Source organism: Antedon mediterranea, chromosome 11 (genome assembly GCF_964355755.1).
Source record: "Antedon mediterranea chromosome 11, ecAntMedi1.1, whole genome shotgun sequence".
Taxonomy (NCBI): Eukaryota; Metazoa; Echinodermata; class Crinoidea; order Comatulida; family Antedonidae; genus Antedon; species Antedon mediterranea.
In genome coordinates, this window is record NC_092680.1 from 4,138,781 (window position 1) to 4,210,869 (window position 72,089).

The 72,089-nt window shown below is 32.5% G+C and overlaps 5 protein-coding genes and 1 long non-coding RNA gene across 8 annotated transcripts; 4 read left to right on the forward strand and 2 right to left on the reverse strand.

Moving 5' to 3' along the window:
• Positions 1-7,159: 7,159 nt before the first annotated feature.
• On the reverse strand, positions 7,160-8,531 carry LOC140062751 (uncharacterized). The gene is made up of 3 exons (XR_011847530.1): positions 8,431-8,531; positions 7,777-7,821; positions 7,160-7,263 (listed from the first exon to the last, which is right to left on the reverse strand). It is a non-coding gene; the product is annotated as an uncharacterized lncRNA (long non-coding RNA).
• Positions 8,532-12,670: 4,139 nt separating this feature from the next.
• Positions 12,671-24,716, forward strand: LOC140062839 (acid-sensing ion channel 1-like). Its single transcript, XM_072109200.1, has 11 exons — positions 12,671-13,066; positions 13,608-13,775; positions 16,344-16,550; positions 16,913-17,028; positions 17,667-17,848; positions 18,169-18,328; positions 18,528-18,587; positions 19,830-20,001; positions 20,786-21,319; positions 21,763-21,854; positions 23,992-24,716. The coding sequence occupies exons 1-11, from the start codon at positions 12,696-12,698 to the stop codon at positions 24,108-24,110; spliced, it is 2,181 nt and encodes a 726-aa protein (XP_071965301.1). The 5' UTR covers positions 12,671-12,695; the 3' UTR covers positions 24,111-24,716.
• On the reverse strand, positions 24,698-29,552 carry LOC140062840 (non-structural maintenance of chromosomes element 1 homolog). Of its 3 annotated transcripts, none has more exons than XM_072109203.1 (7): positions 29,482-29,552; positions 28,516-28,761; positions 28,332-28,409; positions 27,794-27,937; positions 27,090-27,206; positions 26,308-26,437; positions 24,698-25,476 (listed from the first exon to the last, which is right to left on the reverse strand). In XM_072109203.1, exons 2-7 carry the CDS (start codon positions 28,747-28,749, stop codon positions 25,400-25,402), a joined length of 780 nt encoding a protein of 259 aa, XP_071965304.1. In that variant the 5' UTR covers positions 28,750-28,761; positions 29,482-29,552; the 3' UTR covers positions 24,698-25,399. The 3 variants fall into 3 exon arrangements, with proteins under 3 accessions (XP_071965304.1, XP_071965302.1, XP_071965305.1); XM_072109201.1 differs by having other exon boundaries at positions 29,438-29,521; XM_072109204.1 differs by having other exon boundaries at positions 29,444-29,514.
• A 49-nt stretch (positions 29,553-29,601) lies between these two features.
• LOC140062661 (vacuolar protein sorting-associated protein 28 homolog) lies at positions 29,602-40,270 on the forward strand. The gene is made up of 7 exons (XM_072108967.1): positions 29,602-29,730; positions 30,351-30,379; positions 30,937-31,064; positions 31,615-31,720; positions 32,692-32,793; positions 35,033-35,178; positions 38,530-40,270. Exons 1-7 carry the CDS (start codon positions 29,685-29,687, stop codon positions 38,648-38,650), a joined length of 678 nt encoding a protein of 225 aa, XP_071965068.1. The 5' UTR covers positions 29,602-29,684; the 3' UTR covers positions 38,651-40,270.
• Positions 40,271-49,965: 9,695 nt separating this feature from the next.
• LOC140063043 (uncharacterized) lies at positions 49,966-53,429 on the forward strand. The gene is made up of 3 exons (XM_072109469.1): positions 49,966-50,037; positions 52,467-52,614; positions 52,905-53,429. The coding sequence occupies exons 1-3, from the start codon at positions 50,014-50,016 to the stop codon at positions 53,174-53,176; spliced, it is 444 nt and encodes a 147-aa protein (XP_071965570.1). The 5' UTR covers positions 49,966-50,013; the 3' UTR covers positions 53,177-53,429.
• Positions 53,430-55,036: 1,607 nt separating this feature from the next.
• Positions 55,037-58,366, forward strand: LOC140062928 (uncharacterized). The gene is made up of 3 exons (XM_072109323.1): positions 55,037-55,108; positions 56,571-56,724; positions 57,041-58,366. Exons 1-3 carry the CDS (start codon positions 55,103-55,105, stop codon positions 57,364-57,366), a joined length of 486 nt encoding a protein of 161 aa, XP_071965424.1. The 5' UTR covers positions 55,037-55,102; the 3' UTR covers positions 57,367-58,366.
• The last annotated feature ends 13,723 nt before the right edge of the window (positions 58,367-72,089 follow it).

The following is a 72,089-nucleotide window of genomic DNA, read 5'->3' on the forward strand; positions in this document are numbered from 1 at the left end:
AATTCGATTTGATTTGTGAATATAAGTACTAGCCTATTTTACATTGCCTGAAGTGACCTGCAAAATGTAACACAAAAATTAAACCCAGACTTATGGAAATGTTAAAGATGTATTGTCCCCCTAAAAAAATATTTATGAAAGATTTTTTTTTGGAGTATTCCCTTTTAATGTAACATAACAGTTATCCACTTTGACCAAAAATTGGATCGAAAAAAACTGTATTTACCTGACAAAATTGTAATAAATTTAAAGCAAAAAATGCTCAAATTGGCTGCCAGCCAATGGATTTTTGTTCGAATTTAACCATTTATTTTGTCATTTTACAAGTGAAAACATATTTTTTTTCGTTTTTTTTTAACAGAAGTGATTAACTTTATTAAAACTACAAAATAACCTATTCAAAGTCTGATTTAATTAATCTTCATTTTTCATGTTTTTGGGGGACAATACATCTTTAACTATCGCCACGCTACTAAGGTGCCACTCGCGCTTACTAATACATCTTGACTATATAATATATAATCCTTCTGTCCTTGATTTCTTTTAACAATATTGACACACTTTCTACGAAATACAAGGTATAATTTAGATGATTCATAATATTCTAAAAATTATTATTCATAAAATTATTCAAAAATATCAGGCCCTCAATATTATATATAGGCCTAATTGTATTATAATATAATGAATTACACTATCAGTGCCTCAGTAAAGAATTTATTTCCGAAGTGGTTCTTTATTATATAAAGTATCAACATTAACTGAAATTACTCAATGCACATAGCTTAATAAAATGAATATTCAAGAATATGAAGAGTGGGAATCCGTCCGTGGTAAATATGGTGCGCAAGATATACTCCTGATAGCCTTCTTTTGGAGAATGCATGACGTGTTTCAAATGTACAGAATACAGAATACGTAAAACAAGGGAAGAGTCTACAAAAATGAAGAGTAAAGAGTTGAAGTAATTTCACTCTTCCCTGGTAAAACTACTTTGGGGTAGAACACAGGTGCTAGCACAAATATTGTAATGATGGAAGATCAAGTTAAAAGAAAAAAGATGCCCGAAATTGATTATTTTGTAGCGGTGGATAGAGGCCTTAAAATTGTAGCCTGGCAAGGGTTAGAAAGTGAAATCACTGTTAATAGTTCACGGATTACAATACAAATAAGAAAAGGCGTGTCTTGAACAGGTACTGTAGTGAATTGGCACTGTTAAATCATACTCTGTAATATAGTGTAGGGATGGCCTCATAATCATCCTCATAGTATATTATCTAAACTGCTATTTTATATAATATATTTGACCGTTAATCCTCCTGATTAAGATTAAAATCAGAAGCGCTTTTTAAAAACAATTATTACCTCGAATAATGCACTTTTCAGTGGTCAAGCACTGATGATAATCTACGACACAAAAGAGCTAAATCCCCGGAAATCTAGCATCAATTGAAAAGTACGCAAGGGTCGAGGTAGCGACGTTGTAGCGAGGAAGTCATGCAGCATCGTTCAGGGCCTAGATACCTCTGATAAGGTACCATCGGGTTGATTTGGTATACGGTGTGAATCAGATAAGCTATGTTATACCCAAGGGGTCGAAGACAGAATACAATCGACCTTAAGTTTGAGGTATTTTATTAGGTTCGATGTCTTTGCTAAACTAGACGCCTAGATGATTTTAAACTAATACTGTTATGTCTTTATGATCAAAATGGAAAAATATCTATGAAATAATAAACACGAAATCTGCTTTAGAATTTAGTACCAAGCTATGAATCATTGTTGGCCTAATTCTTTTAAAACTGTACGAGTACTTATACACAAATTTACTTTGATAATTAAACAATGATGATCGATAGGCCTAAAACTCAATACTTCACCTATAAAACTTTTTTTAAATTTAATTTTTGTTTTTGCCTCCTTATTAAATCAGCGTGCACTTAACAATATTGATAGTAATGTTGTTTTTGCATCTCTGTTATTTCATATTAGAAAAAAGGCATTATTTCACTAATAGTTACTAAAAGAAGAATGAAATAATAATATATAAATAATTATATCATTTTATGTTAGTTTTCCTAATATTCGTTCCGTTGTTAATTCTGTAACATTGATACCAACACCTGAAGTAACACCCATGAAGTAGAAAAGTTTCCTACGATTGGGGGCTCTATACTAGTTTTTAGTTCAGTTCCCTTACACATTACGTAATATCAGATTGTGATTTTACTCTTGCCAAGTGGTAATATTATAATATGTAATGCAATTTTTATATATCAGTGTAATTTTGTTCAGTGTTTAATCGAGTCATCGATGGCGTACTGATTAATACGCCATAAACCTTACGTCCATATTATACGTACAGATAATAATTATGTTTTTATTTCCATTTCTATGTATATTTATTGCTCTGACTCCTTACCCATTCCACGGAGGAATTTCCTCCATACCCATTCCGATTCATCGGGAAAGCCCTGTCGTGGTATTTGGTATGTTAAGGGGTATACGTTTTCCTTTTGTTGTCATTCGTTTCAGCTATTCATATGTAAATTTGCTATTGTTCTTATTTGTTGTTGTTTTATGAGGTAACCATTTTATGATAACTATGTATATGTACTGATAAGACCTCTATATTAGATAGTTTCATACAGTAATAACATAGGTCACAATATTAATGAGAATATATTAATAGCTACGTATTAACACAATCAATGAAGCTCCATAGAAATCTATTGTGGCCGAAATTATTGTCTGGCCGAAATTTATGCCGATGGGGTTCGGCGGCGGCGGTACCGTCGGAAACCCCTCCAATTTGGTACGTGGGCTAGAGGTAATGTAACGTAATCTTACCTTTTCCAGTACAGTATTCTCTCTGTAGCCTTGATAGACACAAGTTGTTATTCGCCATTTATTAAAGATAATTAAAAATACATTTCAATTTGTTATGAAGTATTTCGCTTCGTGTTACATTGCCAAAGTAACAGGCAGTCATTGTCAGATTTTGATGTGTCGACCACCTAATTCTTCTTCATTCAGTGACGCAATTTTACATATATCGAATTGTATTCATCACTAATAAATACGGAGATCTATTAAGGATTCGGAATCAGGTCCGTCAGCGTGAAGCGTGGTCAACCGAACCGAAGTTGTGGTATAATGGAAGAGCGCCATCATGTCTTGTTATTTCCCAAACTATTCAGTTTAGTAAAGGATGTCAATCCCAGAATGTTCATTCTTAAAAATCATATTTTTATTGTTAGAGTTGAATCATTCTCTGCAAGTGGTACACTTTATTTTTTATACAAATAAAATAAATAAATATACAATAACACCATATTGAATACCAACAACCAGGAGTGATATTATTTATTAATTTAATTACACAGTTTCTCCAACCTGGTGTAAATGAGTAGTTAATGATGCATTCTAAATGTATGATAAGGCTTATGTCACGAATAATTTCTTCCTAAATAAAAAGAAATTATCAGAGAAAAATGATTTCTTGTTAGAGGTTTACAATTTACTTATCTGTGGGTTGAATTGACCAATCACAAGCGATGGCTTATTCGCTTGTGATTGCTAACTGTCTATAACTTCGCTTGTCATTGGTTAAAACGCGTGCGTTGCTTTTACGTCCTTGCGTTACCTTCTAGTGGGAACCAAGCTTAAGAGGTCGCTAAAACATTTATCAATGAAACTACTGCACCAGCAAATGCGGTTATAATGTAATTCTCAAAAGGTAACCATTGGGTGACACAACATAAGGTTTGCGAAGGTTAGTGACCAGTTTACTCCGCATTCAAGGTTTACATACCAAAGGATTATTAATGGATTATGAGTGATTATATGGGTTATGAGTGGATTATGAGTGATTATGTGGATTTCTGACTCATCCTCTGATCCTCAATTTACTTCGTACTGATTCAATAAGTTGTATTTTGATCCGTAACGGAAGATATCTAAACATGCTTACGACTTACAGTAAATAACAAAATGCAACAGAAAAAAAAGAAGAAAACAACAAGAGAAAAGGCAAAGAAAATAAAGAAAATGATATAAAAAAACTATATGCCTAGTGAATGTGGAAAAGGTTATAGAAAAGAAATTGTTTAATTTAGGCTATGTGTCTTCAGTCGGGAATTGGAAAGAGGATTTGAAAATGGTGTCAAAATCTTCAAAAAGTTGTGTTGTGGATAAATGGATGAGATCATACTTACACAGATGAAATCATTACAAAAGAAGACCCTATACACTACTGTAAGCAATGACTTCAACCAAGCATGACCGTAGGTTAATCCTCATCAAATGTTGTTCGTGTGATAGAATTTGACTACGTATTTAACGTTACGCCTTTCGTATGGTAACTACTCTTTGTCAGTCTGCTGCTGCTTACAGGATTTTTTAACGGTGTACGTATACGAACTACCAAAGTAGTTTATTATTATTTCATGTTAGCTGGAGAGTGCATGCGCCCTAGCACTACCCATCCGCCCTTATTAACATTAAAGCTTGGTTCCCACTAGCGGCGCAACGTAACGCAATCTACGCAACGTAAGCAAATGCCCTTCTTCTAATAATTGTGTTTGCTCCCGCCTGCGCGAAATCAAACCTGCGATGTTTGCAGCACTATTGCGTCGTCGGTTCGCACTTGTGATTACGCAATACAGCATTTTGCGTCAATACGTCTCTGCGTTGCATTCCGTTGCATCGCTAGTGGGAACCAAGCTTAATTGTTATTTATCTTTAACGGATTATGCTTAACAAAGCGCATCAAGGATCTCGATAATCAAAACAGTTATGACCTAGACTTTGAACAATAAGATAAATGCTTGTCGTAATGATGAACACAAATGTGACGGCAGCCAGCACTATGTCCATTCCATTTGCCACAACACGCCAACTTTCGATGCTCTGAAAAAAAGAAAGAAAAGGTGATACAATTATTTTAATGGTAAAGAGTAATATGCATATTACACCATACAAACAACCGACTAAAAATCTGTTTCACCACCACTGCCACCACGTTCATACGCTGCACCTGCTGCGCCTTCGTTTTTCCTAAAAGAGTGGGTGGGGGTGTATTGAGTAAGCTCATGTAATGTGATTCATGTATCATAGGACATAACACTAACCATATCATGACACAGGCACAACATAATGATACATTAGTATTAATATAATTTGCCTTATGAACTGGACAAAATGCCATAGTGGAGATACAGTGGAGAGAACCGGGAATAACACAACTTGAACTCTACAGTTAGGCATCTATGTATAGATGCGATAGTTATATTATTACCCCTCTGTCTATTCGGTTGTCGTCAATGAATGTTTGTGTATACGTATTACTTACCGTTTTTATATCTACATTCTCATCCACAGGTAATTTCATAATGTTTAGGCCTATATTATTATCAGATACTATAGAAATGTCACCGACAACCTCTCCTGTTGGAATTCTGCTCGACCTTGCATCATCTTTGTCACTTGCTTTACTTTTATCGTTGTTGTCATCGTTTATAAAACATATATAATTCCTGCAAAATTTGGCAACATATCTGATCCAGCGAGGAGCCGGAACACCCCTATTGGTTTTAAACACAAGCCACATTGACACAACCGAGGACGGAACGAGCACCACTTGTGCCATAAAGATGCATGTCACGTAAATACCTAATAGAGGGCGCTCTGATACTACTGGTAACGTTTCTTCAACGAATAACTGGAATATTAAAACTCCTAACACGAGTGAAATTATGAACGATAGTCGTTCTCCAGATTCAGCCGGAATTAAAAACACAAACAACGCCATTATCATAATAACTGACGCAGGCACTGCGATTGTTAATATGTAATAATCGGGTTTACGGCACAGTTCAATTTCGAAAACAACTGACGAAACATCATCTTGGCCGCCTTGGGAGAAAATGCTTTTGTTATCATCTTCATCTGCAAAAATTCTACCGCTGACAATATTCCACTGCCCGTTCCGGGTCACAACATCAAGAAACACATTTTCAGGATGGATGACCACTTTCAGAATTGTACGCGGAACCCCAGATGGTCCAATGCGTAATGCGCATGTCTGAAAATCAAAGGGAAAGTGGGAGATGTGGATGCCACAGAAGGTCACGTGAACAAATGGGAATGTTAACGACACCAATCCACTCGAATCAACTACTGTATCTAAGTAGTCTATGTCATAGGTTCCTATAACTGGAAAATTACGACTTGCACTGTAACGAATATAATACGTACTGTATTAAGTTCACATAAAATAAGTGATATCGCGCCCTCAATTAACGTGAAAAGAAGGGTTATTAATACACACTGGTTGGTATTTGCATAGATTCTAGAATCTATAATGTGTCCCCTTAATATTATGTGTTTCCTCTGAAGATGTTGACCATAATATGTGCGAAACATAATTCCCTTTGTTTGTTCCACCGAAGTGTTCCCTTAATAGGATGTCCCTCGAATAGGATGTCCCCCGAATAGGATGTCCCCCGAATAGGAGTGATCAAAGAGGAGAGCTTTGTACACATCATTTCAGAAAACTTATTACAAAAACATAATCATTTATTTTACAATAACATCTATAGGCCCCTATTTGAAAATGTATAACTTTTTTATTTTTACTATTAGATTATGAATTATATGAGTCTATGAATACAGGCATAAACAATACACATTATTTTACATTATACAATAACAATATTGTATGTGTAACCACTCTTTCTTAACCATGGATTAATAACTACTCCATGGTGATGGCGCTAGTTATACTCCGTCACGCATGATTGATTTAATGGCGAAATGCATAAACACGAATGGTTCATTGCGGAGACCAGTGTACGTTATGCTATTGTACAAGCCAGATGTGTTGATAAAAAATTAGGCTGTTGGGCGTCAGAAGATTAGCTTGGTTCCCACTAGCGACGCAACGTAACGCAACCTACGCAACGTCGGAAAATGCCCTTCCAATAATTGTGTTTGTCCCCGCCTGCGTGAAATCAAACATGCGATGTTTGCAGCACTGTTTCGTCGTCGGTTCCAACTTGTGATGACGCAATATAGCACTTTGCGTCAATACGTCGCTGCCTTGCGTTGCGTCGCTAGTGGGAACCACGCTTTATTGACCGATATGACTTACTCGTTATAAACTATTAGATTTGGCCACCATATTTGGTTCAGTTTTATTACAACTTCTTCAGTACCATTATAGTCACGCGGGACCCACATTAGCCTATTGTCTGTCCAGTTCTGAAAATATAAATTAAATGTATATATCTATATAGAACTTTAATTGAATGCACTATAAGCAATACATTAGTACGGGTTGTTACATCTATCGTAATAATGTTCCCGTTGAATCAATTATTGTATTAATAATTTCTAATTTCATGCAGTTCAATTTTGAAACAAATTAAGCTATAATAAATCATCTTTAATTACCGATTTATCGATATTTGCAATTTAAAATATTCTTTCAAAATATAACAATTGTGTCAAAGGGAAAAGATAAGCCAAAACAAGAATGTGTAGCTATATTCTATCATCATACTAATACTATACAGTAAAGTTTACTTTTCTGTGACGCCTCGTTACAACAACAAGTAAAACATAAAACGGAATTAGTAATTGTGAATGGGCAGATAATCTGTCAATACATATCTCTTTGTAAAGTGCATACAGATGCAGGTATACGATTTTACTTTTTCAATATATTATTATTACTATTTAAATTAATTATACAGTAACATTTTGTCTACTCACCATGTGTACCCACGATAATCCGTTAAATATCTGATGACGTTCATCCTATTAAAGAAAATATTTCGTCAGTTATACCGACAAGAGTTACGTTGCAAAAACGTTCATAAATTGAGGAGATAATTCGACATAAGCGGCTATTTCTCCCTTGTGGTGTCACTGTCACTTAAAGGCCCAATGTGATTATTATTATCAAATAAACGTTTTGCTGGTCATTATTTTCTTCGTAAATGTTCCTCCTCTATCTCCTTCAAACATTTCAAAACAAACCCTGTTGGTTCCTAATTCTTGATTCTCGCTAGGACGCAGAAGGATCAATCACAAGCGATGGATTATTCAAACTGTAGTTTGTCATTGGTCGCTTACGTCTCGTCCTAAAGCTTGGTTCCCACTAGCGACGCAACGTAACGCAATCTACGCAACGTATGCAGATGGACTTCTAATAATTGTGTTTTTCCCCGCCTGCGTAAAATCAAACCTGCAATGTTTGCAGCAACATTGCGTCGTCGGTTTCCATTTGTGATTACGCAATACAACATTTTGCGTCGATACGTCGCTGCGTTGCGTCCTAGTGGGAACCACGCTTAATGGCAATCACAAGTGACAATTATTGCTAACGTTGCTCCAATGTGCTTGTAATGATGCATTTATACTTACCAACTCAACGAGATATCTAAAACGCATTGATAGTTGTACCAATGTTTGTCCACCGGCAATTGATGGCATCGGTCGAATTCCTTTATTGTAACTACTCAGAATATTCTCGTGGATGGTTGAAAATGTTTCACTTTGTTGGGCTAAAAAAATATACGATACGGTATATTTACGAGTTTACACAAAGCATGAAATTAACATTACTAAATGTTATCAATGCAACTAATGTTATTAATGCGTGGTTCCCACTAGAACGCAACGCAGCGACGTAACGACGTAACGACGCAAAGTGTTGTATTGCGTAATCATAAGTGGGAACCGACGTTGCAATAGTGCTACAAACATCGCAGGTTTGATTTCACGCAGGCGGGGGGAAAACACAATGATTGGAAGGGCATTTTCTTCCGTTGCGTAGGTTGCGTTACGTTGAGTCGCTAGTGGGAACCAAGCTTAAAGGACACTTTTCTCCTGGGTACCATGAGACAGAGTTTTGACTTAATATTATAGTTAAGATAAGATAAATATTTTGCGCATATGGCGTTTCATACGGGTACTACTTGATCATGTATACTGTATTTAAGACAAACATCGAAAAGCCTCGAAATAACTACAGACTTGGTGCAAGTCTAAGTGTCTTATTAAATTAGTGTTCCTAGATAGGAATATCTCAGAGGATCCGAGGGGTTCTGAAAACTTCGCTGGCGTCTCTCTCTCTCTGACTGTTGGTTTATATTGCTTGATTTAGCCTATATTAACCTTATAAATTATGATTAATTTCTTATTGAGACTAAAACTGAAAAAAAAACATGTTCCTTAACATCAATAATAATAACAATAATAACAAGTATAGCAATTATAAACAATTTTCCTTACCTAAACATGAAGATTTGTACAAAAAGTTTCCAACGACCAAAATGCTGATTAAGTGACGTAACATGGGTAAGTATGGCAACTTCTTATTTACACTGTAATATTAAAAGTCAATATAGTAGGCCTCTACGGTACTATTTTCAGCTCGCGCTGTTGCCTTGATTATGATCGATTTCCTCGTTCAATGCCTACTCCCAGTTTAAATATGAAAATGTATACAAATATGATACCTCATTAACTGACGTTACTGTTCAATTATTCCTCAATTATATTGTAAATCAATGCAAAACAATTAGAGAAGGTTCCCTTGTCATCAATACTACCTGTTGAGTGGCACCTAGATAACAAATACACACACATGAGAAATAATACAAGCAAACACGTTAGGCCTACCATTCACTGTAAAATCATCGGTTTTAACTGAATTATAATATGCCTATATTACAACCTGCAACTTTAATCAAGTTCTTTACTGTAATTCATTTTGCTATTGTTGTGTTGTTTATTTTATTTTTTATCTGATGGCTTCCTATACAATTTCGCTTTCACTAAGCTTGGTTTCCACAAGGACGCAACGCAAGCGAGTTGACCAATGACAAGCGACAGGTTGAATAATTCATCGCTTGTGATTGGTGAAGTTCACTACGTTGCGTTACGTCGTTGTGTTGCGTCACTAGCGAACCACGCAGTAAAGCGTTGTTCCCACTAGAACGCAACGCAACGACGTATTGACGCAAGGTGTTGTATTGCGTAATCACAAGACGCAACATTGCTGCAAAGTTGCAGGTTTGATTTCACGCAGGCGGGGCAAACACAATTATTGGAAGGGCATTTGCTTATATTGCGTATGTTGCGTTACGTTGCGTCGCTAGTGGGAACCAAGCTTAAGACAAACACAGGAAATAGCACAAAGGTCATCTTGGAAAGATCTCATCCGAAACCTTATCAAAGGCAGCTCAGGTGGAGCACTAAAGCTTAGTTCCCACTAGCGACGCAACGTAAACGCAATCTACGAAACGTAAGCAAATGCCCTTCTAATAATTGTGTTTGCCCCGCCTGCGTGAAATCAAACCTATGATGTTTACAGCACTGTTGCGTTGTCGGTTCCTACTTGTGATTACTTGCGGCGATACGTCGCTGCGTTGCGTTCTAATAGGAACCACGCTTTAGTGATCGATTCTATAATGTATAGCTTCAGATCCACGCCCATCAATTGCGTTATTTGAAGTAGTAGTCATACCCTAATGTACAATTCTAAAGAAAAAAGTACGGTACAAATTGGAAAATAATAGGTACACAATTAAAAATTAAAAGAAAAAAACAGAGATAAAAAAGAGTGAAGCTATTTGAAACTATCAGTAGTCATACTGTAATGTACAATTCTAAAAAAAAAAATGCTCTAAAGGCTTTCAAACGAAGTGATGTATTGAAATAACAGTGTTACGTTAACAACATTTGGAGTATTGGGTGTTAATGGACTGCTAACAACACATTCAGGGTATATAAATCGATAATTAATATATTTTGTGAGTTTAATGGTGATCTATTATTTATATCGATGGCTTTATCGTTTGCATAACATTATGTGTGATAAAAATGAATTAGTCTATGATTACACCACCGCATATAACATTTAGAGGGTGATTTTAACAATATCAAAGATTACATACAACCTGTCCTATTGGTATATAAGTACTCTAGGCGTTGTTTTCTGTTCTGATGATGAGAATAGTTTCTCGAAACATGACACATTTTAAGGCAGTTTGCCTAATCATTAAATTTAATGCCTCACTATAGTTATTTATTACTCGAAAGTTTGGTGGAATCATTCATGATTTATCTAACTACCAAAGAAAAGCGGTGCAAATCGATATTCGTTGATAAAGAAGTTCAATCGTTTCCATAGCATTGTGGGTGTTGTTTTTAGATAAACATTAATATGATCACACAATCCATTAGTCATCGTTTAGAGGAAGATTTTTTAATAAAACCAAAAGAAAAGCGGTATTCATCAAGGAATTGAAATTATGTGAATGTAATCGATATTCTCCTCACTTCTCATTGTTTGCAAAACCGTTGAACATTACCGTTTGATTTAATTTTAATATTATTTCATTATTAAATGTAATCACTTCTCACACTCCGATGACATATCGATTGACCTAATTTATTAGATCTATAAAGTTTTGTTTTACCATACAAATAACACAATATCTTTATTTTATGTGTTCTCTGTGAGTAATATAGATTATAACAGGCTCGTTACGCGAATTCTTAAATGTGAATAATAATTATTTAGGTCCATAAATCACGTGATAAAAAACATAATGTACTAACATCATCGAACCTAGAATTAAAATGGTCCTCATCTTGGAATTTATAAATACTCGGAAATACTCGGAAATACTCAGAAATACTCGGAACTTATCGGAACTACTGCGAACTACTCGGCAATATTCGGAACTACTCGGATTAAAAATTTTCTAGGACGAAATTAAGCTAATGTATAATTGAAAATAAAATAACATAACAAGCAACCAATAACTAAAGATGGGAGCAAGATGCGGTAGCCTAGCTTGCTATCCCTAAAGCGTGGTTCCCATTAGAACGCAACGCAGCGACGTATCGACGCAAAGTGCTGTATTGCGTAATCACAAGTGGGAACCGACGACGTAATAGTGCTGCAAACATCATAGTTTGGAATTCACGCAGGCGGGGGGCAAACACAATGATTGGAAGGGCATTTTCTTACGTTGCGTAGATTGCGTTACGTTGCGTCACTAGTGAGAACCAAGCTTTAGAAAGAACCCGGTTCAAATCGTGATAATAACCATTGCTTTTTCACTCAAATGTGTAAAATGAGTACCCTGAAAAAGCGGCGGCGTGGAAAGGAACTGCAGGTCACCCTACTAATGAGCTCTTAACATCTCACTCCCCCTATACGTTCCGAATCAAACGGGACGAACCGGGTCCACAGATATGTCAGTCAGACAACTTCCTATTGTACCAATACAGATTCTATATTTATTCACAGACTGATTTTAATTGGAAGTTTACACGTTTTCATGGATTGGTTATAACAACATAATCATAATAGAACATAAACACAAGCAATTGAACCGCTCAATCATTGTGAATATAATCAATGAATTGGATAATCACTCTTACTGATATTTAAATGAACCGTTCAACCATTGTGAAAATATCAACAATTTGAATAATCAATCTTACTGGTATAAGACTTTGATTTAACATGTTTAAGAACACGTGACCACTTACAAATATGAAATTTCTGTGAACGAACATCGTCACGCGTAATTATATAATCAGAGCCAGAGAAGCAGAATCAACTTGACTACCTGTTGTACTTTAAAACAATTCAACTACACAACGTCACAATGTATCATCAAGGTGGAATTAAAGATTCAAAGCATTTTGTAGAAGATTCGTTGTTTGTCAGAAGAAACAACGAGATATTTTATAGTAATTGCGATATTCCCGGTTATGTCGGTGCAGCCCCGTACAGTGGTGAGAGACATTGGACTAACAGACAGTGGAGAGACGATATGGATATTGCTACAACTGAACACAGAGGAAAGAACTTGGCTCTACAAAGCATGGTAAATATGCCGATTAAAAGACGCATACGGGACGATGAGGAAGAGGAAGTAAAAGGGAGATGTTGTGGGTCAAGCTTCGATGTCTTCAGTGACGAGACATCATTCCATGGCTTAAAACACATCAAGGGAGGAAACAACTGGAGCAGAAGGTAAGTGAAAAGAAGAATATACATGTAAGGTCATATAAAAACATTGCCGATATTGTTGCTCTTTATAGCTTGGTTCCCACTAGAACGTAACGCAAGGACGTAAACGCAACGCAAGTGAATTGACCAATCACAAGCGATGGCTTATTCGCTTGTGATTGCTAACTGTCTATAACTTCGCTTGTCATTGGTTAAAACGCTTGCGTTGCGTTTACGTCCTTGCGTTACGTTCTAGTGGGAACCAAGCTTAAGGTAAATTTTATTCGCTCAATTCTGATTTTAAAACTATACAAAATAGTTTGCTTTGACTTATCTTCATTAATTTTGAAAGCGGGCAATACATCTTTATACGTCAGTGAATCAGTAGGCTTAAGTTTCTGCTATATCACATCTCCTTCGTTGCCTTCCTTTTGTATGTTATCCTTTTACAGCGATGACTTGTCATTCATTATTATTAAAAACCATTATAACCAATATGTCCTTCTCTTTTTTGTATTTGTATTATCGGGCTCACAAAATATATTTTAAATTCTCCTTTTTTCAGAATATCTTGGTTGATAATTCTCATATTGGCTTTGATTGGTCTCACATATCAAATACAACGTTCAGTAAGCAAGTACTTTGATTATCCGAAAAACACCAACTTGGATTATGTTACCAAATCATCAGTACCGTTTCCTAAAGTTACCGTGTGCAATATCAATATGTTCAAGTAAGTATTCTGATCGATCCTTGTGTATAAAGCTCTGTTTACACTATCAAAGTATGTTGCCACATTTAATTCACGTGGGTTGCGGGTCCTAGCCAAACATAACCAAGGGTTAACATACGGTTCGTAGTACTGTGTCAGTACATTATTTTGTTCACGGACGTTTAGGCAAAATCCACTATTCTATACGATGCAAGAGATCCATCTGAAAATAACAAGAATAATAGAACAGGCTACCACCCCTTCCCACAATGTACCGCTCACAAACCGAAAAAAGCTTAGACCGAAACAAGCTTAGACCGATCCATATACCATATGATTAAGAAAACAGTTGTGTATCTGTTGAATATAAAGCTCTGTCTACAATCAAACTAATTTGACAACAAAGAATGTGATGTGCCCAAATATGGTAGTGATATACCCAAATATGATAGTGATATGACATCATCATATCTATATGGGACATCACATTTTTTATCACATTAAAGTTTTATAGTAGACAGAGCTTAAAGCTCAGGTACAGGCATAAATTTTAAATATAATATCTGGTTAATTGTACATACAGAATTCAAGACGAAAAAACATGAATTTCCCGTAATATGGTCGAATACGGTACAAAATTTTGCAAAATTCTTCCATAAAAACCAGGAAGACTTTTGTTTCAGTAGTTAGGTAGTTTACCTAATGTAATAACATGTCTGGTGACTCCCTAGAAGGTGAAAAAAGATGGTGGATATACGGTGGATAATTTTTATAACAGAAAATATACTGCATTGTCGAAATTATAACAAAAGTACAAATACAAAATATTAAAAAACTCATTTACCAAAAAAGGAGGTTTTCTTCCACGAGTTCTTGATGGTTAGACTAGGCCTACAGTAAGCAATCAGTGTTCTTACTAATTATTGATAATCTTAATTGCAAATATTGATGTCGTCATCTGAGTTTTTAATCATGTAATGTGTATGATAGTGTTACAAACGAGGTGTTAGTGTCATATTGTTTTTGTAGTACCTAGATATTTCAGGGAGATCACATTCTTCTTGGATATTCTTATCTTTTACAAAATTAATTACATTAGAATTACAAACCAAATCGCTTAGCAACTCTATAGAATCTGTCCAACGCAGAGCATGCCGTACCATATTGGGAAGGGATTTTAGTTCGTATGACAAAGCTCTAAAGGTCTGTAACATCTCATCCCTTACTGATAGGAGAATAGCTCACAGTCTCAAATTTGCCAAGGGAATATCTCAGACTGTTCATTCTGCTGATCTTTTACCGGTGACACGGTTTGAAAGTCATGGGAGGTTGCTCCGTAATAGTAATAACATTTCACAATTACCATCCAGAACCGCCCGTTTCAGTAACAGCCCAATCCCTTATTTTATCCGCCTGCTTAACGCCTGATTTTCACTCATTTTTGTATAATTTATTATTTTGTATGTTTCAATTTTGTATATTTTTATTGGTCTAGGTACATGCATGTAAAAGTTACCCACAATCTGGCCTTTGGCCACTAGTGGTAACTTGTGGCATGGTGGTGTCTAATGTTTTTGATGTTTTATATGAAATAAAGAATAATAATAATAATAACATTACCTTAGTAGAACCAAACAACAACCCACTTATTTGATGATCGGTTAATTATGTTGAAAATTATTCTTGGCAACAGACAGAATAAATTTGATTGGTTTTTTTGTGGCTACTGGTGTACAAAAGGTGGTGGAATAATGCGTAGACTCATACATCAAAGAAATATATCGACTAAGCCTGTTTTCCACTTAGGCTAATATATTCGTGCGAATCAAACATCCCCGAGTTCTGATTGATTAAGAATAATTGTGGCGGGTATTTTTCAAGATGGACATCCATTAGACAGTGTATACCACGATCGGAAAACACCCCTATTTGGGGAAAATCGTTGAACCTAAATTCGTTTTAATCGTCAATAACTAATTATCTAACTTAATTTCATTAGTAAACAGGGTTACATCAGGTGGTTAAAATCAGTACCGAAAGTACGAACCAACTTTATATACCATCGAGTAAAAATTCTAGAAGTAAGGCGCGATTTACCGAATTTTGCCTTTACGTAAATTTATATATAGATGGTATAGTGGTGAAACAAGATCGGTACTAAATATATAAGAAAGGTTCGAATACTGTTATAGCACCCGATTCTGTGTCTGTCACTATAGACTCTCTGTGCTGGAAGACTGTTGTCAGTCTGCCAGATACCTTCTAACTGTACTAAGTATACTTTTAATACACGATATCTCTGTCATTAGGTTCCTATCTAGAGACAATGTATGGGGCTTTGTACGAATCTGTGTTTAAGCTTGCATTTTTTTAATTATGTGGAAAAAACAAAATGTGACTTATCTGACTGGGCTGCCTCTCAGAAGCGTTGGTTTTTTTTTTGTATTTCACCACTCTCGGTTTAAATCTATTGTAATTTATAGAGAAATAAATGTTACGTTGGACTTGATTTTGACTGTACGTAAATAACGGGTTCTTTAGTTTATGTAAATCTATGTTGATAATGTAAACCGGATTACGTTATTTCAGATTTGATGAGGTAACTCCATTAATGGGTGGCTTCGTATACTTTTTCATATACGGTCTTCGATACCTTCAAAGTCTGACACCTGACGTTGGTATAACTACGGCAGATGACGATAATTGGGTATTAGACGAAACTAAATACCCCGGTGATAAAAATCTACAACAATTTATCAAGTATAATGCTCATCGGATGGAAGAAATGCTGCAAGTGTAAGTGTATTCTTTACACAATTGTTTTGACATTTTCTCTTTTTTATGATGGAAATCAGATTCGTAGATTCTAAAATGGTTAAGCAACATTATTATCACTCATATTTACCTTATACCCGATTCACACGACGTACACACATCTTACAAAAAGTAGCACTTTAACAAAAAATGCGTTACCATTTCGTTTTACGTGTGAATCTAAGTCTAGGCTGTATACGGCGATTTGGTTTAATATTCTTAAAGAGAAAAACAGTTTGTTGAAGACACATTTACAACAAATACAGAGTCTTAAACACCTTAAGTAGATAATATCCGATATTATTGTAAGTAAATTAAATTAATACTGGTATTACCTACTGCAGATGTATGTTCAATGGTGTTGAATGCGGCCCGAGTAATTTTACGCTAACCTACACAAATTACGGAGCGTGCTATGTCTTCAATCCACCAACTGGCAAGACAAATATAAAAAATGCAGGTACGGTATGAAACTGTTTAAATTTGTATAGTTATAGTATTCCTTTTTTCCTATTCAACAATACAATTAGGCCTAATTTAATTAACCATATGACAGAAAAGGATTCGTTTAAACCATCGTGTATAATAACATTTTGGTTGGATTGTTTCTAACTTTTTTGGATCTAGTTTTCAAGCTTCTACTATCAAACTAGTTTGACGAAAAAAAAAGGTGTGAAGTGCCAAAATATGGTAGTGATATGAACATATATGGTAGTGATATGACATTATCATATCCATATATGTCACATTTGTTGTCACAAAGTTTGATAGTGTAGATAAAGCTTTAGACGTAGACATTGTCTTGTCTGGTACGGATGAAACATTATATTAAACCGAGATGAAACGTGGTAAAAACTTTAATATATTGTTATTCATATTAATATATTTATACTGCATTAGTATCACTAATTTCTGGTTTATGAGTGGTTTCCATTGAGAGAAACAACGCAGCGAGTTGACAAATGATAAGCAACAGTTAGATTGATCCGTCGCTTGTGATTGGTCAAACCACTTACGTTGCGCTTCCGTCCTTGCATTGCGTCTCATAGTGGGAACCAAGCAATAACATTAAACTAACCAATGAATTATGTATTCTAGGACAACGCCGTGGACTTAGCATGATACTCAATGTTGAGCACATACAGTACATATCGGCTCCGAGAGAAAACGTCGGTTTCAGAATCGCAATTGACGGCCAGAACGACATCCCGGATTTAGAGGCGTCAGGCGTGGATGTCGCCACTGGAATGCGCGCGTCAATAGGCATACGAAAACAAACTGTAAGTTTAGGAGTCTGCTAAAAATGGAAACAGTGGACCCTTTTTTTTTCAATATGCACGTAAAGCGTTTGTGCTCTTAAATTAAATTCTTGTAAATTTGTGTTGATTTGTATATCTTGTTCAGTACATTATTTGCTTTAATAATTGGAGAGGACCTCTCTTTAGACTACGTACACGACTGTGTAACGAATTTTCGCCCGGAGTACTTTTGGACTTGCTTGAATCACACGAACTCAATTTTTTTAATTCCCCTGTTTTGCCCTTCCCTGATTAAACTTGGCAAGGGTCTATTTGAAGTTTTCTCAATGTAATGTTCCCAGATAACCTCGTTACCAAAACCACATGGAACGTGTATTGAAAGCGGACATAGGCAGCTGAAGTACACAAACGATTCGTACACGCAATCTCGCTGTTACCTTGAATGTGAAACTGATTATTTTATGGAGGCGTGCGGATGCCGGACTTACTACGTACCTGGCAGTAAGTGAGCTTTAATTCACTTCAAATTTCTAAAATCGTATTGTTTCTTGTATTTGCCACGTAGATTAGTTTGGCCACGTTATGACAAACACAAATAATTATATAATGACGGGTTCTGTGTTTGATGTGGTGTCAAGTAATGCAATGGTTTGACTTGTATTGTACAACTTATCCAGCTAGCTGAAATTGTTTATTTTAGATGCAGATCAAGTGTTCTGTTCGCCGGCTAACTTAACTGGATGCTACCTCCCAAAATACGGTAAGAAGACCACTCTGAATGTTCTTGTAATCATCTCTATGGCAAAATCAATGTCATCATGAAACTACAAAAAAACATGGTGGTTGAATAACAACCATCTTGGTTGAACTTGTGTAATCATAATAGTAAAACTCAAACGCGTTGGTTTGTTGGCACTAAAACTGTGGCGGTTCAACAACCATTTCACCCAGTGTCGATAAATTGTGTTTGTTTGTTCTGTTAATATTACAGGCTGATAACAATATGTTATTCTAACCCATTTACAGTGCAATTATTAAACGTATATCCTGACTTTTCTATTTGAAGTGTGATATATAAATCTATAGTCATTCAACAATCACCACTGAAACAGTACTCGTATTTAATTTAATTCTTTCACATTGGTCATCGATTTTTGCTATTTAAACATTTTCAAGTTTATTTAGTAAATTAGTTGATTGACATATTTCAGAAAGCTATCAACTGAAAATGCAATTAAACAGCTTAAAAGCCGTCATAAAGTGGTAATTAGTGTTGAATATTCCCTTTTCTTCATTATTTATGTCAATATTTATTCCGATTTTAAAACTTTTGAAACGAGTGCGTATACTCGTGACAAAGAGAAGAAGATTGATCATTTTATTACATAAGGACCTCCGTGTTATTAGGTCTAGTAAGTGATTGTGATGATCAGTGATGATCATAATAATCATTATGATCATCAAACGATAGTATGATCATCAGATGATAATGATCATGGTGATCATCAGATGATAGTGATCATTCCAAGTTAAATTACTGGTCTATTCATTTTTTTTTAAATAATTCAATTTGAACTTTTTAACAATGATTTGTAAGTATTTAAAAATATAAAATAATAATATTTAAAACGTTTTCGGCTTTTTTAAAATAACGATGTAAAGTCGGTTAATGTCCGTTTATACTATCGCACGATCAACGACGATACACTTTGTCTACAGAAAACAAATACACTAGAAACTATAAAACAACCCATGATCCATATTGTCATGACGTCACGATCAATAATAACAACCTCAATCAGTATATTGTAACGATGTTATTGTTTTTACTGATCATGACGTTATTTTTATTGCATTTCTTTTGTTTTCTGCAAAAAAATGCATATTTTGTCTACGGTATCTATCGTCGGTCGTTATTGTCTCAGTGTAAACGGGCCTTTAACTTAGCTTAAGATATATGTATTTGTTATAATAATAATAAATATATTATCTATATTTACAGACGAATTTTCTGATCATCGAGAGGAGTACTGTGACTGTAAAGAGGCATGTGACGTTGAAAACTTTCTGAAAACGCCGTCGTATAGTCGTTTTCCTTCTCGCGGTGTGCCACAGACGTTTGTTGTGACTAACCAGCACAAATACTTTGCACTAGGCCTAGGATTTAAAGTCAAGTAAGTATCTTTATTGTTTACAAGCCAAAGGTACCGCTAACACTGAGATAGAGATAGATTTGATCAATAAAACACTGTATTACTGTACCTCTGTTTAAATCTACCCGTATACTTACATACGTCCTCTACTAACTTCCAAAACAAAACGTATAGTAACTCATGTATTGCTAAAAACGCATGAAATACCAATATATTGCCATATAGTAATATATAGTTATAGTATAGATTCATGTTTGAGGCTGATTGATGCAAAAATGTGTTAGACCCATATATTGTTTGAAGGTTTGCATGTTGAAATCAAATGTTGATATAAAGTTTGCGGTACACCACGTATATAGAACTAAGAACTGTTGCCTTTCTCGAAGTTTCGATCAATATACAGTACTTTGATCGTCCTCAGGAGTGAGAATTCTCAAAGTATATTGATCGAAACGTTGAGAAACTAACAGTTCTTCTTAGAACTATATACGTGGTGTACCGCAAACTTGATATCAAAATGTGTTTTTGTTGCTATTCTACTACGCATTAAAAGATTTCGTCGTTTTGTGTCTGTATGTTTGGTAAAATCATAAATGGCTATTTCATGATATCTCGCGGAATTCCTGCCAATGGCACTAACGCGGAACGACTACGTGTGTTGGGAATTGAATTGAATTGACATCAACGTAAAAAATATCTATTACCCAAAAGTGTTTTGTTTGCTTTTTGTTTCCAAACAGAAACTGAAATACATTCTTAATAATAACAACGATTAGTTTTTAATCGGTTTTGCTAATTTTTTTAGACGAAGCATGGAGGCAACACGAAACGCCATTTCAGAACAGTTGCTTGAATCTGTAGGTGACATGGTAGATGAAACGGCCGATGAACTTAACATGCAGGGTGTGTTTGAAGTGGACCAAGAATATGTTGCACAATTTGAATGGCAATTCTCAATATTTTGCTATGATATGATATTTTATTTGGTCCACATACTCGGCGATAATATATATTACGATGTTACGGCGGCTTTAAGTGAAGACGACGAGTTTAACAAGACACATACTGGAGTTGATTCCGATTTCTATCAAGAGATTCTAGAAGAAGCTGATAAAGGACTTCGTAACCAGATTGACGCTATACACGAAACAATGCTAATCGCCACCAAAGAAACCCCATCGGCGAACTTGACCGAAGAAGACGCAGAACTCTTTACTGACGTATTATTGGGTAAACTAATCGTGATTGCTTATCCTCTAGTTTGGGATTCCTGTTTTGCGTTTGGCATACACATTTACACCACCAGTGATATATTGTTCTTAACGCAAGAATACATAGCGTAAGTTATATACTTTTAAGGTTCATTTATATCAAAATCAAAATGCACATTATTACAGAATATCCATACTCTAGAATGATACCATTATTATGTGGAGATATTTTAAATAATTTTTATCATCAACATTTTTCTATAGCCTACATTTAAAAATCGATAAGACTTCTTAGTAAACAACAACAGAATACTAAGCTCCGGAGATCAAAGTATTTATCTGTGGCTGCGACACGATCGTTCCACGCCCCTAAGAGACACTGCGTGCCGCGGAGAATATGTGCAATACAGGAGTATAGGCTACAGTAGTAAAATTGGTATTTTTCGCAGCTAGACAAAGGATCAAAGGACGAACTCAGTGTCCGGTTAGATTTTCTTGAGTAGACCAAGCTCTTCTATTATCTAGTATTATGACACAACAGAATAACAGTTACACTAATTTAATTCCATAGTGATAATTTGGCTCGAGTGGACATCTACTATGAAACATTGAACGTCGAAGAGGTAGTAGAGCAACCGGGCTACGAGTTTTTCTCTATCGTATGTAAGTAGTCCATACGTATCGTTTTCTTATTTATAGATCAGCATCAATAACAATACAAACAAGAAAGCCACTCCGAGAGTGCATACCTCCGCCTACTGTACAATTCTCCTACTTAAGATTTCTCCGGAAAAAAAAAATATATATATATATATGTGTGCGTGTGTGTGTGTGTGTGTCTTAATGCTGTTTGTGATTTAGGCTAATTTCACTACAAGCATGCGTATGCGAGTTTGGTGTAATGGTTATGTAACAAGTCTTTCAATTAACAATAGCTTCAGTTGACTACCAACAGCAACGCGAAAATCAAAACGAGTGAATTTGAAAAGAAATAGGTTTTTTAAACTATTCGCATCAAAAAAGGACATTAAATCAAATTATTATTAAATTACAAATCACAAATTATAACTCTTGCCTCTTGTACAAAAATGACGTTTTTTGGACAAGTGTTTCTCGAAAAAATGCTCCTTGGCGGAGGTAAATAAATGAAGAATTCTGAGCTATAGCTATTTAAATAATACAGTGCTTTTAGTATCTAGATGACTGTCAATAGTCAGAGTCTACCTAATGACAGATTCAGAATCAGTTTAATTTGTGGTACGTGTTCAGTTAAAACAACCCAATTGGTTAACGCATAATAACATAGTGACAGATAACAGGTATTAAACGTATACTTAATACACATAGACTCGTATCTAGATGACTGTCAATAGTCAGTTAGAGTCTACCTAATGACAGATTCAGAATCAGTTTAATTTGTATACATTTTCAGTTAAAACAAGACAATTGGTTAACGCATAATAACATAGTGACAGATAACATGTATTAAACGTATACTTAATACACATACGCCCGTATTCTTAAACCGGACTTTAGTCGTAGTTTGAGCTAAAACTAAAAAAATGACGTCATTTTAATTCATAAACCGAACTTCAACTAAATCACCGACTAAATCAGGCCAACCTCGACTAAATCGAGACGGATTTTGATAGATTTTTTTAGTCCTGGAGGGGGCAGACTAAATGGTCGACTAAATGGTTTTTAAACGATGTTTATAAAAAAACGTAACAGCCATTGAGTTGTTATATTGGCCAGATATTGAAGAATGAAATATCTATATTTATATTAGCTTAATTAAATATACATTGGTATAAATTATAATAATGAAAATCATCTTTATTTACAACTGTATACAAATTACATTATTTTCTTCGCGCAAGTTCGACTTGAGCTACGTCACGCCATAGCGACAATGGGAGATGCGGCAATTCACCACGCGATGGAATGTTTAGGGGGCCTAGCGCTTTCTTGTCACGCTATGAAGTGCGTGGTTCGTGGTTCGTGGGCCTAGAAAATATAAAAGTTACCGTACCGCCATGGTTCCTAAATATATTTTGAAGATTTTATTTGTTGTTAATCAAATATACTTCACTATTAATTAATTAATACTGATATTGTTCTAATAATTAACGATTAAAATTATTTTTCATGTATATAGTCCTGATGCGTAAAAAGTGTTGTAAGAAATGGAAAGTGATATCAATGCGCAAAATTTCGTCTGCTCGATCCTCAAATACTCTCTTGTCATTGGCCAATGTATAGCCTTTGTTACCCAGACGTGTGCAACTCGACTAAAAGCTCGACTTCATTAAGTCGAAGTGCAAACTTCGATTACTTCGTTTTTGAATCGAATTTGAAGTAATAGCTCGAACTACGACTTTTCCAAGTCGAACTTCGAACTACGACTAAAGTCCGGTTTAAGAATACGGGCGTTAGACTCGTATCTAGATGACTGTCAATAGTCAGTTAGAGTCTACCTAATGACAGATTCAGAATCAGTTTAATGTGTATACGTGTTAAGTTAAAACAAGACAATTGGTTAACGCATAATAACATAGTGACAGATAACATGTATTAAACGTATACTTAATACACATAGACCCGTATCTAGATGACTGTCAATAGTCACTTAGAATCTACCTAATGACAACTGCAGAATCGGGTAAATTTGTATAGACGTGTACAGTTAAAAAACACAATTGGTAACGCACAGTAAATATAAGTAAGTAAGTCTGTTGAAAATGAAGTTTGTAACCGATTAACTGCGTCTTATTATGTATTATTAATTTTACTTTTGCAGGCGATCTTGGTGGTGCTCTGGGGCTATTCTTTGGTGCCAGTCTTGTAGCATTTGTTGAAGCGATTGATTTCTGGCTCATTAAAGGATGCTGTGCACCGAAAAAGAAACCAATGAAATGATTGTAGCCTAATGTGTACAATTTAAAAACATGTTAATGGACCACTTTAAAAATACTATGCCTTTTTAATGTATATAATTATGGTATTAATATTACATATTTACATTGTTTTATGTTTTAATGTATGCTTTGAGTGGTGGTGTGGCACGCCTTATGGCGACAGTGGTCCTTCGATCTCTTTTGCCACTTCTTGGCACACTCAAAGTTTATGTATTGTTTTAATGTTGCTCAAATTATTAAAATAAAATAATGATGTGCCCATATATGGACATGATGATGTCATATAACTACTTGGGCATATCACTACCAACCATAATTGGGCACATCACACTTTTTCTTGTCGTCAAACTAGTTTGATAGTATAGACAGAGCTTTAGAAAGTGCAATCTATGTTACAGTCTGAATCGTTGGATACTATGGTTTTATCTTTTCCAGCGTACTTGTTCGATATTTAGTGTGCCAGGTGAGATCCAACTCACCCAGTATCCGCCGATGCAAGTATTCAACAATTTTAATCTTATAGCTTTAAACAAAACAATTGTACAATAAAAATTCCAAAAACAAATTACAATGTGTATATTTATGTTACATTCCAAATGAGTTGTATAAAAGTAAATGCATAAAGCGATTTAAGCAGCACCAGTCTAAATTAATTAATATGTTATTAATGTGTAAAACTATTAAGATAAATCAAAGAAAAGATCGTTTACTTTTTCTATTGATAGTATAGTAAATGTGTAAACTCTCCCAACACATTTTTTAAACTGATCTATACGTTGTTTTGTCTGTAAACCAACTTTGTTAACATCGAGTCAAATTATTATTATTACAATGTAATTAATGTTAATATGTTGTCTGTAGATTCAAAATAGTACTAATACACAGTATAATTGTAATACTATATTATGAAAAAAGGAAAAAAACTGTAATGTAAAGCTCTGTCTACAACTATCAAACTAGTTTGACAAAAAAAGTGTGATGTGCCCAAATATGGTAGTGATATACCCAAATATTGTAGTGGTATGACATCATCATGTCCATGGGCACATCACATTTTTTTGTCACATAATGTTTGATAATATAGACAGAGCATGTTACTATAGTCATACTGACATATACACAGTAAACATTCAATTTATACTTTTACGCTAGGATCAAGGCAAAAATATGCCTTCTTGTTGTAGAAAACAAATCAATTTGGTCACATATCGTAAACTTAATACAGTATATTAAAAGTAGTGGACGGAATTGTTGCAATAATCAAATGAATGTGATGTCTTTTTGGATGCCTCATCTCTTTCTTTTTTTAGATGTACTAGATGATGATGATGATGACGAAGTGCCCTGTTCGGAATCAACCTCCATTCCTACAAAAATGAAATAAACCTATAGTTCGGACACTCAAAAATTCCATTGTCAAAAGGCATACTTGTACTAGCTTAATAGTAATAATCTGGACGAATGTAATAATGTAGTTCACCCTCGAGAACTATTTTCAGTAAAAAATATTATTTTCCAGAATTACAATACAATAATTACGCTAAATATTTCATACATCATTATACCATAAACTCACTATTATTTTCTTCATTAAATTACATTAAATTGAAATATAACAGTTAAAAAACACAGTGCAATTGCACATTTTTCCTTGCCAAAAGAATTTGTTGTCAGAATTACAGCAAAATGGCAGAGCAGTTATAATTATGATATAGGACCATTCTTGTGATTAACCTGGTAAGGTTGTTAATTCAACCGTAACGCAGTGATCATTGACAGAGGCTGACATTTTTAAAGAGGCATTAAGTTCCTTTAAGTGTACATGAGCCGTTAAGTGTACACTGAAATTTTTATTTTAAGTCCTTATACGATGGAGACTTGTTCTACCACTAGAAATATGACTGAGGAGTGTTTTGAACCTATGCTGATATGGCATTGGTTCGCGTTGCCCCTATTTCAAATGCTCAGCCTCTTGATCCGAAGATTATTTGTGACTAATTGGTTGGTCGGTCGGTGGGTAAACACTAACTTAAATTTGAGCACACGACTGCAGCCATGTATATGGCCTTGTTTAGATAAACTTTCTTCTCCTTTACAAGGCCTACTATAAACACTCAGTTTACAGCACTGCTTATTGCTTGGAAATATGGGCTCTGAAACTAAACATTATAACCATTGAATGCTTCTCTTCTACTTACCATTCTCGACTACATACGGCCATTTTGTAGCGCATCCAGGGCACACGGCATTTGGTCGGCCGTGAAACATGTCTCTTGAGCAATGGAAATGCAAACGAACACTACAGTTGATATTACTGCAGTTGTTACCCTAAAAAAGATATGAAAACTTTTAAGTAATTTAATAAATTATTAATTTAATTATAGTTTTGTAAGGCTGTTTTCATAACAAAATAAATATAATTTACACACAGAATGGATACCCTAATTTAATTGCAAAACTATTTTCCCCATAACAAATATTTTTTTTGGAATTTTTTTTAAAATATGTCATTTTAATGTCATATAATTGTTATTCACTTTGACCAAAAACGGGATCGAATAAAAAAGTATTTACCCGAGTAAAATTAAAACATTAAAAATTAAATTGTCTGCCAGACAATGGGTTTTGGCTAAAATTAACGGTTTCTTTTGTCTTTTTATAAGTGAAATAATTAGTTTTTTTTTTTACAGAAGTGAATAACATTAGTAAAACTTTCAAAATGGCCTATTTGAAGACAGATTTTATTAATCTTGATTTTCCCTGTTTTTGATGGACAATACATTTTTAAAAACATAACTTTATGTAAAACCACCCTCTAAAAGTTGCGCCATATACGAAATTTGATGTTATTTTCAAGAGGGGCTTATTATAGGCATAGCCTAGCCTCAACTGACAATTCAAATTCGGAATTGCTCAAATATGGTCTGTTTTTGTCTATAATCATGAACAAACACCGATGTATACAGTAAAGTTGACGTACCTTAAAAACTATGTTGTCGCACAGATTGCAAACTATGACATCATCGGGAAAGTGTTCTCGTAGATAGTGTTTTAATTCTAAAATTGATCTGGTGGTCAACGATATCTGACCTTGGTTCTGGAAAATACAGGAGCATTTTTGGTTAATACATTGATTATTACACTGAAGATACCGTGAATTTAAAAATTTGGTAGTTTGCTCGAGAATCGCACACAATAGACTTACCTATGGTCATACATTACTTCAGTCAACTACTGTACATCAATATTGGACTACCTGATTACAATAATATTATTTATAAAAATTTTTCTGAGCAACATATATATTTATATATACTTCCCAAACGCTGTAAATCTATATTATTAGATTAGAATGGTACAGAGTCTGTATTATGTATGAAAGACGTCCGTCGGACACGAAGGTCAAAAGGATCCTTTAATAGAGGTCATACCATCGCTTATGGTCTTTAGCTTAATCACAACTGTATGTCCTTCAGTGTTTTAAACTTAAAATTTCTACTGCTCAAATCTTTTCTAATGTAATAGTAAATTAAGTTGATGTCTACAAAGACGTCCTTTAAAATCATTTGGGAAAACCACCCTAAAACTAATGATGAATTTCTCCTGTTCTTAGTTCGTGGCCGAACATCGACCATCTTAATCGTGCGATTCTTTCAGAGGAGAGGATCAAGAGTTTAAAATTACCTCTTTTAACCATTTTTCAGCTACCAACTTATCAAGTACTATTTGTTTATCTATCTTTAACAATTTGTGAGGCTGCGGCAACACAACGTTCAGTACATCTGTGGATGATGCCATACCTGTACCATTCTCAATAATTAGATCAATCTAAAGGGAAAATAAGTAAAGATAAAGCCTATAAAAAAAGCGTCATACCAATGTGTAAATACTGTAATAATACTAATACAGTAATGTGATGGTATATGGTTTTAACTTTTAAAGTGCAAAAAAAGTCTTGAATGTGGAAAGTAAAAATTCATGCCAGCAGCCAAAACCTAAGTAAGAAAATATGCTTGTGTCGTCGCTAAGAATTAACAATTACTGTGGTTTTGTTTGTATTTGTATATATTTAGGCAAATTGCCAAGGATAACCCAGCCCACATATGGACATGATGATGTCATATCACTACCACATTTAAGCATATCATTACAATATTTGGGAACATCACACTTTTTTGTCCAACTATTTGTCAGTGTAGACAGAGCTTTAGATATTCCTTACTATTTTCTGAAAAAGAGCTAGTTCATTTGCTTGATAGTCTGAAATCAACTTGCAAATTTCCGACTCTTCAGTTCGAACCTGAAAAAAATATATATAACCATATTTACTTCTTTATTTTCTTTAACTAGTATTTCATAATTAAATGAATATTAATATTTAAAAATTAAATGTAATTTTTTAGTACCAGAACATAAACTTGATTTCCGTCATCTTCATCTTTTGCAACACGTATCTCCATGGAAAATGGTTGGATATTTCTATTTATTCTTTTTACAAATTCATCATGTCCATTTTCTACATGGTACACCTGGAATTCTGCACATGCATGGGCATGAAGTCTTATCACCTCCTCGCATGACATCACTCCTTTTGTCATAAATGATTGAAGAGAAAGACGGTGGGCATCGGTCATTGCCATGGTTTTTTTTATCTAAGTAAACAAAGTAAAAAATATAATAATATATAATGTCAAAATTCCAAACAACTTTCAAGAACCATGCAATTCGCGTAGTCACTAATTATAGCCTAATAGTAATACTAATTTCCACAATCAAGAGCAAGCATAGGCCTATTGATTCTCAGTACATACTTTAGGTAGAATAGGCCTACGTCTACTAGAACTAGAAGATAGGCCTAGCTAGGTAGGCCTCCCTCTCTCTAGACTCTAGCCTAGCTAGCTAGAGTCCTCTGCTGGCGATTCCCTCGGACTATCTATGTAGCTAGCTAGTAGTACCTAATAGCTAGGCCTAGCTAGGTCCTAAAAGGCGTATAGTAGGGGCTAGCCTACTAGCTACTAGGGCCATGCCCCTACCTAGGCTACTCCTCCTAGGCTAGTATTAGTAAGTAGGCTAGGCTAGGCTAGGCCTAGTAGGCCCAACCCAAGCAAGTCTAAGCCTAGCTAGCTTGAGGCCTCTAACTAGGCCTAGGCCTAGCTAGGTAGGCCTAACTAGGGCTAGGCTAGCTAGGCTGGTTTATAAATAAAGCTAGCTAGGCCCTCTACTAGTAGGCATAGCCTAGATTATCTAGGCCTAGCTAGGCCTAGGCTAGGCTTAATGGATTTCTATGATGATTTATGCCTTCATAAATTGCATTAATACTAGACCTACACTAACTCTGTGACTAAACACTTCATCCTCTAAACTATTATTACTTTATTTTGTCTTTTCGCGTTCGAACTTCGCTGATTCTTTTCGCGCGAAATTTGGCAATTATTTTGTAGTGTTTCTCTTCCGGGTCAAATGTCATGTCATGTCAATTCTGTTGTTGTAGCAGCAGCCGTGATTCATATCCTTCTGACCGCCGACGATCTTTTTTCATTAAAAACTGTATTTTATGAACAATAATAAGTAAAATATGTCTATATTCCCAGGTGTGGCTCCCACTAACCAGACTAATCAAGGTAAATCTACCATGTATGTACTGTATAATGAAATATAGGATCTATCCTAGGTCTAGCTAGCTAGCTAGGCGGCTAGGCATGCCATATAGGCCTAGTAGGTAGTTAGGCCTAGCTAGGCTAGGCGGCTAGGCCTAGCTAGGCCTAGCTTTTCTAGATCCTAGCTAGGCTAGCTAGGCCTCCAGGCCCGTTTTTGGCTGGGCCTAGCTGACTGACACTCAGCCTGCTGAGTGAGTTAGGCCTAGTTAGAGGTTAGGCCTCTGCTGCTACTACTATTCCTACTTTAAGTGATATACACCAGTTCCTTGACATTCATTGACAATATAATTGCGCAAGCATATCATCATACTTAGACTAGAGCCTTACTTAGTCTTAGACGACTGTCATCAATCAATAGTAATACTGAATCATATATTAATTAATAAATAATGGCTATTACTAAGTAGTAGCCTAGTACTAGGCCTCCTAGTCCTAGTAGTAGTTAGAATGAATGAATCGAAATTAAAAACAATGAACATTTTATTTTTTATTTAGTCTCTTCATCATCATTTATAAATTATAATACTTTTTTCAAATGTAATATCGCATTTTTTATTCAATAAGTTTCTTTTTCAATAAAACAGGGCCTGTTCATCGACCAGAATTATATGAGGTAAGTAATACTCAAATTTCATCAACTTGTCATACTGATGGCCTCTAGCTTCAAGTTTTTGGAAAATCTGTAGTATTTATTTACAAAAAGAATCAACAGTATTATTAATGAAGATTAATAAAAGCAGACTTTAAATAGGCAATTTTGCAGTTTTAATAAAGTTATTCACTTCCGTAAAAAAAAATATTTATTTCGCTTATAAAAAGACATAAGAAACGTTTAATTTTAACCAAAACCCAATTGTCTGACAGACAATTTAAGTATTTTTTGCTTTGAATTACATTTTTTCAGGTAAATATATTTTTTTCCCGATCCAGTTTTTGGTCAAAGTGAATTAAAAATTTTAGCATATTAAAAAAAAATATTAAAAAAATATTATTTACGGGGACATTATATCTTTAAGTTCACGTAGAAACAGATTTACTGATTTAATTATAATTTATAATCTGGAAGTAGATTTCTGGATGCAGACAATTTTAACTTCCTATTGAAATGGTAAAACATTAAGGATATAAAAACTAATCATCTTTTACACTGTTTTTTTTTCTCCAATACAGGAAGTAAAGTTGTACAGAAATTCAAGAGAACGCGAGAAACATGACAATTCCGCGGAGCTATTTGCCGTAATTAACACAATGCAATACCTAGAAAAAGCTTACATCAAAGATGCAGTGTCACCCAAAGAGTAAGATATTCTGTCATTGTTTTCTGAAACAAAGTGATTGTGGACAAGGGGAGTATTGAAATCTACTCTGACCATTTGTCTATTTGCAATTCTTTATTTGGTAATCAATGTTTAGAAAATATCACAATTGAATAAAATACATTTGAACAAATAACAGATTGATTTTAAATTTAAATATGACTTCTAAAATTGTGGTAGTGAAATTCATCATCAAAACAAAAATAGTAACTAAGAAATTATTTTTTTCAATTTTTTATCTTTCACTTAACTAACAGTAATACATTATTTTTTGTTATTGTTTTATTTAAAACACATCCAACTTGCCAATTACAGGATAGATAAACTATTTGATAATTTATTCGTGCTTTAAACTAAGACAATAGAGGGTGGAGTTGAAAGAGTTAGAACCCTGGTCAGGATTGAACCATGGACCTTGGATTGGAAGGCAAGCACAATAACCATCAAGCTTCATCTTCATAACAATAGGAATATTATAGGAATTATGATTGATTAACAATTTATACAACATTTATCATTTTGTTTTTGTCAGATACACGGCTGCCTGTTCCAAGCTGTTAGTACAATACAAGGCAGCCTTTAAACAAGTCCAATCAGATGAATTTAAGAATGTTGAAGAATTTATGAAGAAGTACAAGGTCTGTTTCCGAGAATCGGCCATTTTATTTATAATAATAATGATAATTTTATTTATTTTTTTTTAGAATGGTAGTCTTATACAGTATAGCGCCTAGTACAATGTTTCTAAGCACTTTACACACAAAAATGATAAAACATCAAGAAAACCAAAAAAAAGAAAAGCAGAGGAACCATTTATACCGCTCCATTCTCCAGCACTTTCAAGCTCCCATGTGTGAGCCCGCCGGAACAGTATTCACAGGAGCTTGAGTCTATCCTATTCTACCAAAATAATAAGTAAAAAGATGTTGCTTAAGACTGTTGCTTTAACCCCTTGAAGAACTAGTAAGAAAATGTCACTTCCATTCTCTAACAAAAAAAAGTGTGTGGGGGGGGGGGGGGGCAAGTGCAATGAAGTCTGGGAAATCGGTTATATAATCATTGTACAAAATTAAGCGTTATAATTGAAAATATTTTGAAAAGGAAAGTTCTGTATTTATGTCACAGTCAATTTTTTGGAAATTTACTAAAGATTTTGGTATGCTGCCCTCAAACATGAGAAGGAAATAACACGCTATGTCTATTTTTAGCTCAACAATTTGATGAGGTAAAGGGGAAACATGTTTGATTGTTTCTTCAACACATTGTCATTAATACTTTAAAGATATTATTAATATTGATCCCCTCAACAAATAGTTTTTACTTTTGTTGATTGCCATTTTAATGTCACATAATAGTACTTCATTAGAAAATAATGCTGGTAAAAATGCTGACTATTTAACTTAGATTCATTCATGTAAAGAAAATTCATTCTTGTAAAGAAAACTATTTCATGTAAATTGGATTGAAAAAAAAAATATCTGATAAAAAATAATGCTGGTAAAAATTCTGACTAATTTAACTTTCATTCATTTATGTAAAGACAATTCATTAATGTAAAGAAAATTATCTCATGTTCAAAATCATGTTCAATAAAGTTGAATTCTTATAGATGGACTGCCCCGCAGCACTTGAAAGGATAAGAGAGGACAGACCAATTACTATACGAGATGATAAAGAAAACACAAGTGAATGCATTGCACACATTGTATCGGTATGTATAATGATGTATAAAACAAAAAGTGAAATGACTCTATATAAAGTGTGATTAACCATAACAATAATATGATAATTAAAATTCATAAATTTAAATTCTTTTATTGCAATCAATCAATTGTTTTCGTTTCTTTTATTTTTCCACTCTTCAAATGATTGTTAAAGAAAAAAGATAACATAAGTGTATGCGAGTGGATGGAGGTCACAGTAAGTTCATTGAACTTTAAGTCGTGACCCCTGTTTCAGTGTAATAAAAACATGCTATGGAGTAGACTAAAATATATGTTTAAAAATGAGTAAATAAAAATCAATTGTGATTGGATACGACAGTATATATTAAAATACAGAATAATGACAAAAATAATTTAAAACAGTTGAGATGGAAGAGTGAGCACTGAAAAAATAAATACAAATTTTCTAATTCTACCATTGGTTGAAAACTTAAAGTTGGTGAATTTCTTTTAAAAAAAAATGTGATGTGCCCATATATGGACATGATAATATCATATCACTACCATATCTGGGCACATTACACTCTTTTTGATAGTGTCGACAGAGTAAAAATATAAATTTAGAAAAAATAGAAACAAATTGCAATGCTTGCAGTTTTTATTTTAATCCAAAATAGCATAGTTACATAAATAGAGACAGTAGACATGTTCACAATAGCATAGTTACATATTAATAGCAGGAAAGAGATTCATCCCACACAGTTAATAGTAACAATAAAAATGTTCACAATATAGCGTTGGTTCCATAAATACAAATTTACAAAGTGAAAGATAGAATTACGATGTACAATTTGAAACAATAAACAATAAAGAGAGAAACATGAGACAGGGAAAACTGAAAGTGAACCAAATCACTGTCTAACATACAACAATTACAATATATAACATTAAAAATAATAAATAAACTTTTTTTAAATATTTTTATCTATGCTCTCCAATAAATCAATTACTAACAGCAACATTACACAATGGCATAAACATATAAATATTATAAATGATTTTATCAGTAAGTGGAATTCATAAAACATATTTGATAGTGCCGCATAATTATATTTAAAATAGTCTATAAACTTCTTTGAAATTAAATATATTTTACACTCGTAATAATAAGAAGATATTAATTTATAAAGCTCTGTCTATACTATCAAACTTTATGTGACAAAAAATGTGATGTGCCCATATATGGGCATGATGATGTCATATCACTATCATATTTAGGCATATTACTACCATATTTGGGCACATCACACTTTTTTTGTCAAACTAGTTTACGGTTAAAAGCACTCCAGGTGGGAACCTTTTACAATGTGTCGGCAACTCAATCAGATTTTAAAACTTAAGGGGAACCCCCTTTTCTATTAAGAGTGGTTCTTAAAAGTGCATGTGATACACTTGGATACACTGGTGCTATGAATTCATCTAATTTAGTTTATATTAAAATATTAGTATGATAATTCGTTGACCTTAAATAGCGCTTCACATTATTACCCCAAGTCTGCATACATATTCCTATATTATGTTGCAGCCTAATAACATATCATTTAAAATATATTTATACTTTATTATTACTAGAAAATGATGTGGTACTGACAAGAGGAATCAGTCCTATATAATAATATTTATTTTAAATCATATGAAATATAATTTTTAATATATTTATATTTTATTATTAGAAAATAATGTAATAGGTACACTGACAAGAGGAATCATCCCTGTATAATTAATAATATTTATTTAAAATTTATATATATATTATAATTCAATTTAAAAATTTTAAAAATGGAAAAATAATACAATACAGTGTTCCGATTCAAAATTGCTATAAAGATCAATGAATATAAAGGAACATAATGTATAATTAGTTCATACAGTATTGTATGTTTCTTTGTATAAAGCCTGGTTTCCATAAAATCGCTACACCGTGTCGCCGACTGCTGTCGCCGACAGAGCGTAGCGATTCTGTGGAAACGCTAAATATTCTTTGGTACACGCATATATGACTCATCGCCGACAAAATCGGCAAAGTTGAACATGGTTGAACTTTGCCGATTTGTCTGCGATGAATCGGGGAGACCTCCCCGATGCGCGTCGGCGACATCTGCGCGTGTAGCGATTTCAATGGAAACCAGGCTTTGCTTTTTAAAAAAGATGTTATAGTTTTTATACGGTGTGTTTCTTTCTATAGATTTTTAAAAAAATGTTTATACTGTGTGTTTCTTTGTATAGCTTTTTATCACAGTTATGGATAAACTGCGGTTAGACATGAAAGCGGTCGATGAGATTGAGCCAGAGTTACGAGAACTGAATGATACAATGAACAGGATGAGCTCATTACCGGACGGCTATGATGGTAAAGAAAAAGTTGCAAATTGGTAAGTAACAAAAATTACTATAAACTAATAACAAAGTAGTTTGAAATAAATAACTTTAAATAAATTGAATTCATTTTTAAAAATGAATGCTGCCACCATACTGAATTAATAATATTTTTTCTTACATACTGTTGAGCTTATTGCACAATGCTTCTAAGCGCTTTCCTGGCCATTTTTAGTCTTGTGCAAACGCAACTTTACAGCTCACTGTGTCGGTCAGTTGGTTGGTAAAAACATGTAACTCAAATTTGAGCATGAGATTGCAGCCATGTATATGGCCTTGTTTTTTTATCAAACACATGTGGCAACATACTCCCATAATGCAGCTAGTAATCAGCGCAAAGTTGTGTCTTGATCTATCCGGGTACCCATTTATACACATGGATGGAGAGAGGCAAACATAAGTAAATTGTCTAACTTAAGGATACAAAGAATGCCACAAGATTTGGATTTGAACTCATGACCAGTAATCCAACGTCCAAAACACTGCCCCACACACCCTTACATTTCTTGCTGACACCGATTTCTGAGTTCATAACTAGTTGATCCAATATATCTTGATGAAAACCAGTATCCAACTTTTTTATCTCAACATCCGAATCTCGAAAAGATATATGGTATACTGGTTTTTATAGAAGATTTAAAAAAATGATTTTATTTAGAAACTTATATTAAGATGCTTTTAATAATTCAACCCAGTCACAGCTTACTGTAAGCAACCTTCCCATAAGCGTAGTTCCCATTAGAGACACAGCAACTTGACCAATGATAAAAGAAATGGTTAAATTTAAAAAAAATATATTTTTTTTGCTTTAAATCAGGCTTTTCAAGTAAATAATATATTTTTTTCCGGGCTAATTTATGGTCAAAGTGAGTAACCATTACGTGACATTAAAATTGTATATTCCTATCAACAAAATTAAAACATCTTTAATTAATTATTTCTTTATTTTCTCACACAATAATAAAAAAAAAATGTACAATAATACTTTATAATAATATATTATAAAAAATAAACATATAACCATTTAACAAAATAATTACTTAATTCTACTTTTAGCTATGATCTTATTACTGTATTTTATTTTTATTTTATTTTATTTTATTTTTAATTTAATTTTATTCAATCAAAACCAACAGCGATAAATACCGCCACTAACAGGTTTGAAACATAAAACAATACAACATCAAAAACGGTTAACAATAAAATACAGATAAAATATATATATATATATATATAAAACATAGATCGGCATGCCATAAACAATTTCAATTAAAACAGGTTATGCAGGCTGTTCAAGAAGTGAACACATAATCGTCCTCTTAAAATAACCAAGTCTATCATTGAAAATATCGATATGATTGCTATTTAGATTATTAAATGTATAAGGTAGTCTATGAAAAAGTCCCCTCTTAGTACAGTCGACACGGCTAAAAGGAATATGCAATAAATGTCTATTTCGTGTACGACCAGGAACATTTAAACTAAATAGTGAAATTAATGAACAGTCATATTTAGAATTTAAAATATTATATAAAAAAACCATATCAGATATCGTTCGACGATTGCTGACAGAATCAATGGAAAAGGCAAAATTAACACAGTTATAAGACAGGAATCGAACAAACTTCCGTTGAACAGTGTCGATTCGACGGGCCTGACATGGAGAAATTGAGTTGAAAATTACGGAACAATATTCAAGGTGAGGACGTATAATAGATTTGTATAAAGATAAAAGTGCCCTGCCGTCGTTCATAAACCTACAATTTCTCCATATTAAGCCTATCATTCTATTAGCTTTTGACAACACATGATTAATATGTGAACAAAAATTTAATTTACTATCAATAAAAATACCTAAATCTTTCCATACAGTATTACTGTATGTTATGAAATTATATTGTTTTTGTTTATTATACCATATTTGGGCAACATTTAAAGGAAATACTGAACATTAATAGACATCATCTGATCATCATCAAGTTGTTTGTTACTTGATTGTCTTTTTGTCAATATTTGTTTGAAGATTTTTAACCTAGTGTTTGAAGATAAAAATCAAACATCAAAATGAAACAGGAACCCCTTTTCAAATTATTCTTTAATGGATTTAAATATACTATAACCTATTCTAAGATTAAAATACCTAGACAATTAAATCCTTTGTTTTGAAGGTATTTAGTTATCTCTCGAATCTTCATTGGGGACATTTGAATTGTGTATAAGTTACTCTAATTCACTATTATTCATATCCAATCCTTTACACATTTTCTTTTTGTATCCAGTCTAGTTCCTGCTATTTTATTACAATATTTTATTCACAAAAAATCAAAAGGCACATTCTAACTTAATGAGTGATATATTCAAATTATTTCACTTTCTTTTTTCTTTCATTTGTCATCCATTAAATATCAGTAATTGTTCTAAACCTGTATACTTTGACCTTTATATCCTTAAACCTAATTTTAACCATACAATAGTTAGTGTAATACTTACCATTGAATGGATTATTAGCGAAAGTTGGACTTTATATTTCTTTTTGTTTGTAGAAATTCATCAAATTTATGTGCGATTTAATTGCAAATAGATAGTTTCAATTTCATTGAAAACCATACACTTGAAATTTACTTTATTACTGTGTTGTCTACATAAAATACAACATATCCTAATATGGGAATTTAGTGAATTCATTGTAAACCTTAATTCCAATAAAATCGTTTTCTCTCTTTAATTTAACTCAATCTATTTATAGTAAAGTAATTCAAATTATTGAAAAACTAGTAAAGATACCCACACTAGATCTTGTACCCCCAAATGGCCTCATCCTCAGTACAATTCCGGTCATTCTGATACCCCATGCGTATAGATGCGTTCTTCGGGAAAAATGTGTATAATGAAGAAACTCTCTCATAACTAGAAAGGCACTTAGAGAGTGCAACCCTCCACTTAGGAATAGGAAAATGAAATTATATGTTTCCATACAGCTATTAAACCATCCTTTAAAATATTATGAAAATCGGGCAATAATTTTTTGAGTAATCCTGCTAACAAATATTAATACAAACATGAACATACATGCATGAAAACATAAACTTTTTAGCGGAGGTAATAACATACAAATAATAATAGTATAAAAAAACATATTTTCCAAATGCGAAAAGATTTTTTTATTGTACACGAAAAAAGGTATTATTGAGCGACCATTTAATAGTGCGTACTGTTGCACACCATGCGACCAACAATCGTCCAATCAAATGACAGGAATTTATTTAGTTGTTATATAATATAATATATTGCACATTTTTACTATAAAACAGTTAAAATGATAATTATAATTCTATAATGTTCTTCAGGTTGAAGACAATGAACAGTATGCGAGCATCAGATGAATTGGATAGTGAGCAAATTAGACAAATACTGTATGACCTAGAATCTGCATATAACATGTTTATTCGTGGACTCCAGTCAAAATAGATGACGCTGAGATGGATTAATGGTTGTTTGATTGTACGCTTTTTATAGGTTCAATTAAAGTACTTTGTAAAGTACTGTACAATAAAGGGAACAATATCAAATATTGTTTGATAGTCAAACTTGATGTGACAAAAAAAGCATGATGTGCCCAAATATAGCAGTAATATGCCCAAATATTGTAGTGATATGTCCATATATGGGCACATTGCGTTGTCATACAAAGTGTGATAATGTAAACAGAGCTTTGTTATATATTGACACATTGAGCACACGTAACCTCACTTCTTCCATAAAATAAAATTTATCTGATTCATATAGAAGAATGTACACTAGAAATGTGTGATCAAATAAAAAATAATTAAATAAAATAACCATCTTTAGGGTGCAAAAATTTGCTATACAATTTGGCTGGCTGCACGAGAGTTCTAAAAGTTAGAGCGTCTCCCGTAGAAGTATCACACAATTTATTCTTTTGATTTGGGGACTTTTTTTCACTGCACAGATTTTCTGTACTGATTAAATGTTATTTATTCTCGAGAAAAATGACCAGGAAAGGCTTTTACAAAAGGGGATTATTTTAAAAAGTTGAGCAAACATATACCGTAATCTGTGATTGATATAGATATCTATTCCCAGGCATAGTAAAGATAATTTATGCATTACAAACAGGTTCCTGATGTGACTTTACTGTTGTGCTGCCCGCTGTTTACTGCATGAAATCTAATTAAATGCAGTAGTTTTTATCTTCAAAAACTAGCTTGTCATTTTGTTTTTTATAAATGTGTCAACATCTGACAGCAGGCACATCACTCCTAAATTGTATGATGTAAAATAAACAAAGCATACCATAGCATAGTTTTTTTTCAGTCCTGACACAAAGTGGCAGTGCCAGGATTTGAACCATAGATCAGTAAGCAGTCATGTAGGCCACCTACCAGTGCCACTAAACCATGCACAAATCAACAAGTTGTGAGTAGGCCTATTGTACAGCGCTGGCACTTTGTTTTGTTAAGTCAAGATAGTGCTTAGTGAAAAACTCTTAAGGCAAAATATTTGCTTTCATTTTATCTGATAGATTTTCCCAAATATTTCAATATTTTAAGTTGCATGGATTAACTATGATTGTACTTTTAAATTCAACTGATTTACACAAACTCGAATTTGAAAACGGATAAATATAAATTGGATACGCAGTGGATGTTTTGACACTGTTATTAAGCAATCTTGTAAAATACTATTGTTTTAATAGTCAAAAGATTAATAATCTTTTTTAAAGATTAATATAATTATGTACCAATAACCTTTCCATTTTTTTAAACACAATGTTTCAAATTATTAATGTACATATCAAATTGTGTTTAGTTTTGGTAGTACAATATGTTGTTGTGTATTAATTAGTGTATATTTTAGGTAATATTTAAAAAATACCTTGTTTTTTTGTTTATTCATGTTATGTATACTATTCTTATGTAGTTGTAGTGTAATGTAACTTACAATGGCGATGTTAAATTTTTCATAAAATTTGAAATGTCGACATTGTGTATTATTTATTACAATTACTAAAATTAATATGTGTAGTAATCACTGATTGGTGTTACTATTAATAAAGTAATATTTTAGAGGTACAGTTAAATTTGTTTTTGTTCTTCAAGATAGTCACAATTGTGTATAGCCTCAAATGTGCTTCCAAATGCGAAGTGTATTGCTAAATTGAACAAGAAATATTTTTTACAAAAATCGCCGCTCATCTCACGATAACAACCGTCTACATGCATCTCAATATTTATCTTCAAATTTATTCATAGTCTCTCTTTTCCCAGACGTGCTTTGGGGTGTGCGCATGCTCAGTCCAAGTTTCCAAATACCCATTTTTTTAGCCGTAGTAAACTATAAGCTATCGCATGCTTCCGTTCTCTTGAATAGAACTGCCTAAAGGAGCGGCGCGGAAAAAAAAAGCTGTATTACTTCTTCTACTTATGAGTTGCGGACTCTCCAGAAGGTGGAGAATTGGGCAGCTCGCTTGGTGATGTGTGCAAAAAAGGACGATCATGTTACACGATGTTACTACCCGTGGAGTCGCGTGTTCAATTAAGATCCTGCTGCTTGTGTTCCGATGCCTAAATAGTTGCGCTCCCAAATACCTCTCAGAATTACTGACAATCAAGGAGAGAAAGTGAGAACTAAGATCTAGTCATGAGGTGCTACTGGACATTCTGAGGAGCAAGCATAGTTGGGAATACTTTCAGTATTGCTGGACCTGGACTTTGAACATTAAACAAACATCATTATTGAGCAAACTCAAACTTTTGATATTTTTGGCAGCGCCATGAGCAATGACTGTTGGAATGGCGCTATATAAATCGAACGATTGATTGATTGATACTTTTTAACAAACCAAAATCGAAGAAAATGTAGTTCCCACTAAAACAATACTAAATCAAATTTCCTATAATTATTACCCTTTGTAACGTACCGACGCAATGTAAGGAAATGTCCAATAATTTAGCTTTCTCCCACCTGCGTGAAATCAAACCTAACTATAATAGTGATAAGGAGTAACATTAAAGAGTGTAGACTTAATTCGAAACAGTTAGGCCTAAGACAAAATTATTATAAATCAGATTTTAGATGTTAAGAATAATTTAATTTTTACGGAATATCCAGTACTGTACTTGTATTATAATCTTATTTACCTCTATGTAACTTATATAAAAGTGAATGTAACAATCATGTCTCGGCTTAATTGGAACCAGGAAAAAAAAATTATATATTGTTTATTCTTAAATCCGTTGAGGACCACCAAGTGTTGTTTTTGCAAAATCACATTTAGAATTAATTTTTTTTCGGAAAATCCAATATTTTTATTATAAATTTGTTTACCTGTTTTTATATTACTTTGAAACTTTATTTACGTAGGTATTTTTATTTGTATTGCTGAGTTTCAGCGTAATACATAAATCGTTCCAATACCGTGTTGTGTTTTAAACGCGTGTTTTTTTGTCGTAACCTACCGGATATACATTATTATTTACTATTGTATAGTATAATTTCAAATCAAAATCAATCACTGCAACGTGTAAATAGCCTTTGTTTATATGACGTCATGTTTTGTATACGTACGTATTTACAGTCATCCCGCCCATCTTAATTACGAAAAATCAGACATTTACCCGATCCATCGTCTGCAAACATTGATGGAGCGAAACACATTACCTACTATGTTTGTATGTTTAAATTCGATCGTCATATCAGAAACTTCAAACCTCTCCAATTGAAATCCTCGACGTTATTAGTAACTTATCTATTTTGTATTATTATCTTAGCCTATAAACAATGAAGATGAGAAAATATGTGAGAACGAGAAACTTACCTCGACAGAGATTCGAACCCGGAATTAGAGGGACTTCTTTACCTTTGACGGTGCAGTGAAAGCAATTATGTCCCAAATGTCCTTACAGACAACAAATTGATACGGCTATATCCCATGTAAAGTAAATGTATTCACCAGACGGAGTATACGAAGATGTTTCGCTAGCCAAAAGCATTAACACAAAAGTCGAGACCTACTCTATCTCATCTTGAACCGTACATCCGATACTCATGCCTCTGTCAACTTTTAACCATTCGGCCATGTTAGAACTGCAATTTCTCACCAACAATGTGTTTGTTAGACCAATTTAACTAATTTACATACCATTTCACTCGAACCAAACCACGACCACCTATATGCAAATTAGCAACAACGTAACACACGTTGAATTTTGAGAAGTATTGAAAATGGTTATAAAAGTAAGTCAAGTAACGTTGTACACAACCAATAAAGGCCACTCCGAGAGTTCATACCTCCGTCTAAAGTATAATTCCCTACATATGATTTTCCTCGACATTTTAAAAATGTATCTGTGTGTCTTGGTGCTGAGTGTGATTTATTTATTATTATTATTAATAATATTTTTTATTTTTATTATGAACCTCACGTTACGTTAAAACTGCTCAGTACCAGATCGCCAACCTCTGAAAATTGTCTTCTATCTTAACACTTAACAAAATAATAAAAAGCGGTCCAGAATTGGGATCCTGGTCCGGATTGCCTCCAAAATAATAACAATAACTTTTTTTCTCTCTATTGTGGGGATTTCACCCACTTTTATTTCTTGTATAAAATATTATTATTATATATCATATTTAATTTTATATAATAAATGTATTTTTATTGTTATATTTAGGCCTATATTCTTCACATGTGACGTGTTCATTAATAATAATGTTTCTCTACTCTATATTCATACAGGTGTATATAACTGTTCTTACACATTATGACAATACAATAATAATAATAATCATAAAATAACTATAATATTCATAAATCATTATAGGCCTAAGTATTTAAACTCATTTCTCACCTATAACGTAGACATATTCATTAATACTTTAAACATTGAAGAAGATTAAAGATTCAATTTTAATTGCCAATTTAAAATGGAAATAATATGAGTACAATTTTCAAACATTTAAAATTCAATTTAATAAAAATTATTACTATATAAAAATATTCAAGCATTCTTGAGATATATTATTTATAACAATCAATATTTAAAAACAGACGTGAAATACCACAAGGATACTATATTTTTAAAGCAACCTATAAGAACATCAAAAATTGAAAGAAGTGAGAGTGTCTGCATTAAGTTGATGATGTAGCTAAGTTGTTACACTTGCTATTTATAAACCATCAGTCACACTGATGTCAAATACAATGACGTTTTAATTAATCATTGAGATTACAAACAAACAAAAACAATGCCAAATAGCAAATAAATATACAAAATAAATAGACATGAAATATTTCTTATTTTTTAGACTCGTCTACACTATCAAACTAGTTTGCCAAAAAAAGTATAATGTGCCCAAATATGGCAGTGATGTGCCCAAATATGACATCATCATGTCTATTTATGGGTAGTTGTGCTTCTCGTTTTTTTTTCGAATATAACCTGTTTATAATCAATTATCTCTCTGTTTTAAGAAGTAACAGCGCATCTTTTAATATCGTACGTCGCTGTATATAAGATTCGTATTGACGTTAGCGATGCAATAACACGCGCTACTGTATTCTGCAGCAAAAGGGAAATTCCCATTACGTCATTACTAGTAAATATAGCCTCTTGCAAATAAAGACCTTGTTGACAGAATTGGTGTTCTATTTACCTTAATTTTAATGAGTATAATGTTAATTATAATAACATTATTCACATGACTGTTTATCACAAAACATATTTATTGTTTTAGTTTTCGATCACAATGACATAATAATGTAAACGCACCATTATTATTGATGCTCATAGAACCAATAATAACAAGAATTGCGTAGAACAATAACTTGGCACTACTTTGATCCTCAAAAATACATAGGCCTAATATGTGATAATGATAACAAGAAAATTATGACGATGACGTAATGACGATGACGTAATGGTGATGATAAAGCTTATATCTCAGCAAAAATAATAATTTAAAAAATCGATGACAATGATACAGTAATAGCAATGATGCCTATGACTGTTATTAATATTTTTGTTATCTTGTGATAAATGTTGCAATGGAGAAATATACTTCTTCAACATAATATTTTTAATTTTAATAATCAACAATTTAATCAAGCAAAAAAAACATATTAAAAATTTAAATAACTGTTTAATGGTATGTTTCTTCTTGATTTAATTTGTTAATGTTATTATATCATCACTATTAATAGAAATAAATGTTTATGAAATGAAAACTGATTTATTTATTCGTTCCTTTATTTATTCTTCCATTCGCTAATTTTTTTTTTTTATTCTTCATTAATTTTAAAAATACAATCCTTTTTTTTTCTGGTATTTAACTGATTCACTACGTCAGGTTAATGTTATGACACCTTCATATCCTTAATTAGTGTAGTGTTTACTCGATGACGTGGTTTTTGTGATGTAACTAAGTGTACGTTAATTATATATACATTATACTATTTTTTCTAATCCTCTAAAGCTCTGTCTATACACTATCAAACTTTATACAATCACCGAAACACTCTTTCATTTCAAAAATTTGACCAAAAAAAACGTGATATGTCCATATATAGGCATGATGATGTCATATCACTACCATATTTGGTTATATCACTACCATATTTGGTTATATCACACTATTCTGATCGTGTAGACAGAACTTAAGATAACCATCACTCGTATGTCATAGTTTAGGTATTTCCTTTTTCTTTCAATTTAATATTCTTTGATCTCAAAATAGTTTGTAAGAGAATGAAGATTAAATTAAACAATACAGTAAATTCCATCAGAATTAAATTGTTTAAAGAAAAGAAAATATACCAATTACTTGTATTTGGTATTTCAGAGGAAATCAAGTTCTTATTTAAAAAGTTTATCAAGTTTACATATATAAATGATTATATACGTATTGTATGTATATAATTCTCTATTTATTAGCATCTTTAGTGATGGAACTTATAATTAAGGGTCCTCAATAAAACAAACAAAGGCATATAAAATATACAGTATTTGATATTCAAACCAAAGGTATATCAAAAGTAAATGTATAATTATAAATAGTATATAAATTAAATAATATAAAACATCAATTAAGTACCTAACTTATCGACTGTAATTAAACATATATAATAATATAAGTTATACATTTCATTTCATTTATTTATTCATGGTCAACCACAGTAAAACATTACATTGTTAGGAATTATTTTCGTTTGCTTAAAGTTAAAAGGTTAAAAATGCTCATAAAAATACAGTATTAGGTTAACATTTTTTAAACATTTTAAAATTTGGTAAAATAAAAATACAATACATTATTTAAAATAATACAAAATACAAGCAAGATTGATGTGTGTAAGGGTATAGCATAACATGATCAACGTTTCCATGTTCCATTTAATTACCTCATTGCAATAGCGAGAAACGAGTTTCTTATCCTGCTGGTTTTCCATTTGGCTACACTAAACGCCCTGACTTACTAAAGACAAGGTAATGATGGAGAGGGTGATATTCATCCGACATAATTACTTTATATTTCTGTTAACTTTGGCGTTCTTTATTTCTATTATTCTGTAAGCTGTTTTCTTTTTAATATGTTTTACAGGTTCATTTTCTTCTGATTTAATTTTTACTTAATTAAGATACATTTGGGCAAGATTATGGAAACATTGAGGCGTGACGGGTCACATGACGACAATGCGAAATAGCTTTACGTAAAATAGCTCGAATTAGCAACCCAGGATCGATCCACGGGAAAACATTCTCGTGGGCGATGTCCGTTTCACGTGATACAAATGGATTGACTTGAATTCATTAATAAATACAAATTTTCATCTAGATAAGCCAAAATTACAAAATACAAGGAAGAAACGTTGTCATACAATATAGGCATACCAACTCAAATTAAACGAAGGTGTGTTGTATAATGTAGGCAATTTAAAAAAAAACACAAATTTAACTAGATCTGATTAGATAAGCCAAATATTTATAAATATATATAAATCCAAAGGCAAATTACTGAAAAAAATGATAATTCTGTAGGTATCAGTGGCTGGATTTCAATGGAGATAAAAAAAGGGCGAAAATCTAAATAAAAACGATGAAGTAAAACAGCCAGAAAAGTTATCAGAGCTTTCTATATATATTATGTTGTATAAAAGCCATGCATATACATACACACACACATCATACATACAAAGTCAAAAATAAAATAAATATATATGCAGGATCAATTTGGTGATAATATTAGTTGATTTTAGCATAGCACAGTCAATCATGCAATTACTTTGAATTCAAATGTTTTACGCATAGATGAAACAGTTTGTGAAAAGCATTGATATAACCTGTGAGAAAAGCGAGAAGGTATGTTTTTTTAAATAAAGAAAAAACCTGAATGTTTAATCTGGTGCCACTTGTCAACTGGTATATAGCGACAAACTTATGAGCGGGAATTCACCTAATCCTAACGATAACATATCATTCATTACACTTATTTTACAGTGCTAGGGATTTTCCTCCTTTGCTAAATTGTAAAAACTTCAGCGTGACAAGGACAAACAATAATGCAAGCTTTGATAAAATAGAATATTAGTATTTTACATATAATATATATTTAATAAACATATATAGTATTTCCTCATAGCGTGGTGGAGGGATAATTCCTACATGCTGTAGTCTGTGTTCGATTTAACTTGTTTACAAGCTCGACGCAGTAAGTAGTAGTAGTAGTACAATATCTAGGATACGTACGTCTAGTACAACTCTCTGCATGGGATGAATAGTAACAAAAGAACTTTACGCTTCAATTGATGTGAACCTTTCTGAGAGTTGGTTCATTGTTTCTGCTTCAATCCGAGAAATACTGATAGATATTGATACACTATAGTGCTGAATAACTAATAATGATAGAATTTTCAACTAAAATCAGATCTAAAAGCCAAGTTTTAAATATGTTATTTAGATATTTTAGAACTCCTCTATATTTTTCTCATATGAGTCTTGTACAAAGAAACAGCACCTTACAATGTCCTGTCTCCTGTCTATAACCTTTCTCTGAAACCATACCATGTCTCTTTTCCCACACGTTATGTCAATGCTTGTTTGGAAAACAATTCGAAAAGCCAAGCATTGGTTGATAAATTTATATAAAGATATTTTAGAACCTCTAGGCCTATACATTGCATAATATAATTCCAAACACTATTTATATATAGTGAAAACAGTATAAATATGTGATCATTTTTGTGAGAGTTAAAAACAATTTCCAAGTGGGTAAGAGGAAATTCGGTACTCTTTATTTTTACTTCTTAGGCCTACATATTACAGCATAATCGATTGGTATCTCGTTCGTCTAAAAGTGAGGTGATATTTAAATAAAGCACCATTCAAATTCACACTTAATCAGCAAAAGTATACTTTATCATTTATTTGTTTTCCTACATCTTGTTAACGGTTTCTTTCTTGAAGTAAGTAAATGTCACTTTGAAACTGAAACTGATACAATACTATATTTATTTTCTCTCTCTCTCCCCCTCTCTCTCTCTCTCTCTTTGTTAGTTGCGTCCCACATTTTATTCTTTCCATTTATAAAATATTTTAATACAAGCAAGTTCTTTATATATTAAAAGTCATTTCTCGGTATACATAATCCCTGCTTTGGGTTACCCTTTCGGGGATACCACAAGTTAAAAGACCACTGCCATTAAAATAAAACAATTCAAATAAAACGAACGATGGGAACAATGCTGACAATTATTAACATTGTTAAGTCACAAAGCAAGTTTTACTTTATAAATTTGTGAAATATTTTGTTTAGAAGAAAATTCATTGTGTGTGTATGAATTGCTCAACATTCTACAAAAAAAGGGAAAGATTTATAAGTTGAATCGATCCTGGTTTGATTAAAAATGAATTACACGATAAGCTAACATTTACGGTTCCTATCTTGGAATAGCTTCGGGTCAGGTAAGCCAGATTTGTCGCTAGACTGGGTATTACAGGTATGGTCACCTGACATACTATAACAAAAGAAACAGATAAATAAACGCTTGAATGAGCAGGTGTCGGAGTTTCCCTCCTGCTATCATCCTGTTCATTAGCCATTGTAGTGTCAGTCACGAGATATTTTTCCAAAGTCGTAATTTTTTAATATCTTTATTTCAACATGTATTAAAATAGGTTAGCTTTGTCATGTTTTTGTGAACATAAAATGTTACAAGAGGCAATAACAGAAAATGAAATTCCATGATAATAAATAATAGGCACACATTTTTTTTAATATTAAACTTTCACTTTTTCATCAGTGGTACTTAAAAATAGTGGTGAAGTCAAGCTTGAACTATCCATAAATATCTTAAACTAAACAATATGTCTTACCAGTTACATATCAAACAACATATTTATCTTAAACTAAACAATATCAAAACACACGCAAAAAAACCCCCCAAAACACAAAAAAAGTCAAATGCTAAATAAGATCAATCAAATAATAAATCGAGAAAATAATCAACCAATACGTCATCAACATCGTCATCATCAGTGTCATCGTCATCGTCATAATCATCATTATCATTATCAACTTCACCATCATCGTCATCATCTTCTTCCTCAACATCATCCTCAACATCCCCGCAATCACAATTATCAGCCTCATCATCATCCTCATCATCTTCTTCCTCAACATCATCCTCATCATCATCACCACCATCCTCACATTTTATGGTCAGGGTTTCATTATTAGTTAGAATAAACTTTAAAATTCTATCCATTTACAAAAAAGGGAACAAAATACTGTATAATAAAATAATATCCTTTTATTCAGAGAAGAGTAAAATTACACTGGTTTTTATTCTACTATTTTAATTTTAGATTAGGATTCACTTTGACAATTTTTTCACAGTATTTAAAAATAAATAGACAAAGTTGAGCTTATAACGTTAAACCATGTCCACTTTATCCCCCCTTTTCAATATTACTTTTTATACCATAACCATTTTATAATGAAATATAAGTTTATTGTATTTACATGTTTATTTCCCAATTTTAACAAGTATATTATATAGACTGTAATCTGAATGTAGCGTATCTAGAAAGAAAATGAAAAACGAGCTGTTCGATCAAGTTATAATATTTGATTTTAACACTAATAATCAATAACAACATGCTAACAAAGTGAACGTTGTATTTATACATTTTTGATATTTTAATGTTTAAGAGTCAGCTAACACCATGATGACTGGGCTAAGGGTAACATCTGTATGCTATTAAAATTTCTTATTGTAATAATGTCAACGCTTTTTTTGAGTTTTTAAGAAAAAACGGCTACGTAATAGAGTCAATATTATTCCTGTTAAAAAACACATTCAATTTGGGTACTATATCTTCATGGAATTTGGCTACATAGAATTGTTTATTTGTGTTACCATGCTTCTGTGATTACAACTTTCAAAATTTTTTGTTGTTTTTGTGAAAGTCAAATTAGACAATTCATTAATTACACTATTTATATAAATACCGCAATTCGTGTACTCAGGAACTTGTAACTTATAAACACAAAGTGTGAACACGTTCTTATGTTTGATTTTCTGGTGATTTGAACAAAATCAAAGAAGATTAAGTAACCTGATAGTCGAACTACTGATGCTTTACAAAATACAAACTACCTGGAAGATTTCCCAGAGGGAAATAAATATATAAGTTATAGTTGTGGAATGTTACCTTAAATAGATTATACTGCTTTATATAAAGGCAAGAAGATGTATTCGAATTAAACATAAACCAATTTGTCTTCTTCCAAGTTAAACTATTAACATAGCCAGGATGAGCGGTAACAATTTCAAATCGGTGAGTTATTAAAGCGTTTTTATAAAATCTGTTGACAGTTATGAGTTGCTATTAATTCACGATTTAGAAGCATAATTTGGTAATGTTAGGCATATAAATAAAGTTCATCTTCTTAGGAAAGGAGGAGAAGGGTTAGGTTCGACAAAAAAAGTAGCCCTACTCTTAAGAAGAAGTTTAATATGTTTGGGGAGAAATTTGCGACAAGAAACTTGAGTTAGGCCTACTAGAGATTTTGTCGAATGTTGGTTAGGTATCGTTGCTTCCTTTCATTTATTTCAGCAGTTTATTGTTAGCATTTCTCTCTTCAGTAACAATTTGACTAAACTCGTTAAGTATTGTCCAATCTTTAAGTTCAATTTTTACACAAATCCTATTCAAATGAATGAATACTTGTAGGCCTAAGAAAGAAAAACCAACTCACTTTACTTACAAACTATAAATGATTCTTAAAAGTATATTAGCAATTTATATATTAAGAGACTTTGTTTGAATATTGGTGGGACATCTTTGTTTTTATTCGCAGATTTTTTCCTATATTTGTATTTATTTCACCATTTAAACATGAAATACCTTTTTTTATAAGTAATATTTCAGACTTATTTCAGTCTGATTTGTTCAATCTGTAGTTTATCTCACTTTATTGTCAGAATAGTTTTCCATAAATCATATTTAAATTGATAAATCGATAACACAATTTAAGATACGAGAAGGAACATTTAAAAAAAATCTATATTATAGTATTATAATAAAATATATATATTATAGTAATGTTAATAATGATAATAATTTTAGTAATGAGAAATTATCACTTAAAGGAAAATTTGGAAACTATTTATTTGATTTTACCTTTAAAACAAAAGTAGGTCAGCTTTTTGTATCATTTCACATACTTTTTTATATACGATTATAAGCGAATAATTTTGAGACAAATGCAGGAATTAAAACACGTAAATGTTTTACTGAAATAAATATACATAACCATGAATTAAAATAGGCAATACAGACAAACAGACAGATAGACAGGGGATTCTTTGATGTTCTATGCGGAGTACAGTTCCATCAATCAAGGTTAAGTCGAATATTTGACAGACGTCTTCAGACAAGGTGGCAAATTACAAATCCGCTAAGTGAATTATAAGAATAGAAGTTATATAGTTATTAGTTCTACCAACGCCCCTAAAAAACTAACAGCATGGTCACACACAATGAAAGCGAATTAGTTCCATTTCATATAGTAAAACAAATAACATTCCTTTGCTTTGCATTTTTAGTTTAGTCTATAGTTCACTATGTCGGTCGGTCGGTCTGTCGGTCTGTCTGTCGGTCCGGTATCACTATGCGTTTTATCGCTTTTCTGTATTTTTTTAACTGTTTTGATGTACAGAAAAGTTTTAAAGTACATAACTTTTTGAAAGTTCATTTTTTCTGAGAGCACGCGACTTATGGCTGTTGGCCTTGTTTTTAATAACTTTGATTTATTGATAATTCAAAATGTCAAACTGTATGAATTATGAGTTTCTAGTATCTATTAAAACGAATTTACAAATGCAATATATAACATCAGCTTATGTCTATATTAAAAGAATGCATTTGGTTCTATAGTTAATTCAGATACAGTGATTAAGTTCACTTAGGTTGACCCTGGTCTCCCCAATTTCAGGTTTTTTTTTTTATGTCTATATTAAAAATACCGAATAAATAATGAAATGAAAGTCAATCCACGTCAATCGTCCAAATTTTATTCAGGTGTACCTAGGCCTATTAAACATCCGTTTCCTTTCGATATATTTAAGTAGGTGTTTAAAGTGGCGGCTTTCTATTTTCGAATCTTCCGTTGGAACTTGAAAAATAGTACAACCCATATTCAAAACAATATGATTGTTGTTTAGATCATTCTTATAGTTTATTTATATTATCTTAGTATCTTTACGGATCTTAAATTTCCATCTTACCAAAACATCCTGCCTGCCGTCTGTCTATGTTGATATTCTGCAACATTTACTTATATTTTAATCTCATCTTTTCTTTTTCTATAATTTGCTTTTTCGCCCTTCCCCTAGATTCAAAAGAAGGGCGTATTTTAATACGAATAATAAACCTATATCTGAAATATACTAGTTTTCTTATCTATTCCTTGCAATAATAGTAAGTAATAAACCATGTAGTCGACTTTTTAAAATTATGATAATGAGGTCAGCTAAGATGAGGTCAATCAAAAATTAGGTACGACTTCTACGGCAGATTCTCGTATCGGTGTATTTGAAAATGTATAATGCCAGTAAAACAGATGTAGGAGAAAGGTTATAGTCAGCAGACAAGAAACTACGGTCCATGTATAGTCTCTAGACAAGACAGTACGAGATTTGAGTGCTTTTTAAAATGTTGTCTTACAATTAATATATTGTTTATTATAATTGTTGTTGCTTCAGATCAAACTTCAATTATTCACTGTGATGCTGGTTTGGTCCCAGACAACATATTCCACAACAACAGTGTCTTCTCTCTATCCTGTAGGAGATTTGTTCAAAGTCAAAATTCCAAGAAACTATGGCGTCGCACCCGGGTCTCGAGTTAACGGTAAGTGGTCAATTGTGTAAATAGTGCATTGACAAACAATATTTTTAATCAGACCTATACGCAGAATCGTGATCACAATGTGCGTACTGTATTCATCTTCAACTTGTATATTAACACGCCATATTGACATTAGACTGCTTCTGAAACATTGTATTTAAGAATGCAAATATTTCAATTTGAAATGATATCTGTGTACTATTTGTTTGTAAAAGGATATCAGACGTGTGATATACTTCTACAACACACAATTTATAGTTTATAATCATACAAATTATGGGGTTTTTTTTCAGAATCTGAAGCCGATGGCGCTTGTCCTTTCCGGATGGAAAGAGATTACGACCCCAATCGGATCCCTGCCACAATCTGGAGAGCTAAGAACCTGACCCGTTTCTGTTTAGACGTCATCACCAGTGTTCCAACGAACGAGCTGTGCCATCCATTTGAGATCAAAATGCAGATGTTGAAGAACTCTACCATTCAGGATCACCGTGGTCATTTTTACTATCGTTTAGAAGAAGAGCGAATTCCCGTTGCGTTCCTTTGTAAGCGGGCAACAGTTTAAAGATTTTGTTCTCGTTTGGTATACTTTTACTACGAAAAATGAATGCTAACATATCTTTTCTATCCGAATTACAGTTTTTAGTTTTGTAGATTAAGAATCGAGATTTTTTAAGAAATTATTTTTTACAATTATTGAATATATTTACACAGTCATATACATTTAGACTCTTTATGGTAAAAAGCTAAAAGATAGTTTGATATCTATATAATATCCAAAGAATAAATGTTTAATATGAATAATGAATAGTCCTAAGCAACAGTATAATATTATTATATAATATTAAAAAATATGTAACTTTTAAAAAGTTATTATATGCCATATTTTAAATGTATCGTTATAATAACGAATTAGTAATTAATGGTTTTATTAAAACCTCTTGTAATCAAATATTTTGAAAAATAAACTTGTATAATAATGTATTGAAATGCCTTTGTCGTATTGAATAAATGAACGTTCGAATTGACATATGAATGAATGAGGTACAACCTACAGTAAAATGAGTATGTTGATAATGGAAAGGGCAATAAGGGGCGGTGACCTGATGATGAGTTTGTTGATACAGGAGCTGTCTCAGAAAAGAGGCAATAAGGGGCGGTGACCTGATGATGAGTATGTTGTTGACGAGATAGACTGTCTTACACCACAGAGACGGGCTTTGAGGGACTATCTTACACCAGATAAGGGCAATGAGGGGCGGTAACAGATGATGAATACCGTATTTTGTTGAACGACAGACCATCTTACACCAGAAAAGGGCAATGAGAGGCGGTGACAGATGATGAGTACCGTATGTTGTTGAACGAAATAGACTATCTTACACTAGAAAAGGGCAATGAGGGGCGATGACCAGATGATGAGTATTTTGTTGAACGAGATAGACTATCTTACACCATAAAAGGGCAATGAGGGGCGGTGACCAGATGATGAGTATTTTGTTGAACGAGATAGACTATCTTACACCATAAAAGGGCAATGAGGGGCGGTGACCAGATGAAGAGTATTTTGTTAACGAGATAAATCTTACACCATAAAAGGGCAATAACCTGATAATGAGTATCAAGATACATGGGCTGAATGATTGACTTCAGGAATGAGAGAGTATATTCAATTTATAAAATTATTATTATTTTCTATTTTTTTCTCAATCATCTAAATCATTTTAATAAATTAGATCCTATCAGAATGCGTTGACTCATACTTATTGTAGTAAGGAATTTTCCCATATTTAAAGAATATACGATTCTTTTCCACTTATTTTCCATACTATTTTTAACATAATTTAAATAATATTAATCATGTTTTAATAATAAAACAATCTTAGCAAACAGTGAAATATTGACACAAATACTGCATAGGCTTAATATTAGATAATTGCGAAGAATAATAATTACGGTATAACTTAATAATTTAAAAAAAAAAACATTGTATTTTTCCATTTATTTTCCAATGTGACATTTGCTCTTTTTTTTTCAAAATTGAATAATAATTAAATACATCATTGGCAAACATTAGACTAATATTGCACAGACACTGTAGTAGATTGTTAGACCTACAATCAACAAGGGATGCTACACTATTAGATAATTATCTAAATATAAAAATACTAATATCATCTTCTTTTTGAGAATTTTCCATTATCTTCCTATACAAATATTTTGGCTTAACTCCATAAACTGAATATAATTAAAATAAATTAAATAATAACAGAACATGATCCGATTCTGATTGGCTAAATGTATTGAGTCGACTAGTCATGCGTGCAATGTAGTCGGGAAAGTACCGCCGGCATTACGTCATTCATCATTTAGGCCTAGCCTATATAATATTGGTTGCATGTATTGCCTAGAACCAAACTAAAACATCAAACCAATACCAACTCATCAACTTTAAAGCATTAAGCTAGGAATCACTAAAGAAACTATAGATATGAAGGTAAGATATAATATTATCAGTGATTTACATGGCTTGTATTGTAGCATTAGTGCGTATCTGTAGTGAGCATGGCCAGCCTAGTCTGTTTATAATAGGACAGTTTATCTCCATCCATGCACCACAAAATAATTTAGTCCAACTAAATAACAAGCCATACATTTGTACTTAATTTCTGTTGCACTATTATTATTTCAACCATACTAACGTGAATAACATAACTATAAGAAAACAGCATTTTAGACATGAAGAATGAAATAGGTTGTTGTAAATGTTTTATTTTAAAATTTAATCGTTTAGGCCTAATAACAGTATTTTACAGAGCCCTATATGGTGTTTTTTTAATCTGCATTTTTAATAGTTATTTAACAGTATTTTAACATTTTAATAGTATTATAACATCGCCTTATGCAATTTGATGTATTTTCTTTGTTGTTTTATTGTTTTAATTGCCAAGAAACAAGAATTTCCATTTTAAAGTGGACTAATAAAATGTCTTGAATCTTTATTATAAGCCCAAGGAAGAGTGAGAAATTTCACTCTTCTCTGATATAGGCCTAATTAACATGTTCTACTATAAGCTTACGCCTACTATACTAATGCTAATAGTTCAATTGAAATACATTTTCACGCTAGTGATCACTGTGGTTTGTAGGCCTTGATCAGCCTGTAATTAGCTGTTATAACCCACATACCTTTAGGCCTACTGTAAGTTGCTGTACTCTAACACATGCTTAAACCACCAAAATCATCGAGATCGTATGTTATTATAGGAGGTGCTGTTTCAATTTATTTATTTTTTTATTTTTTTTATATTATAAAATAATTTGCAGTTTGCATCCACAAAATACAGCTTCATACAAATATGGTAGACCTACATAATTTATATTTAAAAAATAAAAAAATTCCTTGTTTGAATTGGGTATTTGATTATGTTATTGATGATCCATTTGAAACCATTACAACATGTATATTTCTTTCCCTGTAGGCCTTTTTATCTGTAAAGTCATCTTCATTATCTCTCTACAGAATACATTTTTTTGCAGCTATTGTAATTTATAATAATGTCACAAAAATGGTTGCAAGATATTGACAATATACGTTAATTTGACTTCAGAAAGTCAGTGTCGTAAAGTTATTGTGACGTCAGTCAATTGTCGCGTAAAGTAAAAGGGGAATTCCCTAGTTTGTACTTTGTGACAGCGAACACAAGTGCATGTCCAATCAATGTAATTAGTACAAAAGATCCAAAGGACCACGTGTGCGTTATCTTTTTAATACACTTAAAACGTTCACAAATACGAAAGAAGGCATGTTTGTATATTATAGTAATTAGGCCTATCAAATTTTGAACGTGGCAGTGACGTAGCTTGGTAGTTTGGTGCTGTTATTACCCTTATTAAAAAAAAATATATATATAGGCCTAGAAAACATTGAACAAATTACATTTTTCTTTAAATTTCAGACTGCCACTATTTTAGTGATTATATTTACAATGACTACTGTTATCTTAGCCAATTCAACGAGACAAGTAAATGACTATGTTATTAGTTACCAACCACCGAACAACAGTGATACACAACTTACTATAAATACCACAGCTAAATATAAAAAATGTTGTAAGTATTTCTAACGTTTAACATTACAAAGTTTAATTCCCATATTAGGACGCAACGCAAGGACGTAGGCGCAACGTAAATAGTTTGACCAATCACACAGTCGATGGATTATTCGAACTGCCGCTTGTATGATTGACCAAATCACTCGCCTACGTCGTTGATTTCCTTAACATGAACGATAATATGAATAAAATCAAACCTTGAATATGCCATTTTAGTTTTGATAACGTTATTCACTGACGCAGAGAAAAAAAACACACAATAAAAATATAATGATCAAAAAACTATAATATATATCGGTTTTGTGTATTTTCAGCTAACGTTGCTATCCTCAATCAAACCAGAGAAGGATTCGAACAAGAAAAATGGAACTGCAAGTCAACGATAGTCACTTTAAAAAACGAACAACGTATTCCGATGCTTGTTGACAACGTAGTTTGTCAATGTGACCAATGTGTGATACATGGATGTCCAGGAAGGTGTCAAGAAATCTATTATGAGGTGCCTATGTTATTTTATGCTGACAGGATTGACGAAAGCCTGTCGTGGTTCGAAATGCGCAAAGAAAACGTATCAGTCGGCTGCCAATGTGTCGCAAACAGCGGCAAGACATGGAAAAGATGCAGAAACTCACATTGTTGATCAAATAATGTCGAATTATATAAGTATATTAATTTATTTTAAATAAAGTAGTTTTAGCAGCTTCAGACACCACCAACGTTATTTTACTATATAAAATTTATTATACTTTTTACATTTAGGATGCAATGGGCTTTCAACCGTGAATATTTTAAATTCATATGTTTGGGTTTAACCCTTTCACTTAAAATTGTCACTTTTTAATTTTTGACCAACTCGATGATAATTTAGTATATAGCTTGGAATCAGGTAGTTAATTGGCCAGATGTGTTTACGTCAGCAGCTGACCAATCTAATGTTATGCAAAATTGATGAAACCGTTCAAAATTAATTATTATTTATAAATTGTAATTATTATAATCTATATTATATACATATCACCTTGAAAATAGATACTACATTCAACTTTAACTTTTTAAAAAAATTTAAGGATTTAAGTCCTACTGAAATTACAGATGTGATATTAATTCATTGGAATGGTATTATACATTTCATAACATGTTTACATTTTTTATGAAAAACATTGGGATAATATAACATAATGTTACATTATGATAAATTTAGTGTTTCCTAAGCTAACAAGGCCGATAACCACTAATAACGCAATGGTGCTCAATTGATTGCGGTGCTTATTTGATTACGGGGTTTATTAATTGTAATCCTTTATTAATTTTATCATTTGATCATCACTTTGCTTCTTCATTATCTTCTTATTGTATTTTATATAACACCTAAATAAATTCCTGTCATTTGATTGGACGATTGTGGGTCACATGGCGTGCAATAGTACGCACTAACGATCGTTTAATAGTACTTTAATAGATTTATGAAGCAGCCCAAGCGGAAGTGTCGGCAGACTTTTCAGCAGAAAGGCAGTAAATCATCATCATCAAAATAGTACTTTTTTATAATATCCACGCATTATCGCTATTTCTCAATCTTTACGTTAAAAATTATATATATATAATTATAAATTATTATATTATTATAAAGATTTTTTCAACATTATTGCTATTACTCAATCTTTACGTTAAACATTATACATATATATTTATAAATTATTATATTATGATAAAGATTATTTCAATTTGGAATATAAAAAAACTAAGATTTTGAAAATCTGTTAGTTACGTACGTATAACAAGACTCTAGTACATGGTTTATTTACTGTACTTGAACATTTTTTGTTAAAAAATGTTCATAAGTATTAAATTGTTCTTATTTTTATTTTATTGAAGCATCTTCAAAAATTAAAACAACAGCGCCACCAATAACAGTACATAAACCTGTTCTAGATATTGTAAAAGTTGTTTTGTATCAAAACAGTTCCATAGAAATGGAAACAATGTAAAACAGTTTTCTGTTTTTTTAGTATAAAGATAATGAATGTTGAATGGTGAGAATATTTCATTTGTTGAAATTGCCGAATGAAATATTCTCTCATTCAAAGAAAACAAAACATTATTTTTTTTATTATAACACACCTACTGTATTCAATATCTATCTGGGCTGGGCCTTTCAAAAGGTAGCGTTGGAATCTTGGACCCGGGGTAAAAAAGTGATTTTTCACAAAAAATTTACAAAGAAGCTGAACGGTCAATAGTACCGTTTATCGGTCAATAGTGCAAACTAATGAACGGTTCAAATATAAGGATATCCTCAGCAGGTGTGTTATAAACGTTAATAATTAATATTATTATTATTGTAAATTATGTAAATTACATTTATGCAAATTCAAATGATAGTATGTAATTAATAATTTGTTTGATTTAATTGCATTCTGTTGTCAAACAAATACTAAATAATGCTATATTAAATATTATATTGCTTAGATAGGTATGTTAAAAATATTTATTAAATATTTTAAAGATTATAGAAGTGGAATGGTAATAATGGACATTCAAAGAAATTATAAATATGATGCAAAATAATATTACTATTAATTTTGCTAATGAATTTGCATAAATTAAGATTTAAAGATATTGTATTCTACATTAATGAACCAAAGAACTACTATTAGTTAGATAGGTATGTCAATACGTAACATACATAGGATTATTATTGAAGTGATCTGATAATATGGTGATAAGGATATTCTAAAATGACATTAAGTATATTATATATTAATAGTAAAATAATACTATAAAAGAATAGTTAGAGAAGGTTTATTAATAAATTTGCATAAATATGTATATAATTATACAATGGTGACAAGACATTCTAAAATGAAATTAAGTATATGATGTCATATAATGACTTATATAAGATAGATATATAGATACACATGCTTAATATATACGTGCTTTTATTAATTCATAAAGACTATGATTCACTTAAGTTATAAGAAATAAATATTTTGAAGACGCAAAAGTATGATTAAGGATGTTATTGTTACGCCTGTGACGTTGATGACTTTAAACGGAACTTTCTGACGGATTAAAATGGTGTCCAACTATAACCATGGAGTTGTTATTTTACAACTAACTGCTATTGAGTCTTTTATGTAACGCGTCACACACTATAAATGGATAATGTTGCGCGCCTACAAATTTACTGTTGTCTGGTACACCAGAGCCATATTTATAATATGGCTCTGTCTGGTACTTTTCAAGAGCGCCCTCACATTATCTTCCAAACGATCATTCTATAGATTAGATTATATACAGTATTATCAAAAGAATGTTGTTTACACTTCATTATACATACTACATACTAACTAATATTACAGAATTAGCCAGAGCCAATCTTGTTTGTTCATTCATTTATCAGTGGAAAATCATTCCCATTTGTTTCCATTTGCATATAAAATATACATAACAATTATGGAATACCTAATAATCGAACGACAGAAATTTCTGCGACAAATCATCGTTCATTTCTATAATTAATATTTCAATAACCACTCCTGATGTTCTAGCCTTGTTGCATTCGTTTTGCTAGTGATTTTTCAAGTATAAATCATGGCAGCATTAAGGGATTCGAACCAGTAGTAACACCAGTAGTTGAAACATTAGGCCTAGTTAGGCCTAATTATTTACAAGAGAAACACTTATCTCTTCAGCAATCAGTAAAGGTTCGGTACAAAAAAATAGACCTATCTATTATTAATCTGATGAAATTAGTAATTGCTACTATACTAGCAGTTGTTTGATTTGATATGGAAGCTGTCGATATGCAAATACAATTCAACGACACTACACAAATAATAAAGTGATGGACTTTATTGGAATATCGCCCTCTATTTATTGTTAGTAACGTAACGCATCCTTCCCGCAAGAATCCGGGTCAAATCGACGGTGACCTACATAGTCTGCTAGCCTGTCTGAAAAACCGTCCGTGAATATTTTTTTCGGTTTAATTTAAATGCTTAATTTGCATGTATTGTTTCATGATATACATTGGTTAGGCCTCAGATAATGTAATACTAAGCGCATGTAACATCAGCTAAAATGTCAGCTTAAATAGGCCTACCGTACGTTTAGAGTAAACACTTTATGTTATAGGCCTACTTCAACCTTGAACAATATTTATATAGTTAATTAAAATTTATTTTTATGATTACAAATAACATTTAGACCCATAAGTAAACGACAACATATCTCGGATGTGTCTGACTGCACTGCCCGACGCTGTTTTCATAATTCGGAAGGGTAGACTAATTAACAATGACATGTAAACATGTGCGTACCATAAGGTGGTATTCCTTAATATCATTAACAGATACTGGCAATTTATAGTATTACACCATTATCTTCCAAACTCACCTTCTCCCACTCTCTCGCTGCCCTATCCTCTTCCTCTCATTCTCGCTCCCCGCCACTAAATACAAGACCAAATGTAGGCACGTTACCATTACAATAGGCCTAAATAGTCGCAAGCCTTTGTAGTATTTTCCATTGCTCGATCCTAAACGTTGCAAGGCCAAGCCGTTCGCATTGAGGGGAACCGAATAATAATTGACACGAGAATGGCGTTCCGTAAGAACAGCGATTTCCCACGATTCTGTAATTTCGTTTCAGTAATGTTGTTTTTCGTAGTTTAAACTATGACATTTCTTTCCAATATGTTTTGTTTTTTTCTTTATATTTTTTATTTGAAAAAATACACGGATGTCTTTCAATTTTTTTACAGCTGTGTTTTCTTGGAAACAACCAAACGCGTTCGACAATAATTTGGTCGAAAATGAAATAAAAGCGGAAAGAAAAATATTACAAGTCCTGAAAATCATAATTATGTTTATTACTAATTAGTTCGACTTACAATCACTACCATTATAATTTCTATTTTGGTCTAGTCTATTTAGATGATTGCATGCACGCGGTTTAAATTTAATCAATAGTCATACTTTTCAGAATAGGCTGGCCCAAAAATGTATTTAATCCTGACCAAATTGTACTGCAAATGGTATCTTAAGCCTAGTTACAAAAGGCCTATATTAGTCGGGTATTCACTGCGTAATCTGGCTATTATTATTTACTATACAATCAATACGTTAATACACTATATGGCCTATCTTATACTAAAACAGGATTTGATATGAAAATCCACAAAATAACTTTCTGGATTTTCTGATTCACTTATAATACACATCACACTACACTGATGACTCAGCAGACGAATGCAGTTCAAACTAGAACAGGGGGATGCACTAGAATAATAACAAAACTTATCATACAATATTTGAGTATCTTCTGTGGTTGGGCTGATGTGTACGTATGTTGTTGTGTAGTAAGTAATGAAGTGTAAACAACAACCTAAAAATAACCTTTGCACATCCATTACGCATGTGCCACAAAGGCAGACAAGTGTGAAATTACTCTCCCGCGCTCGAACACACTGTAAAGCTTGGTGGTTCCCACTAGGACGCAACGCAAGGATGTAACGCACCGCAACGTGATTTGACCAATCACAAGAGATCGATTTTTCAAACAGTTGCGTGTGATTGGTCAACTCGCTTGCGTTGCGTCTGTACGTCCTTGCGTTGCGTCCTAGTGGGAACCAAGCTTAATCGATTTTTTTTACGTGTCCCCTAACTCAAGTAATAATATAAAAAACGTTAGCCATCGTAATTTACGTTTACATGGTGTCCATAGCGCAATTGTGTACTAAAAAGTTCTTATCATGCGATAGGCTACGTTTACACACAAGCCTGGCATCCCCTGACGTAAGCGATTGTAAACACGCGACAAACATCGTAGGTTTGATTTCACGCAACAACACAACGCAATCTACGCAATGTACGAACATGCTCTTCCAATAATTGTGCTTGCCCCCGCCTGCGTGAAATCAAACCTGCGATGTTTCCAGCACTGTTGCATCGTCGGTTCCCACTTGTGATTACGCAATACAGCACTTTGCGTCAATACGTCGCTGCGTAGCGTTCTAGTGGAAACCACACTTTAACAAGCGACAGTCGAGTGTTAATGACTGATATATATACATATATATATATAAAGTCATTATAAATTCATTTGTGTATGAATATACATTATGCAGAAATAAATGTAGGTTTGAAATATGGTAATATGATATTTCCAAAAGGATATAACCACAGAATATTAATAATAATAAATTCATATTTTTTAGGGTAAAATCGCAAGCTGATACAAAGTGTATTTCCCATGTTCCATTTGGTTAAACAAACCTACGTCAGACGCAGTGGAGCTCTTTATAATGCCGATAGAAAGCGTGTTGCATAGCGAGAAAACGGATGTGGAAAAGGAGGAAACATTGTAACTGCTTACCACAAAAACAACTCCGTCACCAATATAATACTGTAACTTATCTGGTTTTTACGCGGAGCCGGGTGATTCTAGTTTGCGCCTGGTTTAGCTATAGCTTTGTTTTTATTTTCCGAAATAGTCATTTTCTATATATGAATACAACACACCCTTCATAAACCTTGATGACTCACAAATCAACAGCATCCTTAAATTAAATTCGGCTGCACCACCTAAATTGCCTCTTATCTGTTTCAGTATTTATTTATATAACCCATATCTTCACTGGGTAAACCCTATATTATTATGTATACCTAACTAAAATTGTGTACAATACATTACAGAGGTATAGTGACAAACTAGCATGTCAACAAATGATGGGGCACCAAGGGATACCCCCATGTATAGTGACGTCATAGCCACTCAAATGCTGCTCTGCTTTTACCAATACTTGAACATAAATAAACATAACCTTGCATATTATAAGTGCACTTGAATAGAACAATAGATTTTGACATTCATTTGTCCACGACCATCACTTATTATTGTATATTTATATACTAGGCCTACACATAATATTGTTAATACTTCGTTGACATTTTATTTGTGCAGAGCCCCATGGAATAAACAACAGTGCATTTATCTGGGCCACTGTCGTGGTTTAATATACAAATAATGAATGTTTATGAGTGCAATGGTACAAATAATGGCACGAGGTGAATGATGAAAGGTTATATCAACGAGGCAAAACCATTACACGAATACAAAACATTCATTATTTGTTTTATATAACATCTAAATAACAAACAAAAATGTTTCAAAAAGTACTATTTAACGATCGTTGAACAGTGCGTACTATTGCACGCCATGTGACCCACATTCGTCCAATCAAATGACAGGAATTTATATATGTGTTATATAATAAAGGTTAATTGAATAAATCAGCAATATTTTCTTGGGAGATACATGTTCGATTTTGCTACATTTCTTTTGTTTGTGAAAATCGGGTATAACTTCAGTTTAGTCATTCGAACAAAATATACCAATAAAAGTTGGTATCGAGCATCGCCCATTATTAACGGAAGTTCAATGTTGTGTTGTTAATGTCATGCATGCAAAAATGTTTCTTCGTCGACCTTTGCTTTTTACAGGGCGTGTAAACATACCAATATAAACCACAAATGCAGCAGATATTCATCTAAAAATGGAGTTACGAAAGAACTTTTTATCAAGCCGACGAAAAAAAAAGTTCCGCGAATACTTACTCATCTTTCAGGATGTTCAATTTAATTAAGTAACGGTTTTATTGTTCTTATATGCATGATGTCATTAGACTGGTATTTGAAAATGTTAAATTTAAGATGATATATAAATAGTTATTATAAAGTACCGTATTAATATTAAGCTCTGTCTACATTACCAAATATGGTAGTGATATTCCCAATTATGGTAGTGATATGACATCATCATGTCCATTATGGGCACATCACATTATCACATAAACTTTTATAGTGTAAACGGAGCTTTAGTTAAGATGAACACTTTGCTCAGTGTACAAGAAAAACAATATTCCTATAATTATCATCTATTTTCGCTGGTTATCGTTTTAAAAAAAAGAGGCTATAATGTTGCCACATTAATTCATGTGGATTGTGGGTCCTAACAAAACATAACCAGAGTTAACATACGTATATTGAGATGACTGTGTCAGTACTTTATTTTGTTTACGCCCGTTTAGGCAAAATCCATACAAGAGATCCATTTGAAAATAAACAAGAATATGTGACAGGCTGCTACCACCCCTCCCCACCCCTTTTCACACCCCGAACAAGCTTAAACCGATCCATATACCATAAATGATTAAGAAAACAGTTGTGTATCTGTTGAATATAAAGCTCTGTCTACACTATCAAACTCGTTTGAGAGAAAAAGTGTGATGTGTCCAAATATGGTAGTGATATGCTTAAATATGGTAGTGAAATGACATCATCATGTCCATATATGGGCACTTCATTTTTTTGTCACATAAAGTTCGATGGTCTAGACAGAGCATTTTGAAATGAAAGAGTGTTTCGGTGATTATAACTTAAAAATGTATTTCATAATATCCGATGGACAATCTAAATATGAATTTAAGTTTCAACAAGCATTAATTAATGTTTTAATTTGTTTCATATTACTCGTATTAATGTTTAAATTAGCTTCCTGTACGTATGATGTATGTGTTTCATGAAGTTTCATTATCACAGATTACAATGTGGATAAACACATGTTGTACACAAAACAACGCAATCGACAATGACGTCATTAGGGAAATTCCCTTATCGGAAGGTAAACACTCTCTGTGGACAAACTGACAATTTATTACTTTGTTTGAAAGCAAAAGACACTGTGCAATATTACAACGTCACAAAATATTGGGTAGACCATATTTGGGTGTAATGTTATTTTTTAATTAGTAATATTATCAATATTATTATTTAGGCATTTGTTTTGTATTTGTATCCGTTCTGTTGTTGTATGTTAACTCTGTAATTGACGAATTTTGTTTTATTTTTGTTGGTTTGGGTTTCGAAATAAAATATATAAATAAATAAAATGGCGGAAAAGTGAATTCTATATCAACCTACATGAGAAATTGTTAAATTGGTAATATTATTAATATTATTATTTAGGCATTTGTTATTTGTATCCGCTCTGTTGTTGTATGTTCTGTTATTGGCGAATTTTTAATTTTTTTTCTGTTGGTTTAGGTTTCGAAATAAAATATATCAATAAATAAAATGGTGGAAAAGTGAATGTTATATCACCCTACACGAGAAATTAGTTTTAGAAGAGTTCTGCCATGCTCCCAGCAATTTTTGGAGTACTAAACATACACTGTTCCTGCTTTTACTGCTGTTTGATGTGAAGCATATTTACATTTGAGCTGTTTTATGATTTGAGTAGAGATGCGATAGCGCTAGAGAAAGTGTGGAAGTCAATATGTCTATGATCAATGTAATTGGTCACATGCTACATGTGATATATTGTTTGAAGGTTTGCTGTTGAGTTTCTCGACGTTTCGATCAATATGCTTTGATCGTCCTCATGAGTGAGAATATGCCTATATAAGCGCAATGATAATATGCTGGCCCAAAATAAAGATTTAATTTAGAATATTATTTCTATAAAAAGATATCTATAAAAAGAAAGGTGTGAATATATATTTTATTAATTTATAACAATATTTCCTTATATTGGTACTAAGCGGTATTCTTTATGTGTATTTCGGTTATAAAGACAATTAAACCAACCTCGTGATTGTTACAAACTTGTCGTATTAAATTCAAATTGTAAAAATTACGTAATCTTATGAATTAACTTTTTGAGTGCACCTTACATTCAAGACTTTATTTAACAAGTGTTCAGACTGATATATCCATACATCTTGTCATTCAAATAATAATTTATTGTCATAAAGCGTGATTCCATTTAAAGCGTAATTAGATGCTTATTTGTTTATTTGAGTTTCGATTGTGTTCTGTCTATTGGACAGTATAAGCGTATACGTTTATATAGTCAATACATTTATATTGAAGTAGATACTTACATTGAGAATAATATTCAATAATATTAATGGGGATCTCCCGGAAAAGTGTCACCCCATGCAAACTGAGTAATTTTTGACTGTTTTAGATAATTTGAGATTTACTTTTTACTATTTCCTTTATATTACTATAATAAATATTTAAATTAACTGTACAATATTGATATTACTAATATATACAATATAAATATATAGTCAAATTGGTTTCGTTAATATAAATCAAACAATTTGGTTTTAAACACGAAATCACAATATCATGGAATATCTCATGAACAAACTTTTCATTTTTATTTTTGCTGAATGTTGTTACCATAGTGTACTAACACGTTCTCTATCTTAAAAACCTCATGATTGTATTTTACAAAAAACAAAAAATGTAAATGTTATTAAACGTAAATGTCATATTGTTATGCAATCATATTTACAGGGGATACACGACAACAGAATGGTTGTAAAATCAAAGGTCATTTATATAACATTGCAGTGCCAGCCTTATGTTTACGGAATGTAGAATTCCTTCTTTTTATGAATTGTTTAGAAAATCAATATATGGCCTGATGGGTAGACTAAATGCAAGCGAAAATGTTTTAGTCTCAACGATTATAAACAATGTCTTAGTTAAGTCGAAGATGCTCTCCAGGTGGAATGCCATCATGAGATGAGTAGTAATTAGTCTTGTTTATTTTATTTCATTTATGTAATTTAATAAACCAGAGATTCAGAAATAAAAGATTGAATGAATGAATGAATGAATAAGAGGCAGATCAGGGTGAACTCTGAAAAATAATATCTATTATTAAGGCATGTTTCAGACACACACAAAAATGCAATTTGTTTGAAGAAAAGGGTTTCGGACCCATATCACTACATTTTAGTATCGATTACTATTAACCTCTGTCTACACTATCAAACTCTATGTGACAAAAAAAAGAAGTTTACGTTGACAATTAGTTACATTGAAATAAAAGAAATATATTTGAATATTGAAATATTAATAATAGGGTTTTATTCTTAACTTCTCATTTACGAGCTAAGAGCTCTGTCCACACTATCCCATAATGGAAATGATGATGTCATATCACTACCATAGTTGGGTATATCACTACCGTATTTGGGCACATCACACTTGTTTTAATTTGATAGTGTAGACAAAGCTTTACTCTAATAATATAGAAAATAATTGGAAGATAAGGAACGATCCTGATTTTTATAATTATCTATGGTGTGTGACGTCATATTATGTGGTCACTATATTCACTAAAGTTAAGGTTTTTATATTGAAAGCTCTTTTAAATGCGTGGGCATAATTCAACTTATTACAAATTCGGGTTTACGAATGACAGTGCATATTTTTTTTTAAATTATAAAACACAGGTACCTAGAAAAGGAAAGAGGAAACAATAAGGATAATTGTAGTGACATTATTTTTAAAATTAGTCCCCTTTGTGTCAAATAACTTCAGTAACGGAAATGTGCGTACTTAAGGCTTCTTCAAGTAAATTAAGAATCACAAGCTATTAATTTAAACTATTTAGTAAAGATAATAATAATATTTCTTTAAATTGTTTTGAGTTTTTTTAGGGGAATTCTCATGTTTAAATTTGAAATTTTAAATAAAATGATTTAGATTAATGTCACTTTTTTCGATGAGTAATGAAGACAAATAAAATAATAATGATAAAAAAACCGTAACAATATACTGTAGGCCTACCATATTTTAAACAAATGTGACGTCTTTTAGTGGGTTAGTATGGTTTACGGCCGATTTTCAGCAAAATCGGCCGCATAATTTTAAACGCATAATATTTACTCAACCCTATAAATATCAATCAACCAAACATTCTATTCGTATTGGTTGTCATGTCATGTCATGCGAACAATTATTACTCACATATTATTATAGATATTATTATAGTTCAGTATGATATTTCTATAAACCAATCCAACAACTAAATAATCAACTTACCCTTAAATAAACACTCTGAATAACTCTTGAGTGTTGTAAGTGGTAAAATTGCCTTTGTATTTATAATGGCATCCGTATTGGTTTGGATTAATCATTCGTAAACTGAGGAGGGTAAGGGAGGGAAATAGAGGTGGGGGGGGGGGGTTAACTATGATCAACCCGTTTGAGAATTAAATTATTTGCTAATGTCCAAACTTACAGCAAGACAATCTAACCTTATATACTTATAGTAGCCAATTTTCTAAATTCCCTGATCAAGCATCTCATCAAATGTTACACATGTATCGTAGACTTTACCACATTAACTTAACCATCTATAAGTACCAAATAAGATGCTGTATCACGGCATTTGCCTTGACAAATGCAAGTTCAAGCAAAATAATATTGGAGAAAAAGATTTTGTATAACGCTTGTAGAGCACAATCATCATCTTTTATCTTCATTATAAAAGTATAAATTATCATAAATTTAGCGCAAGTCAAAACATGAGGATCAGTGTTTGTTGTTCCTATAGGAACCATCATCGATTAGGCACACGCCAACACATTCCTGTTGTCAAAATATTTTGCTAGATATGATTTCCTTGTGGTTTTCTAAAATCTACCCACGCTGAAGGAACACAGTTTGAAATACTCAGTAAAACAATTCAAAGGGAATTTTTGTGCACAGTGTTTTTTAGTCGATGGTAACAATTACAAAAATTCTAATTTTCATACCCTTGTTATTTTAAAAAATTATGACGAAGAAAAAAAAGAAGCAAAAAGCAGAAGACTAAAACATTGCGTGAGTATAGTGATACATTGTAATGATGATGATGTTGATGTGATGATGATGATGGTGATGATGATTTGTGATGAAGGTGAGGATAATGATGACACTGATGATTATGTATGATAATCATGATGACGAGAATGATGATGTATGATGATGATGAGGAGGAGGAGGAGGAGGAGGATGATGATGATTTGTGATGATGATGATAATTTGTGATGATGATGATCATCATTGGTGATGATGATGATAATTTGTGATGATGATTAAAATGAGGATGCATGATAGCGATGGCACTGATGATGATGATGATGATGATGATGATGATAACGACGATTATGACACTGATGATGTTGATGGCAATTAATTCAACAGTATTTATCCACAAAGGCCTAGATCATAACCGATTTTCGTACAGTATCATGTCTAATAACTATAAACAGCACCTGCAGTTCCTTGTCTGCTGACTACAACCTTTTTTACTATTCTTTCAGTTATTATGCCTCTTGTCAGCCATGGTAGTTTTTTCACCGTATGAGAATGGTATGCATAGATTACTATGACAATCTAAAGGCAAATTACTAAAACATTACAATACTTTGGGAGTGAAAGGATATCAATGGAGATACAAAATAAAATAAGAAAAATGCTAAATCAAAACTGGCAGAAAACAATTGCAGAGCTTTCGAGCAACACTAACCCTTCATCAGTGCAAGCAATATTATGAATGTTTGTTTTATCATGATCCGAATAATGGTTAAAGATTTTGTGGTTAGGTGCTATTAACTACGGAGGTCTTAATTAATGTGGAGGTGTAACTTGTATGTTACAATCCCCATCATCATCCCGTTGCATGTGCCTTACAGTTTTTATCACTGACAAATTGGGTTCTGGGATGATGGTTAAACAATTTACGCAAATTAATAGATTATGGATAAAATAAATGATACATAAATCTTTTATATGTTTTCAAATCCATTCATCATTTTGTCCCCAGCGTATATTTCAGAGTTATTAAAGTTTCGCTCGGCGACCTGTACTCGTTCCCTTCGGTCAACGTCTCACTCAACCACTCTTGACTATCCACGGTGTAGGTTGAAGTCATGGGGAGCGATCTTTCGTGGTCACTGCTCCAAAATTGTGGAACTCTTTGCCTTTGGTGATTCGTGAGTCTCCCCTCCGTTTCAATCTTCAAAGTTCACTTGAAGACTCACTTGTTTCGTTCTGTGTGAATTATTATTTTTTTCTTTCATTCTATTGTTTGTTAGGCAGGATAGTCAGTGCTCACATCATTAAGATACTTGTGAATAAATAGCTAGCTTGTCTTGACAAGTTACTGAAACAGACTTTTTTCTGTTGTTTTTATTCGGTTTATTAAGATTTCCTGGTTCGTTTTCATAAGTTTTTTCTTCTTTTTTTGTGCTTAACAGCGCATAGAGCATATTTGTATTTTGCGCTATATGAATGTAAAACCATTAAACCATAATGAAGCTACAATGATGTGATGTCCATTCATTTTTTTCAGTCGGTCTCTATTTTTTGTATGCATAATTAATTTATTTTGCAATAACAGCATTATTTATTACGGCCAGCACCAACTGGTATGAATTAAAAAAATAAAATTCACTTGCGGTTGACTCCACTTCCTAATATAATCCAATATACAATTTCAAATCTTTCCGTTACGGAGCTTTTTCCTTAAAGATATTCCCATTTTAAATTCAATACCATTCTATTTTTAACCCTAAAGTATATATAAACCCAAGTGCCCAGAGATAAGACAATCCAACAATCTAAGAACGTCGGTAAGGAACACAACATTAAATACCAATATTGTCTCATAGGAACGGAGATAGAAACTGTTAACCAATACTTTAGACAAAAGGTAAGTTTTAATCTTTTTGGAATACTTCCTATGTTGTCTCTCATGTCATCCATTTGCGCTCTCTGTTCATCGCTTTAGCCATATATTTATGATGGAGGAAATGTATAGACTTTTAATGATACAGATACATTCCAACTAAGATATAGAAATAGTACTTTTTATTCGTCAAACATGTAAAGAACATTATTGACAAGTAGACCTAAACATACACATTTTTGCAACATTTAAAATACCGAATTAAAAAGTTATCTAAAATGCCAAAATTAAATGTATGGTGGTGTATTTGTTAGTAGTAAACAAAAGTGCCAATAAATTGAAATGATTATTTTTATTCATATCTATATTGATGCTTAGTAAAACCTCAAAATTTATTTATTTATTTGTTTAAATATGACCAGTGGACAAAAACCAGATAAAATAGGAATTGCAAAATTGCCAGCTGTTGTGAAATTACTTTTTTTAAATGTATTTGTATTATTTGTTCGTCTTCAATACCATTACAAACTTTTTTGTTGTAAAACGTTATACTCTTCGGGTTCAGTTTGTGGTTATGTTTGCGTTCCAAACATATGGGATGAAACCCGGATATTTCTCTTAAAATCCGCTTGTAAACGTCACAATCCCTTGATATTTGTACAAACATCGTGAAAGGCTTAGGACAATAACCGAATGTCATGAGATCAGAGAAATTTTATCCCCCAAGGCTGGAATTGTGTTGGGAAAAAAATCCCGGGAACAGTCTATTTCGGTAAAATACTAAATTCTTTGACTATTTCGAGTTTTACTGCAATTGCC

Coding starts and splice junctions, on each gene's coding strand:
- LOC140062840 (XM_072109203.1), bottom strand. CDS start 28,749: ATGGCAATGACCGATGCCCACCGTCTTTCTCTTCAATCATTTATGACA. Junction 28,410..28,515: donor GAAATCAAGTTTATGTTCTG/GTACTAAAAAAT, acceptor TATTTTTTTCAG/GTTCGAACTGAAGAGTCGGA. Junction 26,438..27,089: donor GCGACAACATAGTTTTTAAG/GTACGTCAACTT, acceptor TATCTTTTTTAG/GGTAACAACTGCAGTAATAT.
- LOC140063043 (XM_072109469.1), top strand. CDS start 50,014: ATGAGCGGTAACAATTTCAAATCG. Junction 50,038..52,466: donor GCGGTAACAATTTCAAATCG/GTGAGTTATTAA, acceptor TTGTTGCTTCAG/ATCAAACTTCAATTATTCAC. Junction 52,615..52,904: donor ACCCGGGTCTCGAGTTAACG/GTAAGTGGTCAA, acceptor GTTTTTTTTCAG/AATCTGAAGCCGATGGCGCT.
- LOC140062661 (XM_072108967.1), top strand. CDS start 29,685: ATGTCTATATTCCCAGGTGTGGCTCCCACTAACCAGACTAATCAAG. Junction 31,721..32,691: donor AATTTATGAAGAAGTACAAG/GTCTGTTTCCGA, acceptor GAATTCTTATAG/ATGGACTGCCCCGCAGCACT. Junction 32,794..35,032: donor GCATTGCACACATTGTATCG/GTATGTATAATG, acceptor TTCTTTGTATAG/CTTTTTATCACAGTTATGGA.
- LOC140062839 (XM_072109200.1), top strand. CDS start 12,696: ATGTATCATCAAGGTGGAATTAAAGATTCAAAGCATTTTGTAGAAGAT. Junction 16,551..16,912: donor ATGGAAGAAATGCTGCAAGT/GTAAGTGTATTC, acceptor TACCTACTGCAG/ATGTATGTTCAATGGTGTTG. Junction 18,329..18,527: donor GACTTACTACGTACCTGGCA/GTAAGTGAGCTT, acceptor TGTTTATTTTAG/ATGCAGATCAAGTGTTCTGT.
- LOC140062928 (XM_072109323.1), top strand. Junction 56,725..57,040: donor AGCTAAATATAAAAAATGTT/GTAAGTATTTCT, acceptor GTGTATTTTCAG/CTAACGTTGCTATCCTCAAT.